The sequence below is a fragment of the Phragmites australis genome, chromosome 2 (genome assembly GCF_958298935.1).
Source record: "Phragmites australis chromosome 2, lpPhrAust1.1, whole genome shotgun sequence".
Taxonomy (NCBI): Eukaryota; Viridiplantae; Streptophyta; class Magnoliopsida; order Poales; family Poaceae; genus Phragmites; species Phragmites australis.
In genome coordinates this window covers 8,373,298-8,444,527 of record NC_084922.1, presented here as the reverse complement: position 1 = coordinate 8,444,527, position 71,230 = coordinate 8,373,298, and the positions used below count along the sequence as shown (strand labels likewise).

General features: G+C 42.5%; 4 protein-coding genes across 11 annotated transcripts; 3 read left to right on the top strand and 1 right to left on the bottom strand.

Annotated features, from left to right (window-relative positions):
* The first annotated feature begins 31,213 nt into the window (after positions 1–31,213).
* On the top strand, positions 31,214–40,851 carry LOC133897955 (protein GIGANTEA-like). Of its 5 annotated transcripts, none has more exons than XM_062338821.1 (16): positions 31,214–31,456; positions 33,076–33,220; positions 33,302–33,485; positions 33,585–33,662; positions 33,764–33,818; positions 33,905–34,047; positions 34,194–34,468; positions 34,932–34,990; positions 35,570–35,810; positions 35,882–36,032; positions 36,161–36,370; positions 37,819–39,309; positions 39,423–39,491; positions 39,661–39,879; positions 40,039–40,131; positions 40,224–40,851. In XM_062338821.1, the coding sequence occupies exons 3-16, from the start codon at positions 33,399–33,401 to the stop codon at positions 40,524–40,526; spliced, it is 3,474 nt and encodes a 1,157-aa protein (XP_062194805.1). In that variant the 5' UTR covers positions 31,214–31,456; positions 33,076–33,220; positions 33,302–33,398; the 3' UTR covers positions 40,527–40,851. The 5 variants fall into 5 exon arrangements, with proteins under 5 accessions (XP_062194805.1, XP_062194784.1, XP_062194778.1 ...); XM_062338800.1 differs by having other exon boundaries at positions 33,290–33,485; XM_062338794.1 differs by having other exon boundaries at positions 33,076–33,301; positions 33,381–33,485.
* Positions 40,852–52,409: 11,558 nt separating this feature from the next.
* Positions 52,410–55,938, bottom strand: LOC133897942 (uncharacterized). Of its 2 annotated transcripts, XR_009906001.1 has the most exons (4): positions 55,660–55,938; positions 54,846–54,926; positions 53,175–53,941; positions 52,410–52,791 (listed from the first exon to the last, which is right to left on the bottom strand). XR_009906001.1 is itself a non-coding variant. In XM_062338780.1 (3 exons), the coding sequence occupies exons 1-3, from the start codon at positions 55,816–55,818 to the stop codon at positions 53,576–53,578; spliced, it is 606 nt and encodes a 201-aa protein (XP_062194764.1). In that variant the 5' UTR covers positions 55,819–55,938; the 3' UTR covers positions 53,027–53,575. The 2 variants fall into 2 exon arrangements, 1 of the variants encoding a protein (XP_062194764.1); XM_062338780.1 differs by lacking the exon at positions 52,410–52,791 and having other exon boundaries at positions 53,027–53,941.
* Positions 55,939–63,724: 7,786 nt separating this feature from the next.
* Positions 63,725–67,661, top strand: LOC133897921 (TSL-kinase interacting protein 1-like). Of its 3 annotated transcripts, XM_062338761.1 has the most exons (9): positions 63,726–64,053; positions 64,869–64,916; positions 65,195–65,373; positions 65,592–65,800; positions 65,905–66,143; positions 66,238–66,439; positions 66,526–66,906; positions 66,982–67,071; positions 67,182–67,661. In XM_062338761.1, exons 3-9 carry the CDS (start codon positions 65,262–65,264, stop codon positions 67,308–67,310), a joined length of 1,362 nt encoding a protein of 453 aa, XP_062194745.1. In that variant the 5' UTR covers positions 63,726–64,053; positions 64,869–64,916; positions 65,195–65,261; the 3' UTR covers positions 67,311–67,661. The 3 variants fall into 3 exon arrangements, with proteins under 3 accessions (XP_062194751.1, XP_062194745.1, XP_062194737.1); XM_062338753.1 differs by lacking the exon at positions 64,869–64,916; XM_062338767.1 differs by lacking the exons at positions 64,869–64,916; positions 66,982–67,071 and having other exon boundaries at positions 63,725–64,053.
* A 2,190-nt stretch (positions 67,662–69,851) lies between these two features.
* Positions 69,852–70,505, top strand: LOC133909822 (uncharacterized). The gene has a single exon (XM_062352371.1). The coding sequence runs from the start codon at positions 69,908–69,910 to the stop codon at positions 70,367–70,369; it is 462 nt and encodes a 153-aa protein (XP_062208355.1). The 5' UTR covers positions 69,852–69,907; the 3' UTR covers positions 70,370–70,505.
* Positions 70,506–71,230: the final 725 nt, after the last annotated feature.

The window sequence follows — 71,230 nt, the reverse complement described above, 5'->3', positions numbered from 1 at the left end:
TCTGCATGACCTATACATGAAGATGATCCATGAGGGGAAACATCTTTCTCCTCATAGTTTCAACGTTAAGTAGTAGCGACAACATTTCTTAAAACCAGCTGGAACCTTCCTCCTTACCTTCGAGGATTTATTCCTCCTCTACCGTCGTGACATACTGGATGTTGGTCTAATGAGATATCGGATATTGTAAGTGTTATAATCGCGGTCAATGCTTAATGAACCGCCTAACTCATTGATACACTCATTCATCTAAATTGCACTTATGTGTAAACATGTGATTCAAGAAGTTAGGAGAGAGAATTCAAGAATTGGGTTCCTCGACCCACAAGTCATATGTGGGCCAACGATCACTTGGTCTCCGGAGAGGTCAAGAAATACATCGAGAAGGACATTGTCGCTCTCTGTGGATCGAAGGAGCTTATTCTTCTACCGTACAACTACCGAGACCATTGTATGTTAGTTTATATCTATACACATAATCAACACTGCATATACCTCGACCCTGGGAAGTATGATATAGAGATGTATTCAGATTTAACAAACTTGCTAACAAGGGCATTATCGAAGTATGCTTCGATGGGCATGCTTGTACGTAGAGAAAAACCTTTAGTGACTCATCAACATAAGTTCTTAGTAATAATTCCTCCATCACAGATCAATTTACCGTTATAATATGTATTCCACAGAACTAAATTTACCATGCACAAATTTTTGCATTTTCACAAGCAACCGCAGGGCACCAACCTCTGTGGATACTATGTTTCCCAGTATATGATGCAAATCGTTGGCTCTAGTCCACCGGTATATCCACCGATTAGTGTAATTATAGTATATTAAAATGCATTTTTTTATTATTGTGGCTAACTATTTTAATTTTCTTCTGTAAATATATAAATTTCTTACAAATATCCTCGACAACTTTAGGAGTCAAGGTTTGTAATCTCAACAGAAGCTGATCAGTTTAATATATTGAAAATGTTTGTATCTTACAATCTATTGATTTATTATATCTTTATGGATAATGATATAGAAAATGAAGCAAATGAACTCATTACTTCCTTTTAATTTAGCGTGCTAAAGCTAAGTTGTTGGTTTATTATCACGTCCCAAATTTCATAATCGCATGATTAAGTTTAATTATGCATCATTAGCATCATAATTAAATTTGAGGTAAAATATTTTGACACACTAGAGTACTTCGTTCTGAGTCAATTGAATAAGAGAAAGAAATTTGGGAGAGAAAATAATAGAATTTGCAGTTAAAGTGGACTCCTTTCTCTAGCACGTGGACCCCACTCGGTGCGCCAATCACCTCTTTCTCTCCCTCCTGGGCAGCAGCCCCACCCACCTGTTCCCTCACCCGTGCCTCTCCCGTGCTCAACTGGCCAAGCAAGGGAGCAGACCCCTCTCTCTCAAGCTCTCTCTCACTCCTCCCTCGAATCCGCACTCTAGAAGCGAAGTTGAGGTACGTATGTGGTATCCACATGATCGCAAGCTTATAATCTATCCATTCATCCAATTTATTTTTGTTTTTTCGAAAGATTCGAGCCAGATTTGATGTCTTTTGTTGTTCTTGGTTGAAGCATAAGGAACACCGGAGTTATTCGATTTCCTGTTGTTTCCTCCTTCTTTCAGCGTCCCCAACCTCGTCAAAGCGTCTTGGGTGAGTCTCCTAGGCTCCCATGGCATGGATGCACAAATTGGTTGGTCAAAATCTAAGAATTTGGAGCCAGGGTTGAAGTTCATGAGTTCTTGATGTTTTGGTAGCAATAGCCAAGTTTTGGTCGATTTCGGCTTATGCGTGTGGTCCTATACGGTAGAGTAGATCAATATGATGCTCTAAGCCTAAATCCCCACCCCAAAGGTCGCCGGGATAGTCGCCGGCGAGCTCACCAAGTTCCCCTGGCTGCTACAATATACAACCGTCATTCCAGGGGTCTGACCGCCCCTCGGGTCGGTCTGACCGCCAGAACCCAAACCTCTCTATTGGTCGGTGGTCTGATCGCAATTTCCTGCGATCTGATCGTGACTCCCGGTGGTCTGATCGCCCCTATTGGCGGTCTGACCGCCCAAATTGGCAGTCTGTTCGCGGTCACTCAGACATAACCGTTTTCAGCATAGTTTACTGTTGGCTAAAACTTATAAAATTCATAATAAATTCTTTGTAGCTCCAAAAATTATGAAACCATTTTTTTGGTTTTATAACCTGCTCTACCTATTAAAAATGTCCCCAGACATTAAATAGTTAATTAAAATTTTGAGATTTATTAATTAGGTTAAAGCTTCATTAATTCACCGTTAATTCATCGCAAGCCCAAAATGGGTGAAACCAATTTTGCTAGTCTCCTTATGACTAGTTCTAACTAGTAAAAATGTTTTCATGCTTTATATGGCATATTTTATGAAAATTCATCATATGCATATTGTAGCATGTATTATTGCATTTCACTCATGCTCATCATTGCATGTGCTTTTCTTTAGTGAATAAGGAGCCGGAGCGTGATACGATCGTGGTTGAAGACGACTCTAATCTTCCGAATTTCTATGAGTGTTGCTTGGGTAATTATGGGTAGCCACCTGAGCAGTAAGGCAAGCAACTAAGCATATTGCACTTTTGTTCAATTGAATGAAGTTTAAAATTGATAAATTATGCTTATGTATATTGCATGTTTAGCGAGTTGGCGTCGGGTATAAATGGGTAGATCCTATGTTGATTGCATTAACTCTACCTTGAGATATTGGTTACCCGCATCTCTGTAGCCTTGAGAGCATGTTGTCATCTAAGTACAATTTTGACTCAAGTGCTTAGCAATGTATAGGTCATCGGTAGAAGTCGAGCGATGGAATGTTCCATCATTTGCGAGCTATAGGTTTAATTGTTGTTCATGGTTGGATGAGTGGTGAGTATGAGGCGAGATGTGCACGGCGTTAGGGGTGTTTTCTGCTCCGGAGGAGTTTCTCGGGTAGTTCGGGAGAGGAACCAGGACACTGTAGACCACTTGCATCGTTTAAGGCCGTTCGTTAATGCTGTTAGCTTTAGCACTTACCTTACTCACCACATGCCGATATAATGGTAAGGTGAGCCGAATATCTCTGTAGCTGTGATTATTTGTGCCTGAACATCGACGGTGTGAGCGGGTGAGCTTGTAAGAGGTGTTAGTTTGCTCCGGGAGTAGTTCTAGTACCTCCGCGCCAAGCGATGCATGATCCAAATGGTTGGAGCTTATTGGGAAAGGTTGACACGAGTACCCCCTTGTGTGGACATGTGTGGTCGTATGAGCCATATGGTCCTCAAGTCGTGTGGGTCCAGGAGTATCCCCTGCAGGGTGTAAAAACATTTCGAAATGTCATGCTCTCGGTCATGAGCATGCTATTGTTTCATTCACATTGGTCGTAGAGTTTTCGATTATAGATTGTGGTTGAGTACGTGGGAGATGGTTCAGTTGGTCTTTGTTACTTATATGTTCATAATGGTTTCAATTATTTATGTTCAGTTAGTTATGGCTGGGTAGAATTATGTTGTCGTTGGTTAAGTTAGTTGCACACACATATGTGCCTAGGTTGCTTACCGCTTATGTTTAACTTAACTATGTGGCTTTTTCGTTACTAATGGCTCAATGCATAATCCTTGGAGTCGAGCTATATATATAGGTTCTATATGGTTTAAGTCTTGCGAGTACCTTTGTACTAATATCTGCGTTTTCAGTGCTGCTGGTGAGGAAGAGCTGGTGTTTGGCTACTTCGTGCCTGCCGATCTGGGTGACGGGTAAGAGTAGTTCATCCTACTCTCGGAGGTCGTGCTTTGGGGTGGAGCATAAGGGCATATGGCTCAACTCTCTTTTGGTTGTATAGGTTTAAGTTTTCGCTGCACAGATGTTGTTACCTTTTGATGTAAATTGTTGGAAATGGTTGCATGTTAAAGACTTGTAATATAAATGTTAATTACTCGCTCTTTATTAAGCTATGTTGTGATGCGTTATGTTGGAAAGGCATGTGTTTCGATCTTGGGCATAAAACACGTGCCGGGACTACCGGAGCGGTATTCTGATTAATCATTGAAGTCGTGATTAAGAAAATGATTGACATAATGATTAATTAGAATACTGTTTGGATGGTTCCTCACATTTATATATTGTCAGGAACGGGGTGACTCAAGAATGAAGAATATTTTGCTTTGCTTTGAATGAAAATGACAAATCTGAAGGTCAAGTGTATGATATGTGTATGACTTTGTGACTTTATATAATGAATATGTATGACTTGGTGAGTTTTATAACAACTTTGCATAATATGTGTATGACTTTGTGATATTGAAAGAAGTTGTTTGATCTGCTGTGAATCTGTTGTGAATGGATTGTGAATCTGTTATGGAATGATTTGTATATGATCTATTGCGAATATATAAATTCAATATTGTATAAATGAATTTATAGACGGTTCTAAACCTGCAAATATCTGTGATATTTTCATAGTACAGATTTCTCGAAATAGGAACTGTCTGTACTGTTACTACTTCATAGACGGCTCGGCACTTGAGTCATCTGTATTGAACCAAGTTCACAGACGGCTCTACTTGTGAGTCGTCTTTGATATTCCCTTAGTGTACAGACTGCTCCAGTCACGAGCCAGGATTTCCAAGCCATGTACAAATATTTTGTACAGATAGTTTAAAACTCGTCCATCTAAATCTGATTTATACATACTCTTTTTCACATATAGTTCGAAAAAACGTCATGCACGGGATTTTCAAACCATCTGTATAAATTATTTCTCTAGTAGTGTATAGTAATATATACGATATAATTATTTTATTGCTATCTGATTAATTTGTACCTAGATTTCATATCATGGTTATTTTGTGCATTATGAATGCGATGTATTAGAGAATATCACTAAGGGCATGTTTGGATATCTAGAATTGAAAGTGATTTCATCAATTAAATTCAATTCAGATTCTAAAATTGTTGGATCAAGAGTTTGTCTTACCCCAGCAAGTATGGCGAGAGTTTCTTATAAGGAGGAGACTCAAGCTTGGAGACGAAGTTTAAGAGGAAGAAACACCACGGATATATTGATGATAGAAAAAATAGATCGCTCTGGGGGGAGTATCACAGCGTGACTTGGTGTGTTTTTACCTTTGTGTCTTTTTTTGCTATCTAGCTCGTCCTCCTGTCCAGATAATCATGACCTCCTATTTATAGGGTCGTGCGTAGCTTAACTTACAAGTTATTATAATGTATAAATATCTGGGATCTGACCGAATTATTGGGCCTTATCCCGGATAACTACTTTCTACCCGATCGGTGGAGATAAATATCAACTGTCGTAACTATCGTGGTGCATGCTCCTTGGAGTGCGGCGAGGCGGTCGCCAATTGTGGCCCGGCACCGCACTGTCAGGGGTGTTAGGATAGCCTCCATTACGCCGAAGTGTCAGAGCGACGTCCATCAGCCTAGGCTTTTAATGCTGGTCACTTCCTTGCCGGCAAAGCACGACCGATGCTCCCCTTCCGGCAGATCTTTTCTAAGACCTGCTGACTCACCTTGTAGTCTTCGGGAAGGTAGCCCGAGCAGCCTGACACGGGGGCCTCGGGAGGTATGGAATCGGGAGGTGAAAGCATTGGGAAGCAGGACTCCGGAAGGCCAGGGTTTCAGGAGGCCAAAGCTTTGGGGGACCGGGGCTTCGGGAGGTCGGGTTTTTAGAGGCTGAGCCTTCGGGAGACCGAGCCGGCTAAGCCAAGGAAAGGCTCCACAAGTACGAAGGGATACCGTGAATGGATCTGATGACTTCGGAGATCGAGTATTTAACTGAGGGTCCGGAGATCAAGACTCCGGAGGGACTTTGATGGTAATATTCAACTATTATTCTCAGACTGGTTTATTTTTCCCCAACAAAAATAGAATTGAATTGTTTAAAATTTAATTGAAATCTACTTTTCTTGTTTGGATGTACATAGAATCCGTTTCTAGGAATCAAATTACAAATGTTGTTTGGATTTACAAATATGGAATCACCATCTATACAAAAAGACAAATGCTCTCTCTCCCTCCCTCCCCAAACAGCAGCACTACGAGATCAGTTTGACCAATACAAGAACTCTGTCCGGTTCTGATTTGAACTCTGCCCACCCTTGTCTGATCAGCTTCAACTTCCACCTACTATGTTCTTCGAAAAAAACTTCCACTTACTAGCAGAAAGACAAGATGTATTAAAAAAACTGAAGACTAGCAACGCAATGCTGAATATGATATGTGATCTACCCTTTTTGGAGCACTCAACCTGGAGTGTATGCATGCATGTAAGACTATCAGAGACAAAGAATTAGTATCATTTTGGTGTCAACTTGGTTCCTCAACTGAAAATTCCTGTGTTCGGTTTTAGACAAGGCTTACATGAACAGATCATTATATATATTGGCTAGTTTTTGGTGATGAATTTGTATTGATACGGAAGAATGGGCCGCAAGAGTCAGCTTACTCAAGTATACCAGTCCCTCAACATTATTCTGTTTCAAAGATTTACTTTTATATGCAATATGATATCCCATCTGTTGTGACGTATAGACGGCAATAAGGTTAGAAGCAAAACTTGAGATTTGCAAGCCAACTCAGGCTAAAGAAACTTAGCTCAGCTTGGTTCGGCTCCATAGCCAAACGAGTTGAGCTTGAACCGTTTGACCAGCTCGGTGGCCAAACAATGAGCTCGAGCTGCCTCACGAGTAGCTCGTTAGCTTGGTCACCAGTACAGCCCATAAAAACCCAGTGCATTTTAACTCTCCAATTAGTCCAAGACAATTCCCAATTTGAGCGCGACTCCACCCGCTGCTACCGCCAGCCCGCCAGCTGGCCTCCACCTCTCTGTCCCCCGCTGCGGTGGTACCGCTCGCCCCCCGCCTCTTTGTCCCCCGTTGCGGCGGTACCGCCCGCCCCCCGCCTCTTTGTCCCCCGCTGCGGCGCTACCACCCGCCCCCGCCTCTCCGGGAGGGGTACCTTGTTGGTGGTGACATCGAGGCCGGCGTACAGCTGGATCTTATCCGCGTTCACCACCTCCTCACCGAGCGCCTGCACGACATCGATGGACAGCTTCGTCTTCCCCCTGCCCGTCATGCCGACGATCACCACCATCCTGGTCGCCTCTACCTCGACCTGCTTCCCCACGACCACCCGCTCGCCGCTATAGAGGAGGAAGAGAAGCTGAACAACACAAACCCCTGTTGCGGCACGCGTGATGCTCCTCCTCCCGCGGTGGGATCCACAATGGCCTCCCCGCGATGGCCATGGGAGCGCACACGAGGGTTCTGATCCTATCTGGATCTGCTTCTATTGCCGCCTCTCCGCCCCTCGCTGCGGCGCTGCCGCCCGCCCCCTACCTGGTCGCCTCTCCGCGAATCCGCCCACCGTGGTCGTGCCTCCTCGTCGGGATCCCGTATGAGCCGGACCACGTCATCCGAGCCCTGCTACGGCGGTTCCTAGGTGAAATCGACAAAGTCCTCCATGGCAAGCAAGGCGGCTGGGTCGGAGAGTAGGGGGATGGCAGTGGACGGGTTGGGGAGGAGGGCGGGGTCGAGGGAGAGACGTTGGAGCGGAACGGAGACGGTGAGGCTGGACTCGATAAGGCGTTGCAGGTGAGCAGGTCGGCGATGGTGGCGTCAAGACCAACATTAGACCTTAGCCCGTGAGCCCACCAAGCTCGCTCGAGCTTTCACCGAGCCTAATTTTCAACTCGAGAAGTTGACTGAACCGAGCGTGGAGCCGAGCTCATACGAACCTAGCCTCGTTTCCACCCTAGACGGCAGTAAAATCTAGGGGAGGAAACATCTTTGCTGCGCAGGTCATGGCTGTTGGGCCCGGTTGCACATACGGTGGGGTTCAGGTGGTGGTGTGGGGCTTGCTTGATTACGATCCGTAGGTGAGGTTAGGAGCAGCTTGGGATCTGGTGAAAAACACTAGCAAAAAGTCGTTCGCCACTTGCAGCCGGTGTCCCTCTCTGCTCTGTCTGGTCATCGAGTCTCTTCCTTTCACTTTCTGTCCATCCGTCTCTTCACTACTTTCTCGCACCCTGCAGCATGAAGCTGATCATGAAAGTCTGAAAGGGCCGATCGGTTCCTATGCTGCCAAGAGTTAAATCATTTTGAACTGCATGTTTTCTACAAAAGAGTCATGGTTGTATTCTGCTCCGGACGATGCGGACTGCTTGCGTTGAAATCCTGCTTCGTGGAGAGAACTTTAGGAGGCCAACATATGATGACAGACCAGACGCTTCAGGAGCGAGGTTTAAAAATTCGTTTGAACCCAAAATACGGAGGTCACTGAATTTCTGATACTCGTGATATTCAAAAAAAATTCGGTTGAAATTCAGTGTAAATTCAGTCGAATTAACCTGGTCAAATTGGTTTGACTACAGTAAAAATCAACCGAATTAGGTATTTAGTAACCGGACGATTTCACCGATTAATTGTTTGATTTCGTCGATATTCGACCGTATTTTCCGCATTAAGTTTGTGGTCGAAAACCGTTCGATTTCTTTCGAAAACCTCTTGAATTTCATCAAAAACCGTTCGGTTTTATCAAATTTTAGTAAAATTCAAGAAAACCCATAAAAATAGCTCAACTTTGTAAAATCGATAACCAATTCATCTAAGCTTCAAATAGTGTGAAACAAATTTTGTAGGTTTTCTTGTAACATGATCTACATAATAGAAGTATTTATAATCATATAAAAGTTGAATATTTTCTATGATAAAATGTATTTTCTAAACCTAGTTAAATGCATAGTTAATTGTTCGCTAAACCAAAAATCACGAAACCAATTTTTTTTAGTCTTTTTACATCATGCTATGTTTTTAAAAATACATAAACTAATAAAATAATTATTGTGAAATACAGGATTGTTACAACATTTACACATAGATTAATTCATAACAAACTCATCACACCTTCAAAATTAGCGAAACCACTTTTATTAGTTTATTATACTATTATTTATGTAGAAAAAAATAATGGTAGATATGAAAATGTTAATTACAGTGTCATTTTTTAACATATTCACTTTATACTTGTGAACTTTTCAACGGAGAAATTAATAAAACTCTAAATAAAGTGGAACTAATTTTATAGATACTCTTAAGGTATAACCTACACAAAAAATATATGTTTGTATGTTAATATTTTTGTTAACTTGAACCCTACTAAATGAGCTACACACTTTTTCTTTTCTTTTTTTTTTCTAAACTTTCTCTCCATGAAATATGATGCAAAGCATATTTTTTTTAAAAAAAAATCACAGAAGGTCTTTGTTGGGGAAATGCTCCAATCTTAAAGATATTTAGATAATGTATTGTAACATTACTATAGTTGTTATAGTACCTTGGTTACCACGTCATATGTAAAGGGGTGAAATGTTCAAAATACCTCTCTAGCCCATGATTGTAACATAATATCTTAAGAGCATGATGGTAATTTCTTCTACTAGTTTTCTCTATAAAACAAGTCTTCAAACAGCAGGGGAGGGGACCCCAGATTTTCTCCCATTACACAGACCCAACTTCTCTCTCGCTCTCTCCTTTTCGCCATACAATTCATCTCTAAGCTTGAGCCTCCTCATTGAAAGAGGCTCTCACCATACTTTGTTTGGGGCATGTTTCGCGCCCCAACAGTGACATCATTCGTGGGGATCGAACAAAGAGCTTTATTAGAAGGGAAGAGCAAGAAAAGCGAAACCAGGCATCACAACCAAGGCACTGGCATGCAGGCTATCTCTGACCCTGATGTGTTGGCACCATGCGAGTAAGCACAGTTTGAAGCACGCATAGCGACCACGAGCATCGTGCAACAGCATGCCACCGGCCATGCAAACAAAATGCAGCCTAGCTACGTGCATGCACGCATGCCAGCTCGTGCCCTACCACACCTTCGCTCGGTCGGAGCCTCGCCGGAGCCATCCACTCGCATGTCGGGGCCTCTCCTTCACTCGGTCGGACCCTCTGCGCTTGGCTAGATCCTCGCTGGAGTTGTCTACTCGCTTGTCAGGGCCTCCTTTCGCTTGGATGGTCGGGGCCTCCCCTTCGCTCTGGCGGACCCTCTGCATGCTCGACCGGAGCTTGTCACAGCTGTCCGCTCGCATGTCGGGCCTCCCCTTCACTCAGCCAGAACCTTTGCATGCTCGACCGAAGCCTCGCCGAAGCTGTCCACTCCATGTCGGGGCCTCCCCTTCGCTCAGTCGGACCCTCTGTGCACTTGGCCAGAGCCTTCTGCTTGCATGTCGGCCTCCCTTCGCTTGGATGGACCCTCTGCGTGCATGCCAAGGCCACCCCTCGCTTGGCTGGACCCTTTGCATGCTCTCCTGGAGCCTCGTTGGGGTCATTCGCTCATATGCCGAAACCATCCACGCGCACGCCGAGACCTCCCCTTTGCTCGGCCGGACCCTTTACATGCTCGGCCAGAGCCTCGTCGGAGTTGTCTGCTCGCATGCCGGGGCCTCCCTTCGCTCGAACGGACCCTCCCCTTTGCTCAGTCGGACCCTCTGCGAGCTCAGCTACACCCTAGCTAGAGCCGTCCGCTCGCTTGTCTGGGCCTCCCTCACTCGGACGAACCCTCCACGCGCATGGAGGGGCCTCCCCTCGCTTGGCCAAACTTTCTGTGTGCTTGACCAAAGCCTCATCAGAGCCGTCCGCTCGCATGCTAGGGCCTCCCCTTCGCTCTGCTAGACCCGCTACACGCTCGGCTGGAGCCTCACTGAAGCCATCCGCTCACTTGCCGGGGCCTCACTTCACTTGACTAGAGCCTCTGCGCTCTCAGCCGGAGCCGTCCACTCGCTTGTGGTTTTGAAGGTGGTGAGGCCGTCGGTGAAGTTATTGTTGCCGATAATGATGGTATTATTTGCATCGTCACTATACATGGTCATGTTCGGCGTCACGCGCTCCTCATAGACTCCCTCCCTCACGTAGATCATGTACCTATCTCACGCGAAAGAGCGAAAGAGTCATCAGCGTATGCCTTGTGATGGTCATATGGCATCATGGTCCCACTTGCATCATTAATCCTTATGTCATGCTAGCACATAATGCAAAAATAATAATTAACAATCTTGAGCAAGGATGTGGGGTTCGAATGCAATCTTAGGATCGCACCCTCATGAGCATCGCCACGGCTACCTGCTCACGGGTCACGTACCACCTCCCTCGGTCTCGTAGTAGACTTCTCCTCCAACACCACAAGGGCTCTAGGGCTTTAGGACTCCATTGCAACGAGCGTAAATTCCTCCATTAGAATCTTCCCTGCCTCAGCTAAGGCCCACGTTGTTAGCGCTAATAAAACACACCTCACTGTGGGGTTCTGGACTGCCTCCGTCGAGCCTCGCAGAGTCTACCACTAAGGGGGTAGCGGGCTACCCCCTCAGCCTCGCCATCAACTCCACCTCAAGCTATCACCGCCGTGAGGCTCCAGATGGCTCTGCCTCCGTCGAGCCTTGTCGTATCTACCGCTGAGGGGGTAGTGGGCCACCCCCTCAGCCTCGCCATCTACTCAGCCTAAGGCTATCACTACGGGTTCAGGACGGCTCTGCCTCTGTCGAGCCTCGCTGCGCCTATCAGCCTCATCGTCGACTCCGTCTCCAGCTGTCACCGCGGGGGGCTCCGAACGGGTCTGCCTTCATCGAGCCTCACCGTATCTACCGCTGAGGGGGTAACGGACTGCCCCCTCAGCCTTGCCGCCGACTCCACCTCCGGCTATCACTACCGCGGGGCTCCGGATGGCTCTGCCTTTATCGAGCCTTGCCATGTCTACCATTGAGGGGGTAGCTAACTACCCCCTTAGCCTTGCCGTCGACTCCGCCTCTGTCTATCACCACATGGGGCTTCGGACGGCTCTACCTCCGTCAATTCTCGCCGTGTCTACCGCTAAGAGGGTAGCGAACTACCGCTTTAGTCTCGTCGCCGACTCTACCTCCGGCTATCACCACAACGGGGCTCCGGACGACTCTACCTCCGTCGAGCCTTACCACATCTATTGTTGCAGGGGTAGCAGACTGCCCCTATTAGCCTCGTTGTCGACTCCGCCTCAGGCTACAAAGCTCATCCTCGACGCGTCTACCCACTGAGGGAGTCACGAGTGGCTCCCTCACTCCTTGCCTAAGGCGCCCGTGCTACAAAAACAGGGAATGATTCGGGATAGCGTGGCTTCCAAAAAAGGCTGGAGCTAATTCTATGTACATCCACTCGCCCCTCGGGACCTCGGAACTAGCGGATGATGGGTGGGTGCTATTTGGGAAACGCCACAACCTTGAGATATTTAGACGATGCATTCTGGTATTACTATAGTTTTTACCACGCATATGTAAAAGGATAAAATGCCCAAAATATCTCTCTATGCACATAATTGTAATATAATATCTTAAGGGAGGAGTGGTAATTTTCCTTGCCTGTTCTCTTTATAAAACAAGCCCTCAAAAGGCAGGGGAGGGGACCCCTAGATTTCCCTCCGTAACAAAGACTCAGCTTCTGTCTCGTTGTCTCCTTTTTGGCACACAATTCATCTCTAAACTTAAGCCTCCTCATTGGAAAAGGCTCTCAATATAATCTGTTCGGGGCATGTTTTCATGCCCCAACAATCTTAGAATAGTCTCTAGTATTTTCAGATTTTTTTATTTTTTAATTTTTTGAACTTTTGAATTCAAAAACTGATTGAATTTAGAATTTGATGTGGACCGAATTGATCGGTATTTGCAAAAATCGACCGATTGTCAATGAATTTTCAAACCCTGTTCAGGAGATCACGTTATTCGATCAATTGCATGACAGTTGAAAGAGTTATGCGGCGTGATCGGTAAACTACACCCACTACTATAAAAACCCCTCGTTACTGCCGGTTCTAAACTGTATTACTCCCGATTTTTAAACAGGAAGTGATTAAGCAGCATCGATAATCCCCTCATGAATTGGCGCTGATATTCACTATCACTGTCGATTCTTGGCTCCAATCTGCTGATTGATATCCCTTATCACACTACATGAAAAAAATGTCTTTAGTAACGGATGATTATGTCATTAGTGATAGGTCTCGCATCCGTCACCCCGAATGTGTCACTAATGAGAGGTCATTAATAACGAATTACGACATGTCACTAATTTCAGTTATTGGTGACGTATTATAACTGTGACCTATCACTAATGACTAAACATGATAAGTCATAACCGTGACCTATCACTAATGACTGATAAATATTTTTCTCGTTTTTTGGAAATGAAAAAAGTGAAAAAAATATATTTTTTTCACTCGAGCCAACCCAACGCAGGCCCATCGCATATACCCCACAAGCCAAGCTATTTTTCATACTGTTTTCAGTCTGCGTTCCATGGGAATCAAACTTATGCATGCAGCCCATTACCACCTCTCCTATAACGTAGTTGTGATAGAAACTCGATAATTTATCTTTTTAACCTTCTATGCCGAAGTTCATTAGTGACGAGTCACGATTCTGACCTGTCACTAATGACTGATTTTGCCAAATTTCATCGAGGGTTATAATTTTACATATATCTTCATTCAAATTTGTATTAACATTTTATGAATTTCTAAATATCTCATGCAATTGATCGCAATTTGATAGGTGACCAAGAGTGCATTCGGTAAAACATGTAACTTTTACATACAGACTCCGATTTTGATATTTTTGTACTCTACGGACATCTACAGAAAAAGTTATATCTGTTTCTCCCTCACTAAATCAAGTCTGGAAAATATTTTGAGACTAAATTTGGCTTGGAAGATTGAGTTCTCGCCCTGTGAAGTTTCTGCACTGTTTTTAAAACACGCGTTTGTGTCACTGGCCACAACCCCCTACATCAAACTTAAGAATAAATATACAATAGTTTATAATTTACTGCTAGTGAGGTGAGAAAAAATAAGAGAAAAATATAAAATATAAAAAATATTTGTGAATAGTCTATTGCGTTCCATCTATTCTAAAATGAAAGGCTATATAAATCTAACTAGTCCGACTTTCTTTTTCAGATATACGTAGTCTTGATTAATCAAAACAAACAACAATGAATCCAATCTAATCATTTAAAAAGAATAACATTGAATAACTAGGATAAAATAAATAATCAACTCTAATCCAATTAATAAAAAATAACAATAATAAGTATCTTAAATATCAATGACGGGTCGTAACATGACCCGTCACTAATAGCCACTCATTAGTGACGGGTTTATGTCATATTCTGATCACATGGTACATTAGTGACGGGTCGTGGGACCCGTCACTAATTGATCTTTAGTGACGAGTCCTGATAATCCATCACTAATTTTGTGTCTCTTTTGTCTGTGGTATAGGCAGTGGTACACAACCTCAGCAAAAAAATCAAAATTGAAACAGACAGACCATAATTAATTAAGCTTTATATTACTAAACCAGAATCATTGTTCTTCATCACATTGATAACTAAACTCTAGCTAGCCGTTCTCACTGTACAACCAAAACAAACAACGCGTTCGCACGAGCAAAAAAAAACCCTAAAATTTTTTTGTCATCATCGTCACAAAAGAATCACTACATCCGCCGCACACCTATGCCTACCATGGCAAGTTGGAATAAGCCATGACGAATAAGTAGTTTGTGGCGGTGGCTTACACCTTTTCGGCTTTAGGTCATCAATGAACAAGTCCCAGACTTCGTAGGTGGACTTGGACCTCGCCGATCTGAAGTCAGTGGACTGTGTCTCATTGGAACTCTCCCACGCGGGAGCTTCATCGCCGGACCAAGGCACGGGTATGGGTGGAATGGTCGGAGATGGTAGTCAAGGTTTCATGGTGGAGGAGGTCGTGGCGGTGGAGAGAGAGAGAGAGAGAGCTGAGCGATCAGAGGCCAAGGAATATAAACTTATAAGGCTTTCGGAAGAAGCTGAACTGATGGAGCATGAAAGTTGTACCAGTAGTGGGCTATAACTGCCGGTTATTAATGGCATTGTTTTTTATATGTTGTTACTACTGCCGGTTCTTGTTACAAATAAGTACCGATACATAATTGTTGGTTCAAAAAGTGAACTGGTAGTGATAATCAACTTATCAATATCGGTGCGTAACTAGAACCGGTAGTGATGTATTAGTGTCGGTTCGTAACAAAAATTAGCAGTAATTGTGATTATCACTATCGGTTCTTAATGACTCGATTTTTATATACTAATTGAACTTATAAATCGACAATGATTATCACTACTTGTAGGACACATGTGATTCGTTCTATAGTAGTGATTATTTTTTTAAGTATAAAGTTACACGCACACATGCACTCATGCATAGACCTCACACTTATGCTCACCCCATCTACGCGGGTGTATTCGAACACATATTTAAATAAGATTGGATGTATAACCTCAGGATGCATAACCTCATGTAATATGGGTATTCGTTTTATTACACCTGCTTGTGCATGTACTATTTATAGTACAACGAATGTTCACCGGCCTGTTTTTCTCTAAACAATTAACCTTCCAGACCTTTCTGTCCGCGTTGAAACAAGATGATTCAGTTCATTACTGCAAAATTAAGGTTGTCACCGCAATGCCAGAGGTGTTTTTTCCCTGAAAGGATGGCATGAGTATTACTGAAATTATATCAAAAAATAAGAATTGATCTGGTTATAAGAGAAATCGGATTTGAAGATCATATAACTGCTTGATTAATTAGAGGGAAAACCGAGAAAACCCTCAAAACAACAGGACGATACAACTAATTAGATTTGTCGTAGATTATGTTACCAAACAAGAGTAGCTCTAACTTCCTATAGCAAAATCACCCCAACTATCTCACTCGCCAGTGGCGTACTTCTGTCATGGGCAGTTTGCGATGAGGACAGAAACATTGTGAGCGGTATCGCTATGCATCTTCCCAAAGTCTCTGGTTCATTGCCGTGGTGAACTGGAAGCTCATCTTGCGGCACACATCCCTCCCAGGTCGGTTTTGACAGGACACAATGTACGAACTGAAGGGATGGTGATCAGAAAATGAAAGCAGCCCATGTTGATCATATGTTGAAACAGAAAAGAGGTAACAGAGCAATATATTTTGGTCATCCAAATGGAACGCGAAAATATTTATAACCTGAATTGTTCAGGCACTCACTACAGTTCCATTGGTTGATCTTATCATTTTTGGGATACAACATAACAAACAAAAATGACCAAATTAAGGTGGATTACGCCAACAGCACGAGGCAACCAAGACATGAACAGATCACTCATCAAGACAAATCCATGTTCACTACATTCTGCCGAAACAAGTAGGTGGATTTCTCAAACTTTGTGCTCAGCCAACGCCAGAAGCCAGAAGCCAGAAGCTTGAGATGCTTCTTTTTTCTGAGTTCATGGGGAACAAGACCAAAGACACGAGTGCCAATCAGCTCACCCTTGTTGTTCACGAGGACTGTCGCGTTGTCGTCAAACTGGATCTCGCTCCCGTCGTTGCGTCCTCGCTTCATAGCAGCACGGACAACCACTCCATAGACCACATCTCCTTTCTTCGCCTCACCACGAGGTTGTGCTTCCTTGACGGATCCGATTATTCATAGTTTTGCCGAGCGTTGTCCACCCCCCCCCCCACGACCCCCCAAGGACTGTACGCACATAACCCCCTTGTTCCCAGAGTTGTATACCACCTTGAGGTTGGTACTCATCTGGATGAATGTTCTGATTTGCTGATGCAAGTAAAGAACATATGCTATCATTTTTCTGCTTCCAAAACATCCATGCTGACATTAACAAGCATTTTAAGGATGTGTTTGTTTATTCGTATGAGTTTTCGTAGAGCTATAACATATATCATGGATGCAATGAATCTGAAAAAAATGTTTAGTTGCGGCGGATGCAATGATCTTGCTTCTGTGGATGTAATGATTATATGTGGATGTAATGATCATATGTGGATGCAATGATCTTGATTCTGTGGTGTTTAGTTATATGTATGAATGAATGCAATAACCTTGTATCTGAGACTAACGAGTGTGCTCGTTGCAGCACTGTAGCAGATACAATACATTTATCGGGCCAAACTCTAGAGAGAATCTCGATTCGGTGTATTAACCGAACCGTATAATTGCATTCACGAATACAGAGAGAAACAATATAAACAGACAACTAAATAATCTTCATAAAAATATACACGTAAATAGAACCAATATACTCATGATACAAGCAACCAACTATAGTCTAAGAGAACTATATGCTGCAGCCATAATCCTGTTAGCCTGCGCCACACGGTATGTCACAGGGAATTTTCTTCAGGGAAACAATGGAACGCTTAGGTTTCTGCTAGTCTCGAGCTAACCAGTAGCAATAGAGCTGGCCGAATAGGCTGGGCTTAATGGGCCAGGCCGCTACTATAGACGCTGGGCCAGCACGTTAGCTTGAATTTTCTGAGTTTTCTAGAATTTTATTATTTAAACAACCACGACAACGACATATTCGTTGTTTGCCATTTGTCCTACTATAAATAAGGCAACACGTTAGCACCCCGCTCCATTATTTTCTGTTTTTTGATTTTTTTTTTCCTGATTGGTTTGTGTTTTTCTGATTAAAAAAATCGAATTTTCGACATGTTAACAGGCTCGCACGGTCTTAGTGGGTCTTGCTTAGGCCGAATGCCCACCACATGGACCGGCCCGGCCCGGCTCACCAGACTAAATCGGGCCAGGCCGCCATAAACAGTGGCTAAATGAGTGCTTTATAAAGGAAACCCTGAGATGCGGGGTTTGATCCGTGACAAAAATCTTGTTTGCACTGTGTTTTTTCGTTTATTTCCAGGTCTGCCTCTCGTGCGTGAAGCTATAAAGGGATCGTGACGTGCCCGTCACCTACGAAACCAGCTGGTTTCGTCGATTCCTAGAAGGACGCTTTACTTCGTATAGATGTAGGTCTGTGTGTTTGTGTTGGGTGTGTAGGGTGATGTGTGTTGTTGTGTGTATGTTTGTTCGAACAGATGCTACATTTGTACCCAGTCGAGAGGTATCAAAAAAAAAATCTTGTTTGCAATCCTACTGCCACAGTTCAATGCTCATAATGACAAATTGAGGGCCGGAAGAAGATGAGTTTTTTTATTTTTATATTTTATAACTTAAATAATTAAATAAATAGACTCCGAATGAAAAGATTTATAGTAATATATGTCTACAGTACTCTCAGAGGATAAGCATACTACGGTGGCACGACCAGATCTTACCGCCCTCTCGTTAGGCGGTTAGTCCTTACCGCCTCTATAGCCACCGTTATGAACATTGCCCCGTGATGAACAATACTCAATGTTCAATTTCCCTTCCTATTTTCTCTGTTTAAAACATTGGTCTTCTATTGCTCAAAAAATCTTAAATTTTTTATGATTATTTGAGTGGAGTTTTGAAATTGAACCTCTCTCAATTCCAAAACTAATTCTTAGATTCTTTTCTACTCAATTCCTAAATTCAATTACTTTTATTTGAATTATTCCAAATCCAATTTCAAGTTCAAATTAATCAATTCGAATTATTACAGCTAGTTTGCAAATTCATCTACATACAATTGAATCATCATCCAAAGAATCTCACTCTCAGATCTTTTCTGCTCTCTCTCTCTTATCACCTACCAAAAGCACCGGCCACCTTCTCCCATGACCTACTCTCTCACTCCCCTCCCTGATCTTTTCACTGAGTAGCATCACCGGCCACCATCTCCTGCACTACCATGTCTTTGTGATCACCGGAGCAGCAAAAGGTAGATTGTCTTCCTCTCTCCCTGCAAAAGATCACCCCTACCATGCATACAACATCACATACGCACACAAGCACACAAAAGCACATCATACAACAGCCACACCTCCTCCTCTGCTTCCAACTCCCTCGCTGCTCATCCGCGAGGCCTCCTGCTTAGTCGGGCCCATTGCCGTGCCCTTCCTCATCATTGCAGTCGCACCGCCGATGTGCTCTGCTCCTCCTCGCCCGCGCAGCCGCTCGCGTGTGCTCCAGTCGTTTTGCGTTGCCAGCCCGAGTTGTCCAGGCTGCTGTTGCCGCACGTGCTGTCGCCGTGCATGCTGACATTGTCACATCCAAGCATCCTTCCGCCGTCGCCGAAGCACTTCACAGTCGAGCTCAGGTCCGTGCCCGTATGAACTCGTGAACGTCGTGAGCGAAGTCGCGCCGTCCCGTGTGCCATCGCCGAACTCGCCTGGCTCCGAGACGTCGGCAAGCCATGCCGACTACTCGGCCGAGAAGGTTGTCACCAAGCTGAGTCTACGCCATCGATGTCGCCCTAGCTACCTCGTCATGTGCCTCCTCCCGTCGTTGACAGCCCACAATGAGCCTTCCCTCTTCCTCCCCGATGCCTCCATCTGCACAGCATGCGTTGTACCGTGCCGTGTGTGACGCCCAGCCCGTTGGCCTGTGCCATGTCGCGCATCCTGCCAGTGCGTCGTTGCTGTCGTGCGTCCTCCGTCCATCGTGCCGCTGGCACCCCACACGCTATCGCTAGCTCGCTTGGCCACGCATGTGCCGCCTCCTCCCTACCGTGTGTGTGCTGCCGAGCCACCACCGACGTTGCTCGCTCGTGCAATGCCACAGTGCACGTCCGCGCGTGCGCCTTGCCACCGCTCGGTCGTGCACAGCCGCAGCAGGTCGTGTCATGCTGCCTACCACGCTTGATCGGCGAGCTCCGCCACCAAAGTCTATCCCCCGGCTGGCCTCCTCCTTGGCCATCTCCCCCTCTCTCAGCGCCCCATCCTTGAATTCAGTCGCGTCGCCCATAGCTTGGCCGGAGCCCTCCATCGGCGAGATCTTTCTGTACCCTTCCGGCGCCGACTCCTCCATCCCTCCGGCTCCCCTTTGTTCTCTCCCTCTCCGGTGAGCCCCATCGCCTGGTGTTGTCCTCTCTCTCCCTCAGTGAGCCGCCCGTACAAGCCAAAAGCACCCGGCCGGCCTTATCCCCCTCTGGTGCATGCGCCCCACCGGTCCATGGCCATGGGCCCATGGTGCTCCACCCACCCAGGCCGACTTCGGTCCACCGAGTCCACCAAAGCCATAGGCTCAGTCCATTAAATCTAGTCCACCGTGGACTCCACTCAAAAACTCCCTCAGTTCACAAGTCTCATGGACCAAGTTCATAGCATAGTGCATTTTCTATTTTTTAGGATTTCTATTTTTGTCAAATCTTCCGACGACTATAACTCCTCTATTTTAACTCCGATTTCGGTGATTCTTTCACCGATATTCCTCTAAAATCATGATTTCCTTCCCTGCCAAGTCTTGTAATTTTTGGAGCTTGTTTAATTTTCTCATTCGGTATTTAATTCATGTGGCGGCGTTTAACCTGATTTAATTTTTGTCTTTCAATAAATAAAGTTGAGTTAGTTACTTTGATAACCATGTTTAGGCTATAATCGTAGATTAGTTGCTTATATTAATCTAGCATAAGTATATGTTTAATCATCATATATTTTAAAGAATAGTTTTTAGAATAAACTAAAAAATAATCTTTTAATTAAATGTTTAGACATATATTGTCATTTTATGCTATAGATTATAGATTAATCTTAGTTTAATAAAAGTAATAAGATTAACCAGTGGACCTACTAATAATTAATTAATTATATTAATGCAATTAATTAACCTAGCTAATTAATTACACGTATGCTTTTGCAATAATAATCATATATAGCTTAATTAGAGTGACATTTAAGTAACATTGTGTAATAAAGGTTAATTATTATATAAACATAGTTTAGTGCTATAGATTAGAATATTATTCTTGAGCACTTATAATTTTAATCATCTAGAGTTCACTTATGTACATATGTATACATGCTCATATATATATAGACATAAGTATCACACACACACGTATATGTTGATACACATGTACTCACCTACACGTAGAAATCCTAATTATCACCCTACGGTAGTTAAGCTAATAAACATTCACCTAGTTGTTAATACCTTGGTTAGGCTTTCTCTTAAATTAATAAAGCTATAGGTTAAACAACTCGATCTAGTTTCGCTAGATAATTCTAGCTAGACTATGTGTTAGTTCTCATAAGCTAAGAGTTGTTGATCGTCTTTTCGCAAGGTTAGCTTTCGTCATTTTCTCCATCGTTCTCCTTTTGCTTTGGTGTTTCTCTTAGTTTTGTTCTTGTTGGTGTAAAGACACGATGAAAGAGAAGTACCTTGTGAAGAAGCTGTTGAGGGCCGTCTCCAACAAGTTCATCAACATTGCTTCATTGATGATGTTATTCAACAACATCAACTCTATGGCCATGGAGGAGGCCATTGAGTCATTGAAGGTGCATGAGGAGTTGCTCAAGGGATGGGAGGCCCAATTGGAAGAGCAACTTCTCATGGCAAGAGGACATGACTCGTCACGAGGATGAGGCCACGACGATGGCCGTGGTGAAGGGCGCAAAGATAAGAGCAAGGTATAATGCTATAATTGCCAAGAGTATGGATATTATGCTTGGGAATGTCCTAAGAAAGAAAAGGAGGAGAAAACCCGGTTAGCTCAACGCCACACAAGCGACGAGCCATCACTTCTTTGAAGATACGATATATCAAGATTAAGGGGTGATTATTGGATCTAATCTTGATATTTTGTATCTATATGTTTATTTTTGTCTTGCATGTAGTCGAATACGTGTGTTGTAGGCACTTGCATTGTAGTAGTGTGTGGCGCCAGAGGAAGCGTATGTGAATATGTGTGAAATGTACAAGCATGGTGGCTTGAGTTGGATAGTACGCGGTAATCCATGCGAAGCAGCCAGCCGGAGACGCAAATATCTGTGACGTGCAAAACGGCATGTGATGCACACGTACAAGACTAGGTCGTGTGGAGAGAAAGAACCAGATGCTTGCATAATCATGTGTACGTGAGGTTATCATGTGGCATTCAAAGGATTTCTTCATCATGCCGTGAGTTAGATAAGTTTGTCTAGTGGTTGCATGTCATTAGCTAGTGGAGTCGTGGCCGCAATGGTTGGATGTGGGATGGCACGTTCAAAATCATGGTTGAAGTGTCAGGCATTTGGCCCATGTAATCCTAGCGTCATTGGCTTATATAATCAACAGGAAAGCTTGCTGCAGGAAGCGTTCTGAGCAGCATCAAAATAGCCTTGTGTGAGTTGTGTGAATCAACCCAAGTATGCAAGGAGGTGAGCGAATCACTAACCGCGTGTTTGATCTCATGTGTAGTGATCGAGTGACCATCCAAGCTGCTCGTGTAACATCCTGAGTTTAAGCATATAGTTATAGAAAAATTCGCTCTAAATTAAAAAAATATAATTAATTAAACTAACTAAAATCAAGGAAATATACAATTTAATGTATATATATACTTGGTGTATATATACAAACGCAATTGTATTATTTTGGCTAAGTATTCCAAAATGCACTAAGTTAATTTCTAAAACTTCTTTGGGCATTAATTGACTCACATGCTTTTGATTTATTGTTTTTATGATTCTTGAGTGAAGATTTAAATTTGAAAGTTTCTCAAATTAAAATCTTTTCTTAGTTTCCTCTCCACTCAAATCAAATTAAATTCAAACTCTTGAATTCAAATCCTCTACCAAATCTCATAATCCAAGTCGAAATCACAATTCAAATATTCCAAATTGAATTTAGGCCAAGTCCAAAGTCAAATCCAAATTCAAAAACTCTATTTGAATTTGTTTCAAAACTTTTTTCTCTTTTCCATTTTCCCTCCCGGGCTAAATCTCTCGCCCTCTCTCTTCCCACGTGGCCCAGCCAACTGGCTAGCAGTCCTGGCTCCGTTCTCCCCCTTTGCACCATGCCGGGGCCGCTGGTCCAGACATTCCGCATGCACAACCCAGCTCCTGCTCGCCCGCTTGAGGCACTTGCACGTTGCGCCATCCATGTATTGCCCATCTCGTGGTCCCCCGCCGACACCATCGCCTTTCTCCTCCAGCGCGACGCTGAGCCACGCTGTCCGCCTGCGCCACTGCGATGGTTGGCGCATTCAATGTGCGAGCGACTTTCTTGCCACCCATGTGCTCTCTCCTTCTCTCTGCTCCCTCACAGCACACCGCCCGATTGCCTGACAGCGCGACTTCTCATTTCTAGCGCGTGGTCGGCGCAGAGTTGCCATGCCACGGGGAAATATCGCTGCTGCCGTCCTGTTCATCTAGGATTGCGCAATGCGCTGCACCGCCTTACTATTGTGCCTCTCCCTCTACAAATAGCGCGCTTGGCCTCTATTTATCTTTTCCCCCAAATCGACGCCACACCGTCGTCGCGACATTGCTAGCCGTTGTAGCTTCGCCGTCATCGTTCCGTCCTTGTGAGCTGTCGAGGAGCACCAGGAGGTCGCCGCCATCCGCGTGCCATCGTCCGTCCACCAAGAGCCCAACGAAACATCGTTCGCGCCGGAAGTTGATCCGCTCTACTGCCATTGCATTAACGCATCGCTAGCCGTCGTCCTGCCCATCACTGTTCTTACGCTCGGTGAGCATCTCCGTCCTGTCGCGCAACCTCCTAGCTAGCATGTCTCCATTCCCGTGCCTTCCCTTCATGTAGCCACGTGCAGCCGCGTGTCTTCTTCTGTTATCACATCGAGTTCTCATCACCGGCGTGCTTATGCCCTCTGTTTGCGATTTGGTCGTCGTGCTATGTAGCCCAGGAGCGGTAGACTCCCTTTTCCTTGCAGGTTGACCGCGCGTAGAGTAGGGGAGGTGTTGCCCATGTTTTGCTTTGTCGCCGTCTCCTCTAGTTGCTATCTTTCACTACTCCGAGCGCGACTTGCCGCCGATGAACCCTCAACTGAGCTCCCCGCGTCGCGCAACACCCGTATGCACCTTTAGACGGATAAAAACCCCCTCCCTTTGCTTGTTTCCACCGGAGACCGAGTCTCTGTCGCCCCCGCTTCGCTTTGGCCATCGTCTGACGCCACTCCAGCCATGAGCCACTTTCAATAATCCCCCAAATAGGTTCGCTGTAGCACGTCGATGCTCAGCATGTATTCGTGGTCATCACACCGCTGCAATCGCTCACCGTTGTTCCCCCTTTGCTGCCCACTCCATCGCCCGCCAGCACGCCCAAGTGTGGCCAGGCCCTACGTCGTCACGCGTCCTGGCCGAGTAGCTCACGGCTTAGCTGCAGGTGCGCCGACCTACTAGGCTAGCCCGGTCGCTTTGGGCTGAGCCCTAGTGGGTCGGACCAGCTTCAATTGGTCCAGTTTCATAGCCCGCAAACGAGTCAGTCCGACCCGAGTGGGGTGACCATTGTGTAGCCCACAACACTGTGCGGCCTGGTTTGGACCCAAGCTCGGGCCCAATCTAAGACCATTTCACCCAACCCGAGTATTGTACATGTAGGAGTCATAACTTCTCCATTCCAGCTCTGATTTTGACGATTCTTTCATCAAAATTCATCTAAATTCAAGATCTACATATCTATCCTATTGTGGTATCCATTAAGACTCTTTTATGTTTCCATTTTTTGTGTTATTTATTCTTCTCTAGTATAGTTCATTATTGATCATAGTCGCGTTTGCAGAACCAATAGAGTTTTTTAAGTGCTGCGTGGGAAGCATCATGAGTGAGGAGGATCTAGATTTTGATCAATGTTTAGAAGAGAACATCGAATAAGACAAGTCCTATCTCCTTAATCATATTAAATCTATGTTTTCAGATAATCTACATGATGAACTAAAAATAGACTTATTATACTAGGAGGTTGGGAATAACGAGGGGTCAAGTGACCACCTATACCTCTGTTTGAATGTTTCGATAACCGGCTAACGGCTTAAAAAGGGTGTTGGCATTCAGTATAAGGCCTCTGGTACTTGGAGTGTCGTAGAAAAATTTGGCAAGAAATGTGATTTGAAATGTCTCGGTATGATTCGCTCCTACGCTCACAATAGATGGAGGCTATGTATATCGCATGGGTACAATATACAACATCTGCAGAGTGTAAAACTATTCAAATAGTCATGTCTACGGTAATGGACATGCGAAGGCATAATCACGCTTGATTAGACTTTGGGTGCGTGTGTCTTAATATGTGAGTATGTAGACTAGATGTCCGTGTGATGAGGTTACTGACTCAATCTGCTAGGATCTGTATAGTACTAGAGTTACATCAGATGTGATGATAGAGATTATGGAGAGAGGTGTAACCCCTTTTAGGACCAAAAAACTTCCAGATATGACTTGTTACCTAGTTTTGAACTACTTCAAACTGTTTTAAAACTATCAGTAGAGAATACAACTGAATGACTATATAAAATTTACTTTACGTTTAAAACTAAACCGTAAAATCAAATACCCTTTATGTATCTATCAACCATTTAAAGTAGTATAGGACTTGCTGAGTAACTTCAATACTCACTCTTGCTATCATTTAGATTAGAAAGCCACTATCGACTACGTCGAGATAGAGACGCGGATGAAGAGTAGAGTTAGAAGTTGTGTTTGCACCCTAGTTGTATGTGTCTTGGGTAGTTATTTTCGTTGTGTTTTTGTTGGCCGTTAGATCAAGTTTGTAATATACCGTATGATTTGTAAATCTTTTTACTCTGAATCTTAATATCTTATATACGAAATTCGATTGTGATATCATGATTGTTATATTATATATTAACTATTTAATGTAGTGACGGGTACATAAGGTACATGAGATCTCGGAAAATTAAGGTCTTAGAGCTCGCGTTCCTGATGAGTTAAGTGATAGAGTGCACTGCTCGCTGCAAACAAGGCAGAGTCCTACCGCTAGCTCCGAAGTTGGAGGCCGACCGCAAAGGACATGTTTGGTTGCTCCGCTCCGCTCGTGTAAGCATCCATCTATAGTCGCTCGTGCTCTGTCATGTGTTTGGTTGACCGGACCGGCCCTCTTGCCTGCACCCTCCCATGCAAATGCATCGAGCGAGCCTAGCTCCGTGCGTACGCCGGAATCGGGCATACGCGCCGGGCCTAGCTCACTCGGTGCAAAAACACTGTGCGTGATATTTTTTATTTAACTTTAGATTTTATTTAGGAGTTCAAGAGTGATCCAAAAATTCTAAATATTTTTATGAGCAAACTAGAGCTCACTAGCACCCATTTTAATTAGTTTGATCAAAAAACCTAAGTTAATATTTAATTAAAATTCTTAAAAATTATAAAAAAATTCACTAATATTCTTATCATGTGATGTACTAATTTATAAAAATATTTTCAACCCTATGTTATTTGGTAAAAAAAAATGAGTTCTTTATAATGTAATATATACTCATGCGGGCAACCAAACACAATCTCTTCTCAGCCAAACTGAGCACATGCAGCCAACTAAATAGATACTATTATATCTCTCCAACCTATTTTAACACAACCTGTATGACTCATACAAATACGATGACATACGGGTAACCTACCAAGCCCTAATTAGTTCCTCCCATGACTCCGTGTCATGCCAGGCTGCTCCCTGGCGCGTGGGCCCGAGGCAGCTGAGCCAGCGGATGTGTAAATTCCCGCGCGCGGCCGGTTGCGACTGCGACACGTCGAGTATCCTTCCCTCCGCTCCCATTGGCTCTGGCTTCCCCGGTGCGGCCTCCCCGTAGTTTCCGCGCCAGCGCCACCACGTTGCGGCTGTGGCTGGGGCCTGGGGGGATCCTTTTGCTTCGGACGCAAGTATCTTCTTGCACGGCCATGGAATCAGTGCGCATCACAGATGCTCGGAGGGCACGACGACTGGGGACTCGTGGATGCCTGCGGGCCGCTCAGTGCTGATCGGACGACTCTCGAGACAACGATTCGGCAGCCAAGTCCACGCTCACGCGAACGGCGGGAAATAAATTCTTTATGCAGCGTCTACTCTGCAACACCAACCACTTGGATGACTACCACTTATTCTTTAACATGAATTTTTAAATGATGAATTTTATCAAATAAAAATTTATCTTACATACTTATTACTTAAAATATATAAATAGTTAAGTAGATTACACCGTTTTGATAATCATATTAAACATAAGTAGTAGTCATCCAAATAGTATTGTAAGAGAATACATCTACAACATCACTATATATAATGTATTTTTTGAATAGCGAATTCAGTTAGGCCAGCTCTAGCAGGCTCCTCTATACCATTATGTTTTTGCTTGTTTTGTGGATCGAGGCAGCCATTATCGTGGTCCAGGGAATGCCACATCTGGCGCTATAGGGATACAGACGAGTTACTGTAGCAGTAGAGCGACGGCAAATATATAGGAGGCATGAGCACATGTATTATTATTCACAGGAGATGATTGTGGGTCTGATGAGGGATTGAAATTAATATAAGGTATGAAATAGGTAGCTGTTAGAGATGAAAAAATAAGGAATATTGTAATAGTATTAGAGGATGCTATAATATAATTTTACGATATTAAGCTAGTTGGATAGTTCTAGATACTTCTGAAGCAGAAGGTGCCTTGGATATTTGATTTCAGATTCTTGCGATGCATAATGCACTCTTGGCCCTTGCGCAAGAGATATGCGGTGTAGCTTTGCAAACGTGTAGAGAGAATAATGGAGAACCATGGACTGTGCTGTTAAATCTTTATGTTCAACTTGGTACAGTAGCATGCGGCTTTGGCAGGCAGGTGCCAGATCTCCGAAATTTCTGAGGCTATTAAAACTCCGAACCTTGTAGAAAACGAATGAGTTAGTCTCAGTTTCCATCCCATTTCTTAATTCCCACAAGCACGTATTATTGGGGGATTAATGGTTAATCAGTTGCTTCATGTGACTTGCAGCGTGCGTCGGGGTTCTTTTTTCTTTTGGTAAGACTTAGAGTTTAGCTTGGTCTGAACCGTAGATCTCGTCTTGTTTTGGAGAAAAACTTGTAAGCAAGTATTGAAAGCTTGTATCCCCAGCAAAAACTAACGAACGCTTTCTAATAAAGCAGGGCCGAATATCAAATCAGTTTGCTTCAAATACATTATCATAGTGTACATTAATTCGTAATCAATCATGGTACGACATGCATCTACACAAACCATATCTTGCAGCACTAGTTTTTTTTTTTTACGATTTTCCTATCTTTTGTCATACCTTTGTGTTACGATCTGGTTAAGTCTACACTCATTCGGCGACTCAATACATGGCGAGAGAAAGTCTTGCACTAACTCATTCTAGATCTCGTCGATATTACATTACTACATTGAATTATAGTGTATATATATGCGCTTCCAAGCAAATATGTTCCTTTGTTATTGTTTAATTAAAAATATTTGTATCTTCCCTCCAAAATTTTCTTAATGGTGTCTTGTCAAAGCTAGTTTACCCAGCGGCGGAGCTTCGCGTGGGCCAACAGTGATAGAGCTAAAAAAGAGAGTAATAGATGTGTATAAGCATAACAACATAACTGACCATATACAATTAGATTAATACTATGCAAATTTATATCTAATATTAAATTACTTATTAGTGACCTATAATTTTTTTTGAGTGAACAGGCATACCCAGAACATCCTAGCTCCGTGAGGGCCAATAGGGACCTTGGCCCCTCCTACTAATATTAAAAATCTTTAATGATGCACTGAAATTAGGTACTGTTAAAAAAATTAATGCACCCTTCCTTAATTTATGTTCAAACTCCGCCACTAAATTTACGTGTTAACCCTAACTTTTTATTGCCTATATGGTTAGAGGTGAAGTAGATATCATTCTCATGGTTCCGTCAACCCGCTGCGTTCCTCCATACAGTGTACCCACCATATGGTCCCCAATAAAGCAAGAAGATGCAAACAACCAGCTCATGCCTTTCTTAAACCTCCAAAGAAGACCTAGTAACAGAGATCTAAGCGCAATTAGCCAAGTTAGGGCCCACCATGATAGAGGATGTATAATAAAAAAAATTGTAAGGCATTCCTGATGCTCCAACATTGCTGGTTTTTTTTATATTAATTAGGTGTTTATATAAATAAAAAATTAATATGATAAATTATTTAAAGAGAAGAGATGATGCTTATTTCTTATAGAAAAAATTAGATGGTTGAGCCATCAAAGATGGAATACACCATATTCCGCTCTTTTTCCTTACATTTGATCATGTGTGTGCTCATGGTACAAACACTATTTACACCTGCTCTCTCTGTAAACCAACACAATTGTCACATGATCAAAATAATATTTTTGATCATACTACATACAACTATTAATTATCTTGAAAGATATAAATAAACAACGTATAGATATTATGTATTGGAAGTTTATTTCTTAATATTTATTTTTTATTCTCTCTCCTAAAATGTCATCTGAGAAACAAAATATTGGGATGGGCATTATGGTCGCATCGCACCACCGTCCAATTATCTCCACTCGCCATCTACAGTCGTCCAGCTCGCCGCCCCCTGATGTCACTTGCCATGCTCGCCGGGTTAAGAAAAGCGAGGGGATGTCAAAACACGCATCGCATTGTAGCCGTCTGACGGGTACCTCGACCATCCAACGGCCAAGACCTAACCAGTCAATTATCAAATTGCCTTGTCATTAGCAATATTTCTAACACGGTTATTTCTTTTGCTCATTCGCCCTTCACAAAACTTTAAAATCGCATTACATAGTACACTACATAATTGTGTGTAGACAGTAATTGTTTGCTTTTGCCTCTTTTTTATTATTAAAATGTATAGTATGTACGCCCTGCACAATGCATGGTAATCTCATGGGAATAATAACACCAATGAAAAACCTGTGTGTTTGAAATTGAAATAACAATATTAACATGTTTTAGGACAACCTGAATCTATTGTGTGTGATATCCTTTTTCTTTCTTGACAGAATTAATAATTGTTCAGGCATCATTTTTTCATTATTGCTATAGAACAGGATTTATAATTTTTTATTTAATAACACTAGTGCTTAGATTGAAATATTTAGGAGAACGAGTTGTCTTTCTAAGTTCAAGAGATATGTAAATATACATTTTGCGCCTGTTCAACCTCTCCAGCAAAAAACCTTCCTCTATTGAGTCATAGTTATATACAGTACTGCAAGTTAAAATTTATCATCACAATATAAAACATCAACAACATTACAAGTATCTTTCACAAAAAAAATACTACCCCTTCGTTTTTTTAATAACTAGCAATTTTGACATTTGCATTCGCACTTTGACCAACAATGTATCACTAAAATATTTAGTGAAGTAAAATGGATATGATATCGTTAGATTTGCAACAAAAAATACTTTGAGCATATTGTATACTTTTAACTATTTCCTTAGATATTTGTTGAAAATCAGTAGTCAAAATATGAACATCAAAATTAAAATTATCAATTATTTAAAAATGTTGGTAGTGCATCCATATCCATATTCCTATAAATACACGAGTTGTGACAGATCCGATTGATTTCCGTCGTCCACCCGAGTTGATCAAATGGTAACCGTGCAAAGTTAGATCTCGCTCATCCTTTCAAAAATACATTCAATCTCCTATTATTTATCTTTCATACCTAAACGTCAAATATTTGACTTTCATACATTTCAAAAATACATTTAATTTCTCATTACTTACCTTCTATACATAGATGCCCAACATTTGTTTTCCATACATTCAACATCCGGGTTTCTCCAGAGGGTGCGCCGTTTTTCACACTTCGCCTATAACGTCGGGTTTCTTCAGAGGGTGTACTATCTCCCGCACTTCACCTACAACACTGACTTTTTAGACATACTACGCCATCGCCAGCACGTCGTCTTCGTCGCACTATCTCTACACCAAGCTACTACACAAAAATTATCTTCATCCCCTCACAAAATCAATCGTCATCTTGATCTTACTCGTAACATTGCTACGGGCGGTAGACTCTGAACGATACAATCTCTTTCACCCTCCTGTCCAAATACCTGCAATTCTCCTCCCTATTAAAATTACATCATTATATTGTGAATTTTGCATATACAAATATCTCTTTCTATGTTATATTATTTTAATTTTTCAGATTGCTATAATATGGATTGATTTCACGTGTGTCAAAAAGTGTGCAGTTGCTGGTGTATAAAAGTGAACATGTGAAGCAATAAATACAGCTTCGCAATTTTTTCACAATGAAGGTGGAAAATGCAAATCTATGGGCATGCGATGATGTATGGCATGGGCATGCAGCCATGCCATGCCGCCCCCAAAATATCAGGGCCATGTCAGCAGCGCCAGGAGGCGATCCTCCAGCCCACAGCCCCAGGCCCGAATAAGTATCTCCCTCTCCGCACCCGCCTTCCACAAACTTCACCGACGTGCGGGCCCCGAAACGTTCAGTGTCCACCTGTCGGTGAATCAAGTGGTCCACGGGTGAAATAACGCAGCCGCACCACCACCCCCGCATCGCGAAAAAAATCTTTTTCTCGCCTCTCCTCGCTCCTCGCCGTTTCTCTCTCTCCCCTCCGCCTCATCCGCCGCTTGCCGCGAAATCCCGCTCCGAGGCCACTGACTCGCCGTGGAGAGCCTCGGATTAGAGCGCGCACGATCGAGGTAATGCTCCTAATTTTTCCAGATTTTTCGGCGCGGGTCTCGTGTTTTCTGCGCTGTTTTTAGCGTTTACTTCCTTTCCCCCGTTGTTTTACGGCCTTTTGCTCGCGGTTACTGGTGCAAACTGGTCGGAGGATTTGTGGATAATTTTTGGGTAAGGTTGTATATGTGATAGATTTGCTGGAGATTATGAGGATTAAACGGGGAGAGTTCAAATTTTGGCGAGCAGATTTTTATTACCATACTTTTGTAACCTGTGGCGGATCGACGCTTGGCGGATGCATTTTACTGATCTTTTTTTGGGAGGTTTTACTTGGCTAATAGCGAGGAAGCCCCGTTGCTAGAGGGTAGTGTCTATATAAGTTGGGCTTGGCTCTACCTAGGGCCATTTCCGCGTGTAGATTTCGTAACTACGGTTCTGGAAGTAATTAGAGCGGCGGTACTTAATTGAAATTGGTTTCTAGTAATGTAGTTCCCTGTTGATCCCAAAATAAAGTAGCTTTCTGTCATTCTAGTATTTGATTGTATTGTATCCAAAATACAGAATCTCCCCGTATTGTTTTTGGTTGAGGGAATATATCCATCAGTAGCTATGAATTCATTTGGATACCAAAAGATGTTATCTACTTGTTATTCTTAGCTGAAAACGCGGGAATTCACTGAATAGAATTGCCGAAATCATACGATCGAATCTGTTTTTTGAACTAAATATGAGCATGCTGATCTCTTGTTTGTCTTCTCGATCTACTTATGTTGATTTGATTTGTTCGGTCTTGGAAGCTTGTAATCCTGAAATCATTTGTTGCAGGGTTTGGAATTATGAGCCATCAAAATGACAACTCAGGCAATTGTACTTTTATAGGTTACATGTTCTAGTTCCTGTACGTCTAGATTGGTTATTAGCCCCACTTTTATTTCACGTCCCTGAAGTTCAAATGGTCATCCTATTCCTTTGGAAAAAAATTCACTTACAGGGGCATAAGTGATAAGTTGAATTGAATGGTGTAAACATAGGCACCATGGCTAATATGTTCTAAAAAATCCAACATTCCAGCGTCTTCGCTGACGGATTTTGAGGTACAGAAACTGCCCGAACAATTACCAAAGTATAGAAAGTTGGTGCACAATCTCTCCATGAATTTTTAAAACATTGATTTTGTTTTTAACCAATTTGTGTATTGTTTTTGTGATCCAAAATTGTAGATTAAGAGAGACCATTTTGGATTGCAGTGCTGCAATGGCAGACCAGATAGTAAAGCGGTTTTTAAATAAATTACCGTCTAATTCATCTAAAAGTAGTAAAGGAAAAGTGCCTTGTGCCCTTTTGGAATCACAGCCAAACTGAATCTTAGAACTACAAATTGATATTTCTGTGATTTTTTAGAATTCTGAAAAATATGCTCCTTTTAACTTTATAAGAATTTTTTTCATCACACTTTTATTGTTATGTATTTGTTGGATTGCATGTTGATATTTAAAATGTTTTTTTAGCAGATTGTGCAAATTGCTTTGTTAGCTCCCCCTCTTTGGTTTTGTCAGTTCCCATATTTGCTGTTTCAATGTTTGTGCAAGTGATATATCATCTTTTTTCCTTATTCATTTTGCTACATTTTGCAATGCAGAGGCTTTAAAGAACCTATGTTTGAGATTGGTTGATATGATCCTTGGTCACCTTGGGGGATGCCCCCCTCTGTGGGGTGTTCATTGAAGAAGGTGGCAGTACTCTTAGGCGAACTTGTGTCTTACTGAAGGTTTCTTGGTTTCGAGGCAAGTAGCTTACTAAGATTAGGACTTTGGTGGCATAGATGGATCAACTGATTGGCGATTTCAACACAGTGTTGATTACAGGTGCTCTGATTGCTTCTTGGAGCAGTTTCTCTAGTTTCTTTCTTTCTCTTTGAGAGTCTCTCTCTAGTTTCTTGGGCAGGCTCTTGAGCTACCAAGTATGTCAGCCTCAAATGAGAAGTGGATCGATGGGCTCCAGTTCTCATCACTGTTCTGGCCCCCACCGCATGATTTGCAACAGAAGCAGGTATGTATCTTTGCTCGTTGAATTTTGTTATATATGTAATAATTTTCAAGATACCTAATGTGGATTGCACACATATTTGGTTCCATTTCCTGTTTGAAGGCACAAATTTTGGCCTATGTTGAGTACTTTGGCCAGTTTACAGCTGACAGTGAGCAATTCCCTGAAGATGTGGCTCAGGTACTGTATCTCTTACAACAAGTTAGTATTTGTTGTGGGCTTGTGGTAACATGCATATCAAATTTGCTAACTTTTATTACCCTTTATTTGCTTGTGTGCAGCTCATTCAAAGTTGCTATCCATCAAAAGAAAAACACTTGGTAGATGAAGTATTGGGTAATACGAACTTCTGATAGTTGTATGTTATGCAACAGGAAATTCAGTAAATAATCTAACATATGATTCTTCCTTACACTGTACAGCGACTTTTGTCCTTCATCATCCCGAGCATGGTCATGCAGTTGTACATCCGATTCTTTCACGTATCATAGATGGGACCCTGTGCTATGACAGGCACGGTTCCCCATTCAGTTCCTTCATCTCTTTATTTAGCCAAACTTCTGAGGTGAGGTCCCTATTATCTTGGTTAGTTGTTAGTACTTTTCTGTCTCGACAAGATTTAGCCACTTTACATTTCGATATCATTTTCAGTTCTCCTTGTTTGTACTGGCTGAAGTACTGTTGCTCATAAAACTTTATTTTCGACTGCAGAAAGAGTACTCGGAGCAGTGGGCCTTGGCCTGTGGAGAAATTCTTAGAGTTCTAACTCACTACAATAGGCCAATATTCAAAGTTGAGCGCCAAAATAGTGAAGCTGAATGTAGCCGCACATCTGATGAGGCTACATCAAGTGGTTCCTCAGTGAAGAAATCTAACGATTCTCCAGGAAATGAATCTGACCGAAAGCCATTGAGGCCACTCTCTCCTTGGATCACAGACATATTGCTGGCCGCACCTTTGGGCATTAGAAGTGACTATTTTAGATGGTGAGGCATATCTGTATTTGATTTTTTACCCTTTAACTGAAGTCTTCTCTTTTCTTACAAAATGTAACCTTGACTATGTGCCTATGTGGTTATATTAATAAGGAACATCATGCATAATGTGAATGAGGAACAAAGAAAAGAGTATAATATGCGAGGGAAAAGAAAAGAAAGAACAAACAGCTAGCTAGGATAACACTGGAGTAAAGGAAGGAACTTATAATCCAGTTAAAGCTGCAAGCATGTCTCTGATTCTCTCAATGCAACCTACCAGTATCAGAGGGGGGGGGGGGGGGGGGAGAGGACACAGGCTTCTGAAATCTATGTATAATGTGATGCTCTATGCTAATGATGGTGTTTACACATCTGTATTTGCTGTTGAAAAATAAGTTTTTGCTAGAATTAACTTCTACTCTGTAATAGAGGCTGATTGCTCTCCTTTGATATATAACTGGAAAATATGCAGGTGTGGTGGAGTCATGGGAAAATATGCTGCTGGTGGAGAATTGAAGCCTCCAACAACTGGTTGGTAAAATCGGCAGCGAAATGTTCTACCCTGAATAGCAGAATTACATTAACATTAAATGTTTTGTTTTCCTTTATGTTAAGATGGCATATATAACTGGCAATTTTGGATTATGTAGAACTGTTTTATTCTAAAATTCCACAGGGAAACTGAACAGATAAACTACAGTAGTATAGTTGGTATTCAATTGTATGGCCAGAATGGATAAGCTATAGCATTTGATGGTAGAATGCATGATCTACAGAAAAGTACAACATATTCTGTCATTTCAGGATATCTAAGAAGTTTTAGTACCAATAGCCGTCCCTTAATATTGATTCTTTTTACTGTATGCGCATAGAGGACTGGAGGTTTTTGAAGTGAAAACACATTTTCCTGTTTCTATGCTTTAGTAATTCGCTAGCAAATACGTGGACATTCTGATCTAGTCTACTGCTTCCATTTTACACCACTGTGAGCATGAAATTTATGAGGGAATTTTTCTACTCCCAATGGGTGGGGCACATTTTTTTTACAAGTGATGCTAATGCTTATTATGTACACAAAAAAGCTAAGCAACGCATTTCTGGGTGATTTAGCTTTCAGCCGAGGATCTGGGAAGCACCCACAACTTATGCCATCCACCCCCAGATGGGCTGTTGCCAATGGAGCTGGAGTTATATTAAGTGTCTGTGATGAGGAGGTAGCTCAACATGAGACAGCAAATTTAACCGCGGCAGCTGTTCCTGCACTTCTGCTACCTCCACCGACAACACCCTTGGATGAGCATTTGGTGGCTGGTCTGCCCTCTCTTGAACCATACGCTCGCTTATTTCATAGGTAAGCTCGTAGCCATTGTTATACCAATTCTACGCCCCAGATAGTTTCTTAGCGTATCATTCTCCTTTCAGATACTATTCAATTGCTACTCCAAGTGCTACGCAGAGGTTGCTTTTCGGTCTTCTTGAAGCACCACCATCATGGGCTCCAGATGCACTTGATGCAGCAGTACAACTAGTTGAACTCCTTAGAGCAGCTGAAGATTATGCTACCGGCATGCGGGTATGACATACTTCACAGGCTATTATTTGAGGGCAAAAATGTCAAGTTACCTCTTGCAAAAATCGCTCAACCAGCATCTTTTGAGTTCAAATCTACATTAACTTTGGTAACTTTTTTTTTAATCTTAGCTTCCAAAGAACTGGATGCATCTGCATTTCTTGCGTGCGATTGGTACGGCGATGTCAATGAGAGCTGGTATGGCTGCTGATACAGCTGCAGCTCTGCTTTTCCGTATACTCTCCCAGCCAACACTGCTTTTTCCACCACTGAGACATGCCGAAGGAGTTGAAGTACATAATGAACCACCGGGTGGCTATGTGTCATCATATAAGAGGCAGGTATGCAATAGTTTCTGCATACTTATTTTTCATTTCAAGAACTCATTTTCCTCTACTCAGATTTCTCAAAATCTATTAATATGGTTCGAGAAAAAAATTAAGTAATATGATTATACTACAAGTTTAAAAGGTTGGCTAGTGAAAAGCACAATTAAGCTTTTTTTCAAGCCAACATTTTCTAGCCTATTTCATTAAACTATCATCAAAGCTACGATACTGTTACATGGTATTGTGATATTAGGGGTGGCAATTTCCCCATGGGGGCGGGGACGGGGCCAGGTTTTGCTCCGTGGGGGCAACGGGGCGAGGCCTCGAGATCGGGGCGGGATTTTCCCCCACGGGTCCCCATGGGGCCCCGAGTCGCCGCTCACCCGGTCGCTCCCCGCACCCACACCCGCGCGCTGCTCACCGTGAGCCTGCAATCCCTGCGCCCACGCCCCACTGCGCCTGCTCGCCGCTCGCCACAGCTCCGCTTGCCGCTGCGCCCTCTCGCCAAGCTTGCCGCACCCACCACGCCCGCCCGTCGTGCCCCCGCTGGAGTTCGGGGATCCGACGGGGACAGGGACAAGGGGAGTTTTTGCCCCGATAAGCAAACAGGGACGGGGATGGGGCTCCATGTTCGGGGGACGGGGCGGGGATGGGGGCACCCCCCCCCCCGCCCCCCGACCCCGCCCCGTTGCCATCCCTAGGTGATATGGTATCTTCTCAAAATCACTGATATGGTGATACATATGTATTTAAATAAATAAATAAAAATATGAATATTGAAGATAGTTGATAACTTGCAGTCCAAGACTCAATTTTCATCACCCCATCCTTGCAGCTAAACAACCACAAGGTACATAGCATTGGAAACATAAAATAAGGTGCATAAGACATACATGCAACATAAGTTCATGGCATAGGACTGTTTGTGAATGGTAAAGAAGGAATGCCATTTGTTAGGGTTGTTTGTGGGGTTAGATCTGTTGGATTAGTAATCGGCTGGGATTTTGTTTGAGGTATCTGGGTTGAGCCATATTGATGCATTGTGCGGTACTAGGAAGTATCAGACCCATATTGCTACCTTATTATCGTGTACTTAACTACTGGATCCAGTTTGCTGGATGATCAGCAGTTCAGTGTATCTAAGTCATCAGGATAATTCAGAACACCTTATTATATCCTTATGTAGGGTATTACTAGTTGCCATGTTACGTTTGCTCAGCTAAAACATGCAATGGATAGATAAAAGCGTCTATAGTCTATTTGTGTATGTCTAAAATAGAAAAACATAACATTTATACGTGCTGCTATGATATGCCCCAATCAGTTGATTTAACCTTTGTAATATTCAGTTAACATTAATGCTATCACAACCGAAAGTTGGAAATAAGCTTCCTGTTGACTTGTTTCTGCCTTTTGTTCGCATCACTAATTTTCCTTCCTGCACCTTCAACTACCCAAAGTTGGAAGTTTCTGCATCTGAAGCCACTATTGATGCCACCGCACAAGGCATTGCTTCCATGCTGTGTGCTCATGGTCCTGATGTTGAGTGGAGAATATGTACCATCTGGGAAGCCGCCTATGGTTTGCTACCTCTGAGTTCGTCCGCAGTTGATTTGCCCGAAATTGTTGTAGCCGCTCCCCTTCAGCCACCTACACTATCGTGGAGCCTATACTTGCCATTATTAAAAGTATTTGAGTATCTACCTCGTGGAAGTCCATCTGAAGCATGCCTGATGAGGATATTTGTGGCAACAGTTGAAGCTATACTTAGAAGAACTTTTCCTTCAGAAACCTCGGAACAATCCAGGAAACCAAAAAGTCAGTCTAAAAACCTTGCCGTTGCCGAACTCCACACAATGATACATTCACTCTTTGTTGAATCCTGCGCCTCAATGGACCTTGCCTCGCGGTTATTATTTGTGGTATTAACTGTTTGCGTCAGTCATCAAGCTTTGCCTGGGGGAAGCAAAAGACCAACTGGTAGTGATAACCATTCTTCTGAGGAAATCAGTGAGGACTTAAGACTAACAAATGGAAGAAACAGATGTAAGAAGAAACAAGGACCTGTAACTACATTTGATTCGTATGTTTTAGCTGCAGTTTGTGCCTTATCTTGCGAGCTTCAGCTGTTCCCTTTCATTTCGAAGAACGGAACACATTCAAATCTAAAGGACTCTATAAAGATTATCATACCTGGAAAAACCAATGGGATCAGTAATGAGCTACACAATAGCATCAGCTCAGCAATTCTTCATACCCGCAGAATACTTGGCATCTTGGAAGCTCTTTTCTCCTTGAAGCCGTCATCAGTTGGTACCTCATGGAGCTATAGTTCAAATGAAATAGTTGCAGCAGCTATGGTTGCTGCTCATGTTTCCGAGTTATTTCGTCAGTCCAGGCCGTGCCTAAATGCACTCTCTGCACTGAAGCAATGCAAGTGGGATGCTGAGATTTCTAATAGGGCATCATCCCTTTACCATTTGATTGACTTGCATGGTAAAACAGTGTCCAACATTGTGAACAAAGCTGAGCCTCTTGAAGTTCACCTGACCCTTACACCAGTAAAGAAGGATGATCAACAGCACACAGAAGGAAACAATACCATTTCATCAGATTGTGGCAAGATGGAAAACAAGAATGCTTCAACCTCACATAAGAAAAACGGGTTTGCAAGACCACTCTTGAAATGTGCAGAACGAAATGGTGACGTTGCAAGTACATCTGGCAAAGCTATTGCAAGTTTACAGGTGGAAGCATCTGATTTGGCAAACTTCCTTACCATGGATCGGAATGGTGGTTACCGAGGTTCTCAAACTCTCCTAACATCTGTATTGTCAGAGAAACAAGAGCTATGCTTCTCAGTTGTCTCATTGCTCTGGCAGAAGCTCATTGCATCTCCCGAAATGCAGATGTCTGCAGAAAGTACATCGGCTCACCAAGGTTGGAGGAAGGTATGATTGTGTGTGCTTATAGGCGTAACCGAGTAATGCTATGAAAACATTAGTGCTATGTTGTTAGCATTCTTATGAATGAATGAATAACACACTTTGTTTTTGATGTATAGGTTGTAGATGCGCTTTGTGATGTTGTTTCCGCCTCACCAGCCAAGGCTTCAACTGCCATCGTTCTCCAGGTCAAGATATTGTTAGATTCGCATATTGGTTATTAAATTGAGTTCAGTTTTTGGTTTCTTTTTCTGTTTTCTTTGATTAATTTATTTGAAAAGAGACATTGACTTGTTACCTACATGAAGATGCACCTATTTCCAGAGTCATCTTTCTTGATGTTTCTATGTTCTGCAGGCGGAGAAGGACCTGCAGCCTTGGATTGCTCGAGATGATGAGCAAGGTCAGAAGATGTGGAGAGTCAACCAGCGAATTGTGAAGCTGATTGCTGAGCTTATGAGAAACCATGATAGCCCAGAAGCACTGGTGATTCTTGCTAGTGCTTCAGATCTTCTACTTCGCGCTACTGATGGAATGCTCGTCGATGGTGAAGCTTGCACTTTGCCACAACTAGAGGTAACATCTCTATTCACCAGATTTTTCATAGAATACCATTAGCAAAATTGTTTATTTCCCCATTGTGCTGCCATGAAATAGCATCAACTTATTTCATGCTATACAAACTCACTGGTATTAATGCTCGCTGACTATCATTTGTCTTGTGAATATGTGCAGCTTCTGGAAGTGACTGCTAGAGCAGTTCATCTCATTTTCAGATGGGGAGATTCAGGTGTAGCAGTTGCCGATGGCCTCTCTAATCTGCTGAAGGCATGCCCTCTTATCTGATCACCCTCCCAATCATCAGAAACACACTCATGTATCCTTCATATTTAAACATGCTAACCGAATATGATTTGCAGTGCCGTCTATCAACTACCATCCGCTGCCTCTCCCACCATAGTGCACATGTGCGCGCGCTCAGCATGTCCGTCCTTCGAGACATCTTGAATAATGGACCTGCAAACCCCAGCAAGATCATTCAAGGGGAACACCGGAATGGCATCCAGAGCACGTCCTACCAGTGCCTTGCAGCAAGCATCAACTGGCAAGCGGACGTCGAGAGGTGCATAGAGTGGGAAGCCCACAACCGCCGCGCCACCGGGCTGACGCTCGCCTTTCTCAGCGCGGCGGCGAAGGAACTCGGCTGCCCCCTCCCTTGCTGACGAGACCATCTCCGAAACTGACATCGGCAGCACTTGACGGTCAGTGCAAGCAGTTGCTGCAGGGTCAGTGAACATGATGCTAATCTCTGGCGGAAGGATGACTTGCTGGCCTGTTCCGTGATGTGATTTATACGGATATTAGGTGGTGTTCCAAAGCATACGAAGCTCGCTCCCATGACGCGATTTAATTTGAATCTGACGTTAGATGCTCGAGCGTATGGAATTGCTTGTGGTGTAATTTGTTTGAGTAAATTTTAAAAACATATAACTATTTTAACATATGTTATAATAAACTACAATTTTCTTATTATAGATTTACCTATTATCATCTATTGTAATTAATAGGAGGATTAATCGTAGATCTAACAACAACTATCTGTTGTTAGAGGATGATAGATGAGTTTATGATAATAATTATAGTTTTTTTAATATATATTAAAATAATTATAGGTTTTTAAATGAACAACATAAGTTATAATTTTTCATAACATAATATTAAAATAATTATAGGTTCCCAAAATTTACTCAACTTATTTCGATATGGTGGTCGAAGAAGCATGCCATTTTTCTTCTTGTTACTTCTGTGAACAATAAACATAAGCGAAGACTGAATCTGCACGCAATTAAGCAGAAATGAGCTGTCCTGTTGTTTTTTCTTGCCTATTATTCAGTCAACGGTGACAATTGGCACTGGTTCTGGATAGTTCTCAATGAAACTCACAGTGCTCTGTATTAACTACAAACATTCCATAAAAAGTTACCGGATGACAGTGGATCGTGGCGTTTGTGTTTCGTGAGTAGTAATGATGTTACATTAGATGACACTGCATCACAATTTTGACAACATAAGAAGAGACGAAAAGATTCAGCTCCGTTTAGATAGAACGTGGCTTTAGAGTTTTTATTAGTCGAGAAAGTGACTATGACTATTAAATTTTAGTTGTTAATTTTTACATTAAACTTTAGCTTCTTAGAAAAAAATAGAAAAGCTTATTTCATTATATTTCTCAGCTTCTAGTTTATTTTAATTATAATTATTTTTTCAGCCAATCAAAAACCACTATAAACTAGGACTAAAAGTTAGATCCTTAGACACCTTTTAACTTTTTTCAGAAAAAAGTCAGAAAAAATCTATTAAAAAGAGACCTCATTAGAGCACATGAATGCCTTTGGGCCAATGTCAAATAACATGCGTCTGATCATTGGTTTAATATTGGTGTCATAATATTTCAAAATTGTCGTTGTTGCGAACAAGTGTGTAGCTCAGTAGTGCACTCGCTAGCTGCAAGCATCCAGATTGGGAGCTCGACTCCCAGCTCTCGCACTCGTGTCCAGGTTTAGCTCAAGCTTAGACAAAGGTACGCACACGCCTGTGCGTGCGTATTCAATAGGAAGTGCGTACTCGCACATTAAAGGTCTAGGGCTTTTTAATCTATAGTTAACATGTTGTTAGGACAGCGCACGTGTGTACATGAGCTGTGGGTGTGATATATGTAAGTTGTGTGTGTCCTTGATGTACACTGTCAAAGAAAAAAATGCCACTGTTAGTAAAATGTCAGAAATTTTTCAAAAAGTCTGTCTACTGCTTTGATATTTTACTGACATCAGAATAATGCAACTAGAGACGACAGCTCATTTCCACCATATGCTCTGTGTTTGCGAATTTTCCAAGGACATGTTTGGATTAGCTAGAGATTATAAAAACCAGCTAAACAAAATATGTAGTTGATCCAATCAATCCAGATTATAGTTTAAATAATAAAAATCCAACAAACCAGATTCTTATAATCCCATAATCTGGCTCCACCCAACTAAAAGCAGATAATAGATGGTAAAAAGACATTTTTGCCCCCGCACCTTATCCTTTCTGCCAAGCTTTTCTCCCTCACGCATCCCGGCCTCTTCTGTCTCGGTCGCGTGCTCTCCCAGTAGGGTGCCGCCACCGCCGCCGCCTTAAACCCCGCTTCCCTGCGTGCTCCTGTCACTGCTGCCCAATCCCGCCGCCGCCGGCCCATCCCAGCTCGCTGACGCCGCCCAAGTCTTGTCATCCGCCGATGGACCTGTTTGGGGAGCAAGGCGACGACTCCGAATTCGTGGATCCCATCACGCTGCCGCCCAATCATGCCGCCAGGGCCATCTTCTTGGAGCCTGACACCTCCCTTGGCGGTTGTGCCGTTCCTCCTCAACGTGGTTCTGACGGAACGTAGGGCATTGACCTCAATTCCCTGGCCTCCAACTTCCCCAACATGATGTCGTACAACGCCCTCCTTTCTCCATCGTTGCCCAACATCGACGAGGCTGAGATCGCAGGTAGTCATCAGTGCACTGGGCCTAGTCGATCCGCCAGTGCTGGATGTGGGGCCACGGCGACACGCACCGGATGGGGCGTCGATCCTGCACGCACGGCAGCAAGGTCCTTCAACGCTCCTAGAACGGCTACAATGGCTACCAGAGGAGGGCGTGTGTGAGGACCCGTCCAAACAGTATTCAAATTAATCATCAGGAGGATCATTATTCAGAATCCAACCTCGACGATTAACCCGAATACCATTCCGGCAGTCCCGAAACGTGTTTTGTGCCCAAGGATCGGAACACATGCCTCCAACATAGTGCATCACAACATAGCTTAATAAAGAGCAAGTAATAAATATTTATATTACAAATATTAAGCATGCAACAAGTTATCACAATTTACAGCAAAAGAGAGCTAGGAGGAGACTAAAACCTGCTCAACTCCTAACCAGTAAAAGAACTAAGCAGCGGAAGACTAAAAGCTATACAACAAAAGGATATGGAGCCACATGCCCTTAGGCCCCATACCAAAACACTGAGTTCGGAGTAGAGTGTGCTACTCCTGCCCGCCACCCTGATCGGCAGGCACAAAGTAGCCAAACACTGTCTCTTCCTCAACGACAGGAGTACCTGAAAGCGCAGGCATGAGTACGAAGGTACTCGCAAGACTTAAACCATATAGAGCACATATATATAGCTCGACTCCAAGGATTATGCATTGATCATTAGCAAGGATGAACCACAGGTTAAGTAAAATATATACACTAAGCATCCTAGACATATGTGTGAGCGACTGAAACTTAATCAAAACATATGAAAATTACCCTGCAACTAACAACTGAACAAATGTATCTGTAAACAACATGTATATCAACAAGTAACAGGTGCCCACAATCACCATCTCCCACATACCAAACCACAAACCATACTCGAAACTCTACGACCGGGTGCAAATGAAACAATAGCATGCTCATGACCGAGAGCACGGCAGTTCGAACTATTTATACACCCTGCAGGGGATACTCCTGGACCTACACGACACGAGGACCATACGGCTTGTGCCACCCGCTAAAGTGCACACAAGGGGGTACCCGTGACAACCTTTCCCAACCAGCCCCAACCGTGTGCGACATGCAACGCTCAATGTGGCGGTACCAGAACTACTCCCGGAGCAAACTAGTACCGCTTACAAGCCCGCCCGCTCACACCGTCGTTGTTCAGGCCCCACAAAGCCACAACTGCGAAGGTATTCGACTCGCCTTACCATTAGATCGGTATGTGGTGAGTAAGGTAAGTGCTAAAGCTAACTACCCCGACGATCGGTCTTAAACGATGCAAGTAGTCTACGGTGTCTGATTTTCCTCTACCGGCCTACCCAGGGGAACTCCACATCCGGGCAGGACAAAACACCATCCTAGCACCGCCCACATCTCGTCTCATACTCACCACTCATACAACCATCTCAACCTCAACAAGTGTGTGTAACCATAAGAAGGTCCTATATTCGCGAACAACAGGATGCACCGTCGTTCGACTTCTACCGAATGACCTAAGCATGGCTAAGCATATAAGTTGAACTCGTATCTAGACATTGACAGTACCTTAAGGCTACAAGGAATATAAATACACAAGTATTCAAAGTAGAAGAATGCAATCGGCATAGGTTCTACCCATTGGTACCCGATACTGACTCACTAAACATGCATACATACATAAGCATAATTTATCAATTTTAGACTTATCCAATTACACAAGAGGGATCAATATGCTTAGTTGCTTGCCTTGTTGTTCAGGTGGATCTCCTTCGCTCTCCTGGAAAATCGGCTCGACGTTTTCTAAAAAGAATAACGCATGCATGTCATGAGTATGGATGAAATGCAACAATGCATGCCATATGATGCGTAAAACATGTTAAAAGTGCAAACATGCGAATTAGAATAAAATTGGGACTCAAACCCATTTGAAAAGTTACTGAAAGTGCGGAACCTTCGGAGAAATCTCCGGAACCTCTGGACATATGCGGACTATCCACAAAATTCTGCAGAACATCAGGACATTTACGCAACTCAGGTGAACTCCGGACTATCCGAAGAATTCTCCGGATACTCCGGACATGTGCGGACCCTCCGGACTTTGTCTGGACACTCCGAACATTGACATGAAATGTGTTTTCACCGATTCGTTTATCGATTCAATTTGAACACTAGACATACTTTACCTAAACATGGTCATACACTATATAAAGGGTTTAGATCCAATTAATTACGCAATGTTAAATATTGAAACCATTTCAATGACTCAAACCTTAGCGCGTATTTCATTAACCAATGGAATTCAAACACTCATCTCATGGCTCATAGTATTTTAATGTGTAGAGCATGTTAATACAAGGCTAACGAAAGTAGTTTCATAATTTTAGGACATGGCAACTACTAACCGTGACCTAAACAAGTCGAAACATATTTAATTAACTCACTAATTCTCAAAAATATTTTCTGGAGTTTCAACATTTTTAACACATAGTTTATACTCATACTAAGCTAACGCAACTAATCTCACGTCATTTGGAGTTCGGATGAATTAATTATGAATTTTACAAGACCCAACACGCCTGATGAATAGTAAGTCCAGACCCTCCGCACTTTTCTGCGGAACCTCCGCACTTTTGCAGACTATCCGCACTTTTCTGCGGAGGTTCCGAACTGTGGAACCTCCGAACAATTTTTCGGAGGTTCTGGACTTTCCAGAACTACTCCTGTTTGAGGGGAAACTTTGCCAAATTAATTTGCGATCTTTTTCACTTCAAATGGGGATATGTTTGGGAGAGTTTAGAGAGTCTAGAACTCAACTAACCACGTAGCAACTCAATTCCTAACTCAATTTCATCAAAATCCCCATTTTTGGTCCAAAACATCAAGAACTCATGAACTTTACTAAAACTCAAAATCGATCAACCAAATCACGAATTCTTGCTATGAGGAGCCTAAAGGACTTACTCAAGATGCTTGTGGAGCTGGGTGACCGTTGAGGAGTGGAGGAAATGAAGGGAAATCGATGAACTCCGGTGTTTCTTGTGCTTCAACCATGAACACCAAAATACATCAAATCCGACTCGAATCTTTCGAGAAAACGAAAATGAATTGGAGGGATGGATAGCTCATGAGCTTGTGATCGCGTGAGTACCACATGCATACCTTAATTCCCCCTCTTGAGCTCGGGTTTGAGAAGGAATGGAGAGAGGGCTTGAGAGCTTGAGTGGGGAGGAGAGGGAGCTCCTCCTTGGCTGGTTGAGCACGTGAGTGAGAGTGGGAGTAGGTGGGGGAGAGAGAGAGGGCAGGTGAGCTGCCCCTTTGGGGTGGTTGGAAGGTGGGTGAGGTGTGGGGCCTACGTATTAGGGAAATGAGTCCATTTTCGCTGCGAAATTAATTCTTTTCTCTCCCGTATTTCTTTCTCCCATCCAAATGATTTCATACGCATTGCATTAATATTCTGAATTATAATTATGCAAAATTAAACATAATACTTAAAAAGCGTGATTATGCTTAATTGTGTGATTAAAAATTTGGGGACATGACAGCGTGCAACTCCTCGGGGCACCGCCGCCGCAGCCGGGGGTCGTGGAACACCTCGGGTGCCCGCCGCCGCAGGTGTGAGTGGTGGCACACCTCCGGTGGGCGCCCCTGGAGGTGGGAGTGATGGCACTCCTCGTTTTGGCACCGGCACAAGTGGGAGTGGTGCCTCTCCATGGCTGGCCGATGCAGATGGTGGTCCAGAGGATGAGGATGAAGGATTTGGGGATAGATTGTCGGTGAGCAATTTTTTTCTTGCCCTTTTGATTTTGTGAACTGATGATGTCGTGCTGTAGGCATGTGTTCTTGGCTTGATGTCAATCGAGGACCTTTGTCTCAAATGAAAAGGTTGTAACTGATGAGGTCAAGTTTGTTTGTCTCAAATATTTGAACTGATGACCTTTCTCTCAAATGAAAGGTTGTAGGCATGTGGTCAAGTTTGTTTGTCTCAAATATTTGAACTGATGACCTTTCTCTCAAATATGCTTATTGGTTTTCAGCCATGTGGTCAATATGCTTGTTGGTTTAGAGTTTAACATAAAGCTTTATGATCATGTTCATAACTGATCATAACTGATGGATACATAAGAATTGTTGGTTTAGAGTTGGACAGAAAGCTTTAGAGTGGTTCAATACATGAGAATGTGATTGGTACAGGCTAGCTAGTTGTTTGGCCCTTCCATCTCAATATATGGATATGCCTATATTGAGATTTGCAAATCATAACTGATGCATTATATACTTCTCCCACTCTCCTCATAGTCCTTTATAATGGATGTGCATTTCGTATTCCTTGGAGTACATATCAGCTATTGTGCTCAGAATATACAATCTGTGTGTTGGTCTGTAATTTTATAACTTTGCTGATATATTGCCATCTGTGTGTCTATTTATCAGCTACTGTGCTCAGAATATACAATCTTCTTGCGGTTGATACTGTCACTGCTGACATTGCTTTTGCATTCCCAAGATGCTTGTTGGTTTTCAGCTACATAAGTTGCCATGTACTTGTTAAGGAAAAAAAGTGCTACATAAGTTGCTAGTGTCATCTTATATTGTTCTGCTTACATAAGAGAAATTTTGCTTAATTCTTTTATATGACAAATCTGCAATAGAAGGAGGACCTATATGACAAGGCTAATTGGACTTCGGCCAATACTGGAATTTTTTGTGACACATATGTTGAGGAAATAAAGGCTGGGAACAGGAACAATGGATTTATGACCTCTAGAGCCTATAAGAACATGACTGAGAAGTACTATATAAAACTGGGTTAAAACAACTTCAGCTGAAAAACAGATGGCAAGGACTTAAGGCGCTATATAGCTTTTGGTTATGGTTGAACAAACAAACTGGACTTAACCGGGCAAATGGAACGATGGTGGGTGATGACACCTTTTGGAAAGTACACACCAAGGTACTTGTTAACTATACTGTTCATACTGTCTTTGTTGATCAACTTGTTAATGTCCAATCAAATTTTTTCAGGGACATTCCGAATGGAAGAAGCTAAGGAATGGGCCCCCAGAGTGGCTAGACCAACTAGAAGTGATGTTTGAGCACACTGCTGTGGATGGATCATCCTCTTGTATTCCTGGCGAACACATTGCTGACGAAGATGATGAAGGTGGCGAAGGTGATGTAGGTGATGGATACGATGGAAGTCCTATGAGTACCATTAGTTTGAAGAGAGGTACTAGTTCTAGTACTTGTTCTACTAGTCCACGGAAGAAATCAAAGAGCCCTATGGTCAGAATTATAAAGGGACTATTGGACACTATGCAGTCCAACAGTGCTATAGCCCAAAAGGTGATGCAGGGGAAATTGAGGTCAAAATCAATCAAGCAAGCGATGCGATTGGCTATGGAAAGTGGGGTAGCGGAAGGAAATGTGGAGCATTTCATGGCCAGCCAACTGTTTGTCAAACCTGAGAATCGTGATGTTTTCTTTACCTTTACCATCAACGAAGGAAGGCTTGGTTGATTGAAGAGGTGGTGCCAGCTGAAGAATATGTACTAGTCACTGAAGATTTGAAGTTGTCAACTCGCTTATGTCCTATGAACTGATGTTGATTTATGACCTTATTTCCTCTATGTAGTGCTAAACAAAATTTGCTATATATGTGAACTGATTTTTGGATATATGCTATCTATGAACTGATGCTTGTTTGGTACTGATGCTTGTATGTGAATTGACGCTAGGCTATCTGTGAACTGATGCTTGTTTGGTACTGATGCTTGTTGGCTGTGAACTGATGCTTGGATATATGCTTGTTGTCTGTGAACTGATGCTTGGATATATGCTTGTCTGTGAACTGATGCTTGGATATATGCTTGTCTGTGAACTGATGCTTGGATATATGCTTGTAGATGAACTCTTCTTCAAGTGATGTGGAGGAAGAAACACTTGAGATTGCACGGTATCAACTTGAGGTGATGCAAGAATATGGTGCTCTATCATGCATAATTGGAATGTACTATGATGATACTTTCATAAACAAGTCTAAGACGAGGGAACCTGAACTCTCTGGGTATTATTGGGTTATGAGAACCCTTAATAATACAACATCTTGCTTCAACATATTTAGGATGAGTAGTACACTTTTTGGTAGGCTACATTAGTTGCTAGTGTCATCTTACGGTCTGAAGTCCACAAAAAAGATGAGCTCCATAGAGGCTTTAGCCATGTTTTTATGGATTATTGGTGCCCCACAAAGTGTTAGACAAGCTGACAATTGTTTCGAGAGGTCAACCGAGACGGTTAGTCGGAAATTTGAACAAGTCTTGCATAGTGTCTATATGCTCTCAGCAGATATTATCAAACCAAGAGATCCAGAATTCAGGATGGTGCATCCTAGACTACAAGGTGCTTGTTTTTCACCATATTTCAATAACTGCATTGGAGCAATAGATGGTACACATGTACCTTTTGTCGTGCCAGTGTCAAAGATGCTTCAACACGTGGGACGTCACGGGTATTCCACACAAAATGTCTTGGTTATATGTGACTTCGACATGAGGTTCACCTTTGCTGTCACGGGTTGGCTAGGATCGGTACATGACCTAAGAGTGTTCAATAACGCTATACGCAAATATGGCGACAAGTTTCCACATCCTCCACCCGGTAAACTCACTTGTTGATATCTTATCTCACTTGTGACGAAGTCAAATTTGAAATGTTCTTTTTTATATATAATTTGTAATGTTATAAATTTTTTAGGGAAATTTTATCTTGTCGACTCGGGCTACCCTAACCGAGCAGGTTATCTTGCATTGTACAAGGCGACGAAGTATCATTTATGTAATACTGAATATTTGAGAGAGAGAAAAAAGGGATTTGACCAAAAATTGACTTTTTGATCCGTTGCTCGTATGGGCGATCGGAGACCGTGGTTGCGTTCATCTCGTCGAGACGAACCCATTTTGCTATTCATATGTCCGTTCCGAGCACTTTGTGACTCGTAGCAAGCCTAATAAATTTAGACCGTTGATTGTTTAAAATAAAAAAATAAAAAAGAGGATAAATACCGGATGGATCGGCCCTCAACCCGATCCATCCAGACACCTCTCGCGTTTCTCTCTCTCTCTCTCTCTCTCTCTCTCTCTCTCTCTCTCCATCGCTGTTGTGCGCCGTGCGTTGCTGTGCGCCGCCGTGCGCCTGCGAGCCGCCGCCGTCTCCGCTCCGCCTCTGGCCTTGCGCGCCACCGCCACCCTCTGTCACCGGCCGCCGTCGCCGTCTACCGAGCACCACCCGCCGCGCACGCCGTTGCACCGCGCCGTGCACCAGCCGAGCTCCCCGCCGTCCCGTCGTGCCACCTCTGCTGGCCTGAGCTGCTCCGCCAGCCGTCTCGCGCCTCCGCGCCGTTGCGCCGGCTCGCCGCTGCTGGCTGCCGTGCTGCTGACCGCCATCGAGCACCGCCACGGTCGCTCTCCAGCCAACGTGCTTCGTTGACCGAGAGCCAAACCGAAGGAAGCAGGCGCGGACCGAAGCAAGGAAGCCGGCCGAAGAAGAAAACCAGGAAAGGGAAGGAGGAGAAGGAAAAGAAAAGAAAAGAGAAAAGGAGAGAGAAGAAAAAGAAAGAGAAAAGAAAAAGGGAAGAAAGAGAAAAGAAAAAGAAAAAGGAAGAAAAAGGGAAAAGTTGGAATTTTCGCAATTTTGTCGGATTCGTCGTCAATCCTCCAAAAGTGATTCTTTAGTAATTCCTAGACGTTTATGGTTAGATTAAATCAATCAATTCATGTCGTATCATTTAATGTGATCAATAGTCCGATTCGTTTCGATAATCATTATTGATCCGAAGATACGACATCCGAGTCGAAACATTCATTTCTTTCAACGGAGCAAAGTCTAATTAGTGAGAACTTTGATTCGACTCTGAATTGGAAATAGTGTATCATTTCATATGATACGGTTTTCTGTTCGGTTTTCCGAAATATAGGCGTATATGCGACGTTTTTCAGGCGTAGGAATGACACTTTACATTTTATGTGTTTTAAATGTGTTTTAATGCTAATAATATACCTGTGCAGGTGGTAATACTTCCGGACGTACCTAATCGAAATTTCTTCGTTGCTTTTGGTAAAAGGCAAGTAACGTGGGGGTGTAATTCAATGCTATGTTTATATTCATGTCTTACTTCTTTCACAGATAAAATTGAAGTATCTGATATTTTCCAATTTATTCATATGATGAATGATGTCATATTTGATGAATTAAATCAATATCATTTCGTTGATTTTGATTATATCGCTGATATCATGAACTAGTACTAGTGATACTCATCAAAAAGAATCATCAAAAGGAAATTAAGAATTGACGTCAATTCACATGCATACATATGCATTTATGCACTTCATATGGTGATAAAGGCCGATCACTGCCATCGTGCGTGATTCGTACCGGTACATGGAGTTGCATGAGAGGTTGGCATCGTCTAGCGCAAAACTCTCAAATGGAGTTGCATCATGGCATTCATATATTTATTATAATGTTTGAAGAATACAGAATCCGAAAGGGGTTAGTGCCATGATATATGAGAGACCGTATTGGAGTTTGTTGTTGTGTTTCCGTTGACAGGTGAATCAAGATTGTTATGGCTTAAAACTCATATGTTTTGGCTTTTCGTGGTGAGAAAAATGATTGTATCTGAAATACTCTTTAATCTAGTGAGATATGTTTATATTCATAGCTGTTATTTGCTGAGCTCGTCTCACCCCCCTGTTAAATATTTTACAGGTATGTTTAGAATATTGACGTGCATTTTGGGGATGGAACTTGGTCGTTGCACGCACTATCTCATCACGATGTCGATAACTCAACCGGTGTTTAGAAATTATGCTTTTGGCGGTCTGTCTTTCGTTTTGTATTAAGTTTCGCGCTTGAAGAAGCTGTTTTGTATATGTTGTGGAAAGACGCTGGTAGCGTCGTGAAAATTTCTATATGTTGTTTATATCATATATTGTCCGCCTGTGATTTTTTTTTGTCAGTTATACTGCCCCTATAGAGGAAATACTGCCAACATTTTCCATATTCGAATAAAATATGTTTAGTTGTAAAGTAGGGTATTACAATTTATCAGAGTTTCGACAAGGCCCAAGACCAAGTGGCAAAAAGGAGGTATTCAATTTTTTGCATTCATCTCTACGCAACGTCATCAAGCGTTCATTTGGTGTTTTGAAGATGAAGTGGAGGATCTTGTTGGACTTACCAAGGTATCCAATGATAAAGCAAACCAAAGTCATACTTTCATGCATAGCCCTTCATAACTTCATTCAAGAAAGTGCAATGACGAATGCAGACTTTGACATGTGTGATCGTGATGAAAACTACATGCCAATCCCGATGGCCTCTTCATCTCAACGAAGTGGTGCTAATAGTCAAATAGGTGACGAAGATCAACACATGAATGTCTTCCGTGATAATCTTGCTAATGCTTTGTTTGCTATGCGAGAGTGATTATGAGAGGCTATTTGTATGGACATATATTTAAATTTGTATGAATCTTACAACTTTACTTTTAAAATCCCTGTATGGACATTTGTATGCGAGAACCTCGGGCTGCAAGAGCCTTGGCGCTTGTTCTCTGTACATAACTTTGCTACATACATCTCAATCGATCTCTCTATGCACCGTCAACCCTTCCTTCTGATCTTGGCTTATTCACTACATCTCTGTACATGCCAACTCGATCATGAGGTCGTGGCGGCGTTGCTGTTGCCAGCGGCGGAGGCGTTGGATGAGGAGCTGCGCAAGCACAACAATACTAGCAGCAGTGGCTGCGGCAACGCCAAGCCTCCTTCCCTGTGGGTGCTTGGGGACTCATACGTGGACACGAGGTTGCTGGAACTTGGGTGACCTCGGGCGGGAGCTGACGCACGCGAGGTGGCCAAAGAGTTGGCGCTAAACTGCAGGGGCAGCAGGAAATTAGGAATAATCAGCAAGGGCATTATGGACAACTAAAATCCAACCACCTATAATCCAGCACCTATAATCCAGTGATCCAAACAACTCCCAAATTATTATTAGCCAACTTTTTACTATCCAGCTTTTTATAATCTCTAGTCAAAATCTAGATTCTTATAATCTCTAGCTGATCCAAACATGGCCTAAGCAAGCCTATTCCAACTTTCATGGTTAGTATTAAAAGAAACATGCTGGACTTCCACATTTAGATGTCTCCTAAAAAAATGATACAAGAATTTCCGGTAAAGTTCATGAAGTAGAAAAAAGAATGATGAAACTAGGCTACCGCACAAACACAGCTTTTATTGATACACATAGAACGTACCAATAAAATCATTAACATCTATCGACCACCACAAACTCCTTGCTGGCCAGAGCATGGCTTTGCACTTGGTAAACAAACAAATGAACTGATAATAAACGCAGCAGTTCTACCAAACCAGTATGTTGACTCTCCAATCTTGCAATCAACATAGTGAACCCCTACTCCCCCAGAAGAGGTTTCTGGTTGTCAAGCATATGCTATCAGGAAGGGCTGAGAATGGCTACAATTCTGTATTGCAGGAGTTTTGCACTGAGACACAATTGATGGCAACCGAGTCGTAGACGGGGAAGACATCAATCACCAATCGGTGGGGCTTCTCCAGCCAATAAAGATCAGAACTTGACGGCTTCGAAGGAACTAGATACACTTGACACTTCCAAGTTTTCTTATGGTTTTCACCTTCAAGGGCCATCATGATGCATATCCATAGAGGGCTCATGCGAATTGTAATGCAAGAAGTCCAGATTTTGGGGAGAATGGCTGTTCTGAGTCCCATTTCCATTGGACAATGAGTTGATGGGACCATATCCTGAAGACTGAATCAAATTATTCAATTGGAAATTTGTCCGTAAAGGGTTGGAGAGAGCATTTGAGATGCCCGCATTTCTTTGGTCAGTTTCACCCATCCGGGAGTTATGTGCAGCACCTACATACCCAAATGAGAAGGGATTGTTTTGTACATTTGCAGAAGGAAAATTATATGATGGCAGCGGACTTGGATGCTGCGGAGATGCTGGCATGTCCTCTGTTTGGTGTTCAATCTCATTCTGCGTACAGAAGAGAAGCATCAAGGAATTGGTTATATACGGATACTGCCAAAGCAATAGCAATAATTATAGAAGAAACGGGGATAACTTTATCTTTTGAATGAGGTCTCAAGGCAAAGCCAGTTTCCATGCCAACAGCTTTAACATTTCACTTGAGAGATCAATAACAACTTTTCTGACTCTCAAGGCTAACCACCTTTGAACTAAGCTTTAACTATTATTTACAATTATATTGTAGTTTACTCAGTAGAAATTTTAGAACTTAACAAAGCACAATCTGATCTGAACTAGTGACATTGGCCCGTTTGGATAGGCTGTGGCTTCGGAGCTTCTGGCTAGCTGAGGATGCGATTGTAGCTGTTGAATTTTAGTTGTTGGTTTTTATAATAAACTTTTAGCTTCTCAGCACACCCAAAAGCCAGCCAGAACCTGCTTCTAAGCTTTTAGTTTATTTCAGCCATAGTTGCTTCCTCAGTCAGCCAAAACCCACCAGAAGCCAGAACAGAAGCTAACCGTTTGGATAGCTTCTGGTTTTTTTCAGGGAAAAGCTGAAAAAAAGTATCCAAACGGGGGATAGTTAAAGATGTGCCAGGATGACATTTGTGCACGTTATGTTTATTACACAATTATATTCCCTCAGAATTGGTAGAGTAGCAGATTACAGTATTGAGTAATGTCTTATGCAATCCGCATATTCAATGCACCCAAGTTTAACTATTGTGTTCCTAGCCTCATGTCATAAATCATAAAGTGAACAATGGTAAGAAGATACTAACTCTCTTCACTTAAGACAGAAATACCAGCTTAGGCTTTGGTCCTTGCACAGGACACATGCATCGAAGATTATGCTAATAAGGTTTATACTGCATTCTGAAAACTTGCCGAGACAAGTTGTTCGTATAACCTGCAAGTATGCAAGTACATCAGCAATGGACACCTCTGAAGCTCCCTCAAGCTGACTGGACAACCATCGATAGACTTTCTCCTGCCAAAACACCAAAAAGAGGATCGATTAGTAAAGTAAATTACTAGGTAACAAAGGTGTGAATACATTGAAGAATACAAATCGATAACTTCCAGTAGTTAATGCTAGTACCACACTACTTAACATAACACTCAAGCAGAGGCATATGCAGAACACAATGATCTCTTTGTTCTTCCAAGGAAATCATTGTACGATTACTTCTTGACACCTTGTGCTGTTAACTCCTAACCCATTTCAATCGCAAAATTGTATCACCAGTTTACCACATTTCCCAAGACATCCCACATCCCAAGAAACAGTGTTCTTTGGCACCATCAGCTTTGCTATGTATTGTGCAGAGCACAACACGAGAGCAATGCACTCAGAACACACTGGAACCCAAAACTCTCCAAGAGTATCCCGCTATCACTCCATCTTTCTTGGCAGACGAAGTGGTTTTGTAACTTGACAGACAGGTGGCATGTTTCGCCCAAATGCCCCCATCCCACCAAGAATTCTCCATTAAATTTCAGCAAACAGAGCAAATTCCCCCATCCTAACTTCCTAAGTCACCAGCTACTCCGAAGACCTATAAACAAGATCCCATCTCCATCTACTATCCGCGCAATCCGACACCCCAAGAACTCGTCCCAAGATCGCAGCTTTCGCGCGACGCAGCCCACCGATCGGAGGGGCAGACCGAGGAAAACGGACAGACGTGGGGAGGGGGGGGGGGGGGTATAGGTCTACAGACCACGGCCCTGCGCTCGCCGGTGTGGAAGGACGCCTTCTGGTGCGCCACCGCCTGCGTGTACACCTGCGACAGCGCGTTCGCGGCGCCCCGGAACGCCAGGTGCATATCCTCCTCCACCTCCTCCTCCGGCCGCCGCTTCTTCGCCGCGTGCGCCGCCATCTGGGCCGCAGTAGGCCACGCCAGCCTCCAGAGGCTCCCCCCTACGCCGGAGACGAGGCTACGGCGACGGCGAGGGCGGGGGGGGGGGGGGGAGTGCGTGCGTGCGGGTGTGGCGATGGTGGTGCAATGGCAAGTGGGATGGTCCAATGAACCACTAATTTAATGGGCCCCACTAGGGCTTTCCTACAAGCCCATGCGCTGATTCCGAAGAGTCCCGGCCCAACACGTGTCTACGAGTATAAATACGTCGCCTACGTATTACAGCACGGAAATTTGGGGCTCGCATCCCATAAAACACGAGTAGATTCACGTGTCATATCTTCTCAACTCTTTTCTCATCTAATAAAAAATTTAAAAATTCAAATAATTTAACTATTTTTATCATTCATACTCGTTCTTCAGTATCTTCATCTCGTTACCTGCTATAGATAAAAGACCGATTATACTAATAAAAATAAATAAATAAATTAGAAAAAAAATTAGCAGATAATCTCTTACTTCTTTTCGGATAACATTTAAAATTAAATCATATTATCGCTCCTAACGTATTCGTTCAGCGTTACTCTCATGATGCATTCATGTCTTCACACCTTAATTTTGTGATTGGTGTTACCAAATTTAATATTTATATTTTCATTGTAACACGTGGAACTTACCTAGTACTGGTAATCATACACGTGTGACACACACGAGCAATTGTATAACTACGGTTTCTAAATTATGCTAACATATTTTATATTCTAAGTTAATATAAATTAAGTAATCGAATATGACAATACTTAAGCTATCCTCCATGGATATTTAATAACATTACAAGCGTAATGAAGGATAGATTAATTTAATCATGCTGTAAACTTGCAACTACTGCAAAGAAAAAATATATCTAAATATTACTCCAATATATCTCACCACTTCAATACGTCTCTAATGAGTCATCTGTACTTGATAATATTCCAAAAGGGTAATTCTTAATTTAATGTCTGGCCTTACTTAACTGATATATTTATGTGGTAGACCATCTAAGAATGTTTTGCCTTGCTTTTTATTATTTCATTTGGCAAGATACTTGGGGTCGACAATCCACCGTTAGCATCACAGTACCCTCATTACGATCTTCGGCACACATGCTCAACAATCCACTTCTTGAAAACCCAGATTGTGTTATTTGAATATGGGAACTAAGGGCTGCCTCTCGGTAAAATGAGTGTGTTGGATATTTGCCTACCACTCAATTTCATTCTGTTTTGTCAATTGTAATGGTTTAAGTACTTGAAACCAGAGAAACCCTTCTCATCCAATAAAAAATTACAACCCATCTAGGCAGGCATTTTATCTAACGTCTTGTGGACATGCTGCTCAGGAAGTTTAAATAATAAAATTTTCAAGACAGTTAGCTATCCCAATTGCATTTGTGCTCAGTCTTGAAAACTCTTATTCCAAACGTTGAGCAAAAAATTAGGGGCAAATAAAATACTTGCCAGCTAGCACACAAGGCAAGGCTTACCTCCTAGCTGAAGGCTCCTTGCTCTCTTCTCAATGATTTTTACATGTAATTCCATTGCATGCTGAAAACAAACAGAACGATTCATAGTTATTGTGCTAATCTGAACAAATACAGCAAATCCAACAGTGCAATTTTTCGTTTTCTTCCTTCAAAGAAAGATTACTTCTTTCCTGAAACATGATCTAGTTTCAAATCTGCAATACCAAACCTCTCAATTTAACTAATATAATTTCACAATCTCATGCTCAAACCTGAAACTACTAAAACTGAAGAGAGCACACAGGAAATCATTCCTCTCCTACGCATTCATGAACGTATTCAAGAAAAGGGAAACAAAAAAGGAGAATAATTAACTTACCACCACAATGAACAGAAGATAATTTTGGAATGAGAATCTCAAATGCTTGCCCATGAACATGCCCTGTGTGGCTAGCGATAGCTCCAGCTACCCCTCTAGTCCTCCACGGCTTCCTCCTATCACTACAGAGCTAGAGAATAATAAGGAAAAAGAAAAGAAATGGTTGTGAGCTGCAAGCATTGAAATGAAAAGGGACCAAGGTACCAGGGCAAGAAGCCAAAGGGCTAGATGCATGCCATGCTCAAATTGAAGTAGAGCTCCCATGGAGGATTCAGGTGAGATGTGTCCAGAGCAATCCGCGTGTCTAACAGGGGTGCCGCACACCCCTTTTATCAAAAAGTGTTTCAAGTCGTTACAAATGTTTTAAGAAATGCTGAAAACATTGGCATAAAAGCAACTACCTCGTACTTCTCTATCTCCAAATGCTTTCTCTGTCCTAGTCCTTTTGCTTGTGGCCACCTGCTGCACTTCTGCCAGTGGAGCAGCATGATCTGCATTATATTATCATGTTTCAAAATCTGTAAAAGAAAAACACAAGTGCTTCAACTCAAAATACAAACCTAGTTAATGTTAGTACTACAAGTCACACCATCCTTAACAAATAGTAAACCTTGCAGCTACTTCGATCTTTGAGAAACAGTAACCAACTGACTCTAAGTTTAGAGAAATCCCGTCAACAACAAGTATCTCAGGGTAACTAAAAAAGAGTCAAAGCTAAACTGATTACTTTAAAATTTCAGAGTGCAATAGTTATAAAGATTATTTTTTTTCCTGGAAAAGTACTTCCAAGATTGTGCCTCATGAACATGGAACCCTAATACAAGTCAAAATTGTTCAAAAAACTAAAATTTTCACTATAAAAATAGACGCAACAACAAAGCAAGAAACCATATCCCTGATAGCCCTGGTACATTGTAGAAAAAAAGGTTTAAATAAGCAAAAGTTTGGTTATATAGGGCTAACTGCTAGGTCTTTATACCTATACCTGCTGCTTTCTAAATGTACTGAAGGGATTCATGTATGAATCCTATCATCCAAGCGGGATCGCAGAAGTAGCCTTACTTCCGGTTCACAGAACACACTACTACTACCACATTTCTGAATGATTCTTCCTCTGAAAAGCATCGAGGTAATTCCTAAGCAACCTTACATCAATGACCATGGTTGGAATCTGTAGAGGAATAGTCAATCCCATGAATTCAAAATACACATGGAAGGAAAAGATGCATACAGGAAATCAATACATTGTCACCAATTTTTTTCATACAGATAAGCCGTTTCCTTTTTGAAAGGAAAAGCAATAATCGCAACTTCACCAGGAAAAAAACTAAAATTGAAATTTCCAGATACCATTCCATTGCACGTACGAGTGCTGCGCAGGAAGCATCAGGAGTGAAGAGGATCCAGACTAGAACTAAGACTCTGAAGAGAACTTCGAAGAAGGCAAGTCCTATCTCCTTGATCATACTGAACCTATGGTTTTCAAATAATATACATGATCAACTAAAATCAGACTTATTATCGCATGTGCTATATATTGCGTTTTCTTTCAAACTACTTATACTAGTTAATCATATCAACACTGTCATACCTTACATGTCATCATCCAGAATACATATCACCCTAGAAATACCTGTTGTTAAACATATTAACAATGGACGACGCATTGATATCTAGCATGTTTAGGATGGAATACGTCTCCTCGGAGATGTCGTTTTTAAAACACTTCTCCTTGAGATAAGATTTATCATTATCAATGTTAACTCGTATACCATGAATCCTTGATGGTTATAAATTCCGTGATGGATGTGAAATCCTTGACATCGTGTGGGATATGGTGGGAGATGTGTAAAAATGGGTGAAATTTGTTTTAGCGAGGGCAGGTGGAGTAGTACTCTGAACGAGGATGCTCCTGTGGACTTGAGTCACCTTTGTGGTGTTCATTGCCAGAAGATACCTGCTCTGGCCGGTTAAGGACCGAGTTATTATGTTATCATTCTTAGCCACCCATGTGCAACCATGCATCCTAAATGGGCAGGACTTGACTCTCCTTTCACCGGACTAGGTTGGGTATAATACTAGGCGGCTGGGGAGCAGCAAGAAACCAAATGTACATCTGGCCCTCTGTTGAATATTTCGAGAGATGGCATAGCCAATCTGATATTCTAAACATGGTCTCTGGTACTTGGGGTGTCTCGTGAAAAAGCCCGATAGGAAAGGTGTTTGAAGGATCTCGATATGATTCACTCCTTTGCTTACAACGGTTGGAGGCTGAGCATATCGCATGGGTAAAGTTGTACAACATCTGCTGAGTATAAATCTATTCGAATAGTTGTGTCCATGGTCATGGATATGCGAAAGCAGTAACCCTGATGACTAGACTCTAGGGGTGTGCATCTTGATGAGTGAGTGTGTGGACTAGATGTCCGTGTGATGAGATTCCTGGCCCATTCTGTCAAAAGTTGTATGATACTAGAGGTACGCCGGACGTGATAATAGGGACTACAGAGAGAGGTGTAGCCCCTCCCAGGATCGAAAAACCCATATAAAGCTTGTCAGCCGGTTTTAAACTAAGTATATCAATAATATGTGATACAATAGAATACCTGCATAAACCGCTTTACGCACAAAACTAAACCGTAGAGACTTATCCTTGAATTACCCCTTTATGCATCTATCAACAACTTGAAATAGTATAGAGCTTGCTGAGTGCCTTCCGTGCTCACTCTTGCTGTATTCAGATGAAGAGGCGGATCCCGCCAACGCTATAGGTGAAAACGGAACTAAGGAGTAGTCTCTAGAGTCGCGTTCGCACCCTAACTGCCTGTGGTTTGGGCTATGTGTTTCGCTGTGTTTTTGTTGGCCCTTCGGCCAGGTTTGTAATATATACACTATGGTTTATAACCTTTTGTACCCTGTAACCTTAATACATTTGACTATAATATTACAAATGTTGTACTATACGTATTAGCTACTTGATCCAGGGACTGATACAGGAGGCACATGAGATCTTGAGATTAGGGTCTTACATTGAGCATATGGAGTTAAAATGCAAATATCAAGAATTTAAACTTGCTATGATGCTACTGATCCTAACTTGAATGAATTGCCTACTATTAGAGTAGTTAAGGTTCATGCATCTACTTCTCCCTGAAATACTATGCTCATCTTCATGTGATCATCTACCATCTCTTAAGACTAACTATGCAAGGGAGAAATAACTTAGGGATGAGATTACGAGTCTCAACTCATGTGTGGCTCGGTTGACTAAGGGTGAGTACAAGCACAAAGAAATTCTTATGAAGAATGCTATGTACTACAACAAAAGAGACCTTGGTTGCTTCCTAAACCCAGTAGAAAATCTCATCAAGTCAACGGAGATCAACAAGTGCTTCATAAGGGAAGTTGGCTCTTATTGTCAACATTGTCAAGTCACCAGTCACCACATAAGAAAGTGTCCAATTCCTTCCAAACATCTCCCTACTTTGCATTCTAAATATAAATCCACTTTCAATAATAGTCTTTTCTTATTGCATAAACTTAAAAGTAGAAAAGTAATAGCAAAATTCATTAGAATTCAAGCTAAAAGAAGGCTTCCTAAGCAACTACAAGTGCCAAAAGCTCTTGTGACTCCCGTTAAAGGTATCAAACTTGTTTGGGTACCTAAACAAAAAACGATCTCATGTGTATAGGTGAACTATAAAGCTGGTGATAAGCATTGGATGCTTGATAGTGGTGCTCGGTTAAAGGCACCACGAAATACTCGGACCCTCCGGGTTGGGCATACTTGAACTTCTCAATGACTTTCCTTGGGTGATTTGATTTGCATGTTAAATCTATCATGTATAGACATGCATACACACTATACAAGGGTTTCTAGACCCAAAATGCACACTAAACCCCGATTTTCGAGTACAAAACAATGGAGTTTTCCCTGGGCTACCCAGAACCTTTGGGTTTAACCCGGACTATCCGAGTTGCTGCAGAGATGTCTTTTCGCAGGGAAAAATAGCTAATTTTATTTGCAAGCTTCGTCGATCCAAGGAGAAAAAAATGTTTTGCACTAGTTCATAGGGTCTAGACCTCACTCTCTAAATAGCAACTCGATTTCCTAGCTCAAAACTTACCCAAAATCCTCAAATTCCTTCCAAGGCTCAAGGACATGAGACGCTTCACAATTTGCAACCAAAGCTCCCAACTCGGATTTCAACCAACTAAACCACGTATTCTTGCAATGGGAGCCTAGGAGACTCACTCAAGATGATTTCCCGAGATTGGTGACTGTCGGTGGAAGGTGGAAAAGCTCAGAAAGAGGAAGAACGCTAGTACTCCTTGTGCTTTAACCAAGAACACCAAAAGACATCAAAATCGACTCGAATCCTTTGTGAAAACAAAAATGAATTAGATGGATGAAGAGCTTAGGAGCTAAAGAACATGTGAGTACCACATGTATACCTCGATTTGGCTTCTAGAAGGTGGATTCGAGGAAGAACGAGAGGGAGACAGAGAGCTTGAGGGGAGGGAGATGGGAGCTGCTCCCTTGCCTTGGCCAGTTGGGGAGAGTGTGGGGGAGTTAGGGAGAGAGAGGGAATAGGTGGGGCTGCTGTCCAAGGGAGAGAAGGAGTGGTTGGCCACCAATGTAGGCCCCACATGCTAGAAAAAGAAGCATATATTTAACTGTGAATTCGATTATTTTCTCTTCCAAATTACTTTCTCTCAACCAGTTGACTCTAAACGAAATGCTCTAGCGTTCAAAAACAAACATGACACAAAATTAAATATAATACTTATGAAGCATGGTTATACTTAATTGTATGATTACGGTTTCGGGACGTGACACAGTAAAAGCTACAGAAAAGATAACACGGCATTACCTAGAGATCAAATGAAGTCAAATTCTTGCAATTCTTTGCATTCTCACCAAGCCTGTCACCATATCAAACTTAGTTTCTCAAACCCTTTGTAACCCATGGTGAGATGAGTTAAACGAACATCATTCAAACAACTGTGCATTGTCCCATCATCACCTGCTGGCTGGTCCAATGGGATTATGGGAATGGAGATATCTGAACTTGAAATTTGCCACAAGGGGCATCCTCCTGCGAGGCTGAAATGGGCAAGTACTATGCTCTTGTAATCAAGATAAATATTTGCCACAAGGGGCATCCTCCTGCGGGACTAGCGTATTGCAACAGGGCTAAGTTAACAAGAACGCCACTAAATTAAGTTAGTATGTCTTAATCTTATGCAACAAAGTTATATCCACTATAGCAACTTGGCAAGGCGGCGGCGACCAAGGGGCGTCATGGAAGCTAGTTACTGAACAAATACCCGTGATCCCTAGTATTGATCAAAGTGCATTCCTTGTACTCAGTTAGATAGTGTTAGTTTCCCTACAAAAGTATCCAAGTTGGACAAATACCATAATTCTCCAAGAATTTAGCGCTCATTCCTCCTGAAACCCTCTACATTCGTGAAGTTTCTCCCAAATATGATCTAGAAACACCCAAAAATCTAATTTTCCTCACGATCTCGATCCCTACTATGTCCACAAGGCACCGAATTCTCCAAGGATTTAGCATACAGAATATCACCAGCAATACACTGAATTCAGAGCCAGATCGAGGGGGACTCACCTTGCAGCACGATCTGGATGCAAAGTCGGATGTGTCGGTGCCGGCGCCAGCCCCGTCTGCCCTGACGTGGTGATCGATCTTCTAATTCCGTATTCCTCTAACGGTAGGTAAGAGTTCGGATCAAAGAAAGAAGGGACAAAGGGAAGAATACAACTTTGGACTCATCATTCACTTTGTCTTCTTCTTGATCTTGGCCACACGGGAGCGATGGAGATGCTACTTCTAGCAGAGTCGTCGAGTGATGGGTGGGGGAGACGAAGGGGGATTTGATCCGGAGGGGAAGACATGTTGATAAGAACAAGTGATGTATTATGGTGGGGATCTGAAAAAGTTGGATATGGTGCTTGTCATAAAAAGCACCGTTTAGATTATAGTTTAGATAATTTATATAAGATGGAAACGAAGAGGAGTGGAGCCGTCTAGGCGGCAAGCAGGCCACAAGTGTTCAAATTTTACTCCGAAAAAAGTTTCGTTGTCTCGCTCTCGCCTCCTCTTCCTCATCCCATCCCCTTCCCGCTCTCCCCTCCTCCTCGGTCCCGCGCGGCGAAGGTCCGGGAGCAGCCTTCGGCGGCCTGTCTCCGCGGTGGGTGGTCTTCCTCAGGGCTCGGCTCCGGTCCCCGGTCATACCTCCGTGTCCTCTCTGGAGCGGGGCGTCCCTCCGGGGTCTCGTCGGGCGAAGCTAGGGTTTCGCCGCCTTGGGGTCTGGGGGACGGCGAGATTTAGAGTTTCGAACTCCGGTACGCATCCTCTGGCCGTTTGGATTGCTGCGATTAAGTGGGTGGCGGGTTCGTGCGGTGCGGGACCTGCTTGATTCGTGTGATTTCGGGGTTCTGAAGCGCTGGATGTTGAGTAGAATTCGGGGATTAGGACATTAGGTTTTCACTCGCGAATTTGTGCCTTACTGCTTTGGTTTGTGGAAGGAACCAGGTCTCGACTTCACCTTTTTGTCACCCCTCCGTTTGTTTTTCTCTTGATCCACAAATGGAATCATTCCTAGCGTGTACAAATTCGTCGGGAAATTTTCTTCTTGTAGAATGTATCCAATGAATACCATAGTGCAGAGAAGAATTAGGTTGTTGGAAATCATGTTTTCTGATTAATTGCTTGGTTTTGTCCAAGAAAGTTAGAACTTGTGTTTAATGGCGACGTTGAATCTTTGTACTGGAAAAGCACATATTCCTTCTGTTACAATGGATAATTCAATGGGTTATTACAGTGTGATCTATTTGTTTGCGCTCATCCATTATATCAACTCTTCTATATGACTAACAATGTTTTTTTTTCGTAAAATCATATTTTTCAAAATAAGGTAGTGTTTTATTATTCCGGCCTCTGTGTAAGGCATGCACTCAACCATCCATTATTACAAAATTTCAGCCAAAGCTGGAAATAAGATGCCAACAAATAGCAAACAGCAATAGTTCCCAAATCATAAATAAAAAGGGACACTAAACTTCAAGCACCAAGCCTATTAGTAGACATCCACCCATGTAAGGCAAATATCTCCATGACAGCATGCCCACTTCATTCTGTTATGTGCCTCCTTTTGCAGTAGGGACCCGGATCGAATCCAGTGAGTTCCTCTGAAGATCGCCTACATGTAAGAGTTAGGGTTTGCCTTATCAAAAATAATATCGTAAAATCAGATAGAAATCAGTTTCTGTCGTTTGGATTTTAGTTTGTTCAGTGGTGTGTGAGTTGTCTGTTTTCTGATTTGAGATAGCCAACCATTTCATATTCTTGCTTCTTAGTGAAAAAACTCACCCTTCTGAGGATGCAGAATGTGTAATCTGGCCCTTTCTTAAAACGAAGAGAACACGTTTTTTTTTTAAACCACAAATTGATTCAGTAAATGATTGTGCAACTTATCATCTGCAGGAGAGGGGTTTAAATTTTTCAAGAGGGAAGATTGAACTGGATAGCTGCTGCTGAGTATTGGAAAACAATGAAAGCTGATCAGCAGCACTGTAATGCAACTGACACAGGAGCAAAAACCAAACTTGGTTGCAATAAGCTGCAAAGCCTGAAACCTAACACTCATATCAACAAATCGTCAGGTGATTTGTTTGCTTTCTCAGTTTCCTGTTCTCTATGGCATATATAGTTACATAATGAAATTTTAATCTAACAAAGACCAAGGTCGAAGTATGAAACTAAGTGCTTCTTGGTAGGTACAGTTGAACAAAAAAAAAATTGCATGGTCCGTTAAGTTCTTGGCAATATGCTGCAAGGATATTTTTGAGTTTTTATACTCAAACAAATGCATCATTTTCAGGCAATATTGCAGAGAAATGCAGAATGGGAGCTTGTTTCTCACCTGGCCAATCATATACGGAAAGTGAGATATCATTAAAGACCGGCAGTCTTATGGGAGCACCATTCAGCGATTCTAAGAAGTTATCTGCTCGGCCACTAAATCACTCTGGAAAGATCAAGCTTCAACTTTTCCCAATAGATGAGACCATTCAAAAGATTTTGCAGCAAGTGAGTACCTCAGTTAGCTTCACCTGAGTACCATATACAATCTTCCTGTTTGAAGGATCCCTCTCTTGTATTTGCATGGCTTATTGCTTCATTTAATGTGACAGGATAAACGCAACCCTTACCTGGAATTGACTTTGACTCCTCGAAAAAAGATATCCTCAGTTGTGCAGCATCTGAACAGAAAATGGGGTAGTTCTCAGTGTGCAAAAGGCGAGCTCATGCTCTTCCCTTATGATGCTAGACTAGATAGCATAACTGGCAGTGAAAAGTGGACTCTTCAGGATTCTTGCACGGCTGCTGATGTGCATGTTGCAGTTGGCAGCCCTTCTACATTTCGTTTAAGGTTCCATTTTTTGTCCATAAAATAGTTACTTTTATTTGTATCCATGCAACATTAATCACTAAAATTGTAGGTTAAATATTACTTTATTATGAAGGTATGGTTGGTTTGAGCTCAATTTGAAGCAACAAAGTAGTGGATCATCTTTGGCACCAGTGCACTCTATAGACAACACTATTGGCAACACGCCTTCAGATCTTGTTTTCAGTGAACAGAAACATATGGTTGGTTCCAGTGAATTCCCAAGTAACTTTGTGGCACCATCCATTGTGGATAACACTAATACAGTACAAGCAGTGGTGAGTATCAAATGTTGTGTGTTTTTTTGCGACATTAGTGGTATTCTTACTTGAGACCTGATACTCTGTATATGATTCCAATATAGGATAATCAAAGCAAAGTGGCACCACTTTCATGGATTGACTGCATATCAAATATAAGTTTCGGAGCACTGTTATCTGAAGCTGCACCTTCTCAAGACAGCAAACAATTGCCTTCACAAAATAACTTGAGTCTCCAGCAGATACCTGTTACATGTGATTCGTTTGATGCTGATATTGCTTCTCTGATTGCTCGCCAGCAAGCAAGTAACCAGCCGAGGGTGTCAAATCCATCCCTTTGGGACGCCGAAGAAACTTGTCATGCATTTGCCTTCCAGAATCAAACTTCAAAAAGGACATCAACTTCAGTTCCTGGCAACAGTGGTGCTACTATTAACTCGTCTGTCCTGGGTGCAATTCCAGAAACTGGCACAGATGATGATCAGGTACACTTGCGTGTCTAATGTTTTGTCTTAAGTCAGAAACTTTTTGTGTTGTTTATCAGCTTTTTGTTTCTGCAGCAATGCTCTACTAAAGGTGGGAAAGAGGAACCAAACACTTGGACACCAGTGTTGACCAATGGTCATAATGCAAAGCCAGAGATCCCAATGGTACCGATTAGGACCCCTACCAAACATTGATATGTTTAAGATGATAAACTTTCTTTGGTCCTCCAACTGCTGGCGCGATTCTTATATATATGTGTCCTATTTACTTTCAGCATGAGTCCTCTGGCAACCCAGAGCTTGGAGCATCTTGCTCTAGACTCTTGAGTGGAACCGACAGTTTAGGGCTAAGCAGTTTACTCACAAACAGCTTGGATGCATTCCAGAACTTCTCTGTTTCCTGAAGCTCAGACAACCATATGGAAGAACTAGGGTTATACAGTACGGACGAACTGAAGGTATAGGTTCACCGGATTTCTGCTTCATTGAGAGATTATTTTGGGCTTGCTGAAGCCACTTCTTCTTCTGTAGATAAATTACAGATCGCAGTCAGCTAGTCATGTAAACATTTTACTAATTGCTAGTTTGCTAATTGTATATTCTGAAATTGCCAAGAATCTGTTTGTATTGGCTTTTATCATTTTCGTCGCATCCGATTGCATTTTGTCCGAGTATTGTACACATTTGCTCTTGGGAACATTGATCAACCGAGGTAATAGTGCAATAACAAGTGGCAATCTGACTCTTCAGCTGAATTTTGAATTGTTAGGCGTTGCATATTCTTTTTACTCCTTTTTAGGCAACGAACTAAATAAAAGACACTGAAAGTTGGGGCGAACCATTTTAGCAGTTCGACTTGCCTGAGGGTACCTGTTTTGGTAGAACTATTCTCCCGTGCTTTCTCGCTTCTGTTGTGCAGATGTGAAAGGTTGCTGTCCAAATTTAAATTTCGTTGCAGACTTGTATCATTGGGAGTTGCGTGTTCGTTTTAGGGGGAAAATCATTGAAAATATTCCAAAGAAAATAAACATTACGATCTCGTCTCTTTGGCTGCGTACCTGTGAGTACCGTTGAGCATTGCATACTCCTAATTCTGAGTTACTGAGAGACACTGAGTTTGTACTTACCAGTTGAGCAGTTCTCCCTTGTGGCCTGACCTGTTTGAGAGAACAATTCTTCGGACAGAGAAGTCCTAAGAAGCAGCCATATGAACTCGCCCATGTTTCTCGCCTCCTATTTCTCGTGAATCCGTGTCTCAAGTCAAAGAAGTTTGAAAGATTTTGCATGTAGCAACGCGCCGAATCTGGCCTGCTTCGTTTGACCGTCAGATCCTCTCCCTTATTGAATACGCCCACAGGATTAACTTCAAAGAGAAGTACCCTGCACCTTGCCTGGAGATCTGCATGACACATGCTTATATCAATAGTCAAATTTGGCACTCTGAACAACAACCACCATTCTGTTCTTTTCAATTCAGGTGTTCATATATCTGAATTCATCAAACTCCCCTGGAAGTGATAATTTGCTCATGTATCTGAATCGAACACGATCACAGATTAAATCAAGAAACCTTAACATAATTGATTGTTCGCACAGCTTTTTGAAATGATTAACATGTTTTTTTTATTATATAAACCAATCTACCGAGAAATTCCTCGCAAAAAAAAACTCCCCTAGAGAGGATTAGCAGAATTATTTCTTTTTGAAGAAATTAAAGTTATGGAAACATGTAACTGCCGTCTCACTCTCAACTGCCAACTTGTCATTCATATATCCAGGAGGACGTCAGTGGACGTTCTACTATGTTATGGGTATGTGCCCAACGAGTTCCGTATAAAAATGCAAGAATGTAATTGATGCAACAGCAATGACATATATACATACTACTAAAAGAGAGTATATATAGATAAATGTGAACTTCCAACTTCATGATTAGCTAAGCCGGAGCTGCCAAACGGTAGGCCTAACTGAAGGCTTATGCTGGACCATTGGCAAGAGAAAGATTAGCCCAGAGAGAGCGAGAGAGAGCACAAAAAACAAACATCTGAGTTCAAGGATGAGGCTCCGTTTTATGAGCAATCATGAAATGATCAGTCTCTTGATTCCGAAGTAATGGAACACTCAATGGGCAATGATGAGCATCAAGACAAACCGCCAATCTAACCTAAGCATGCGCCAAGATGCACTTTATTCTTTCGGGGAGAAATAGTGGAGCACGATCGGATACAAAAAAAGTAACTGATCTTCTACATGCAAAATAAGTGAATTTGGAACAATGCAACTTGAGGAAATTGTCCTTTATGCCATTGGTTATCCATTGATTCCTCTATAGAAGTCTTTTATGCCGCTTGCAAAACATACCTTAAAGTCTTTTCTTGATTGAAGAAACATTTTATTTTCAAATAATGCCAGCACTTTGCAAGCCGTATCATAATTATATCCTACAGACTATGCATCTAATAAAAAAGCATTTCACATACAGAAGACATTGTTAGCCAATTGCATTAGAAACATATCCTGGGATAGTATAAAAAAAATCAAACACTTTAGGCAGAGTGTAAATATGATTTGCTAGCTGTAATTTGATTTTTAAGTGTTTGCAAACAGTAGGATCCAAGACAAAAGCACCCTTTCTTCACTCAACAAAGCATACCGTATTTTTTAATCCACAACTCTTTCATGCCCATTTCGCAATTTTATGCTGATTTTTGCCCAAAACGTAAGTCAATTTTGGCGGCCATTGGATTTACATGAAAACGTCCATTGTGATTTGTCTGACAAGCCATACATCTTTTCATGTAATTTAACTAGCTAAAAAAAATAGTCAACACATACTTAAAGTGCCCCCCCAAAATAATTAATTTTGTCGTTCAATCCTAAACTACCCACCGGCCCCACCACTCTCCGTCCCTCGTATATACGCACGACGAGCGCGGCCAGCCCTCCCGCTTCGCTTCACACGACCTCTCCTCTGATCCTCTCCCACCCACTCCTTCTCGCCATGGACGGCGGCGGTGGCGACTACAGCCCGCGCTTCCAGCGTCAGGCCTCATGCTCCTGCGCCCCCTCCATCTCCCGCCGGGGATTCGTGCGCGCCGGCTTCGACCTCGACGGCGACGACTACTACTACGACGACGACATCTTCCACTCCTCCTCCTCCTCCTCGGCCGGCGGCGGCGGCCCTTACTCCGCTGCGGCGTACGCCGGAAACCAGCGCCCGTCCGCGCGCACGAGGCTGAGGGGGCTGTGGCGGCGCATCATGCGGGAGAAGAAACGGATCCTGCTCTGCACCACCGGCTGCTTGCCGATGGCGGCCGCACCGCATCGGGAGCCGTACGACGAGTACAGCTACGCACAGAACTTCGACGACGGAGAGGCGTGGGTGGAGCCGGAGAACCTCTCGCGCTCCTTCTCCGCGCGCTTCGCTGTCCCCTCCAGGGTGCTGCAGAGGGTCGCCGTGTAGAAGCTCCAAGAAACCGCCGGCCGCCGGCGGCTTGATCTTTTTTTCTTCTTTTTTCCCTCTTTCCAATTTTGGAGCCGTAAATTGTGAAAACAGAAGCATCAATCCCATCTGTATATGCATCCAGATTTTAATTTCATCGTATCTCCAGCAAATTTTCATTGATTTTGGTCAAATTTTGTACTGTGCCAGCAAAAACCACCACACATGACACTCGCACATATGGACAACACAATCACAGAAAACATGTGAATAGGTTTCACAGCCCCAGGTCTGTTAACTAAATATGTGAAAAATCAGTTTATTGAAAAATTCCCGAAAATATTAGTTTTTTATGAAGGTTACCAGAAAATGGTATCACTTTAGGGGATTTTTGGTATAAGATCAGAAATTCAAAGTGTGTATGCAATTGTCTAATCTAATCCAATTGTGTATAATGGACTTGCTTGGCCAAACATGATTCTTGGACATTAGGCGATGTGTCGCTGCATGTGAAGAGTCTGTACTCCCCTTTTCCCCTCTTTTTCAATGACACCAAAAGCTTGCAAATTTGACCATACCAAGAATCTCATGAAAGGGTCGATGTTGCGAACTATTTAAAAATCAAGTTGAGATATGTTTTAGTTTGTTTGTGATAAGTTATTGATAATATTAGTCTTAAATAGAACTTGGTTTGACTTGGATGCGTATATACATGATTTTGCTTATGGCTAACAATTGTTGGAAAGCATAATGAAGTTGGTGTGAGTATAGGGAAAATTACCTCACCGGAGTATCCGGTGTTTGAAATTTTGCACTTATCGGATTGTCCGGTGTTAAGGTGAAGGGAGCATTGGAATATTTTAGCATAGAAAGAAAAGTGGT

What these genes read in the sequence shown, in the direction of transcription:
- LOC133897955 (XM_062338821.1), top strand. Translation starts at nt 33,399, where the DNA reads ATGTCAGCCTCAAATGAGAAGTGGATCGATGGGCTCCAGTTCTCATCA. An exon ending in ATTGAAGCCTCCAACAACTG is followed by an intron (nt 34,991 to 35,569) that starts GTTGGTAAAATC and finishes TGGGTGATTTAG; the next exon opens with CTTTCAGCCGAGGATCTGGG. An exon ending in CAACTGCCATCGTTCTCCAG is followed by an intron (nt 39,492 to 39,660) that starts GTCAAGATATTG and finishes TATGTTCTGCAG; the next exon opens with GCGGAGAAGGACCTGCAGCC.
- LOC133897942 (XM_062338780.1), bottom strand. Translation starts at nt 55,818, where the DNA reads ATGGCGGCGCACGCGGCGAAGAAGCGGCGGCCGGAGGAGGAGGTGGAG. An exon ending in CCGGCGAGCGCAGGGCCGTG is followed by an intron (nt 54,927 to 55,659) that starts GTCTGTAGACCT and finishes GTGTTTTGGCAG; the next exon opens with GAGAAAGTCTATCGATGGTT. An exon ending in ATGTACTTGCATACTTGCAG is followed by an intron (nt 53,942 to 54,845) that starts GTTATACGAACA and finishes TTCTGTACGCAG; the next exon opens with AATGAGATTGAACACCAAAC.
- LOC133897921 (XM_062338753.1), top strand. Translation starts at nt 65,262, where the DNA reads ATGAAAGCTGATCAGCAGCACTGTAATGCAACTGACACAGGAGCAAAA. An exon ending in CCTTCTACATTTCGTTTAAG is followed by an intron (nt 66,144 to 66,237) that starts GTTCCATTTTTT and finishes TTTATTATGAAG; the next exon opens with GTATGGTTGGTTTGAGCTCA. An exon ending in CTAATACAGTACAAGCAGTG is followed by an intron (nt 66,440 to 66,525) that starts GTGAGTATCAAA and finishes ATTCCAATATAG; the next exon opens with GATAATCAAAGCAAAGTGGC.
- LOC133909822 (XM_062352371.1), top strand. Translation starts at nt 69,908, where the DNA reads ATGGACGGCGGCGGTGGCGACTACAGCCCGCGCTTCCAGCGTCAGGCC.